This window comes from Fundulus heteroclitus, unplaced genomic scaffold (assembly GCF_011125445.2).
Source record: "Fundulus heteroclitus isolate FHET01 unplaced genomic scaffold, MU-UCD_Fhet_4.1 scaffold_475, whole genome shotgun sequence".
Classification (NCBI taxonomy): domain Eukaryota; kingdom Metazoa; phylum Chordata; class Actinopteri; order Cyprinodontiformes; family Fundulidae; genus Fundulus; species Fundulus heteroclitus.
In genome coordinates this window covers 20,378-92,466 of record NW_023396896.1, presented here as the reverse complement: position 1 = coordinate 92,466, position 72,089 = coordinate 20,378, and the positions used below count along the sequence as shown (strand labels likewise).

Sequence of the window (72,089 nt, the reverse complement as noted above, 5' to 3'; positions counted from 1 at the left end):
TACACACAGAAATAAATGAAGGACTTAATAATATAAAATGGCTTAAGAAAAGTGTCTAATAATATTAATTTGTGTGCCATTTAATGTGACAAAATAATAAAAATAAGATATTTCTTCAACAATTCATCAATTATTCATCAAAAAATATATATTTTAACTTACACTTTTATTTTTACTTTTCTTCTTGCTTTTATGCTGACTTATTTTTAACCCTTGTATTTCTGAAACAATCATTTATTTCTGCCTCTAACATTTCTAGCTGTTTTTTTACCCAAAGGATTACACCTGCCCTTTTATTTCCTTTTCCCCTTTTTCCACTTCGTGTATTTCTAGTTCTTGTATTTAAAGCAACATTTTTAAAGCATGTTTTTACTCCACCATAAATATTTCTTTCTATTTTATTTTAAACTTATATTTCTGAAACATATATTTATTTCTGCCTCTAACTTTTCTAGCTGTTTTTTTTACCCAAAGGATTTACGCCTGCCCTTTTATTTCCTTTTCCCCTTTTTCCACTTTGTGTATTTCTACTTCTTGTTTTTAAAGCAACATTTCTAAAGCATGTTTTTCCTCCACCATAAATATTTCTTTCTAATTTATTTTAAACTTATATTTCTGAAACAATCATTTATTTCTGCCTCTAACTTTTCTAACTGTTTTTTTTACCAACCCAATTTTTGCCTGCCCTTTTTATTTCCTTCTCCCTTTTTTCCACTTCTTGTATTTCTACTTGGTGTTTTTTTACTTCCTCTTTTTCCACTTTGTTTATTTCTACTTTGCGTTTTACTTCCTCTTTTTCCACTTTGTGTATTTCTACTTCGTGTTTTTTTACTTCTTCTTTTTCCACTTTGTGTATTTCCACTTCATGTATTTCTACTTGGTGTTTTTTTACCTCCTCTTTTTCCACTTCGTGTATTTGTGCTTCGTGTTTTAGTACTTCCTCTTTTTCCACTTGGTCTGACTGCAGCTGTTAATGTTAATACGATGGCAGGGAGGGAGGGGGGAGAGGGGGGCGGTGTCACCGGCAAAGCTTCACAACTATTGGCTAAGGCCTGCCTCCCCGGAAACGAGCCTGCATCAGCTGGCCGCTTTCCCAGAATGCACCGCGGCCGCAGCTTGCTCATGGACAGCGCTAACAGAGATCACAGTGGTAAGTTAAAAAATACCTTTTCTGCTGCTGTTGTTCTTTAAAAGTACGTTTGAGGCAACAACATTATACTTTTAAGCTTCCCTATATGGCCTGTTTACAGAGTTAGTGTGTAATTTAAAAAGAACAAGTCCGACATGAGTGGACCACAGTGATCCGCAGATTCATTCGGGCTGCCAGTCTGGCTCGGAGGCAGCTTCCAGACAGCTTGCTGTCTTCAGCCGCCGGATGCCATCCTCTTCTGGGTCAACCTCCTCCTCCTCCACGTCCAGCTGGTCCCCTGCCTCTATACTAATATTGTGGAGGATGCAGCAGGCGGCGATTACTTTTGGGGCAAATGTCGGGCGGACCTCCAGCGCCCTAAAGAAAATGGAACGCCACCACGTCTTTATAGCACCAAAGGCACACTCAATGATGTTTCTCACCTTGGCGTGGTGCCTGTAGTGGCGTGCCTCCACTTGACCTGTACCAAATATAAAATAACTTGTAATTTAGGTAATATGCTGATATGTCTTAATGTTCTATCCAATTACTATAATCTATGTATCAATTTTGTGTCATTGTTGGCTCTATTTAAGGACAAGAAGGTAAGAGATCTTAATGGCAACTGGCGGGCGATAGGGCGTCAGGGAGGTGATTGGGTCCAGGAGGCATGGGAACGCACCATTGCAGTGTAGAAAAAAAATCCCTCAGGTGGGTATAAAGCATTTTTATACAACGGAGAGCGCCACAGTACCAGTGAGTGATGGACAAAGCCTACATTGTCGATGTAAACATTCAAAATCTTTCCCCGTGTGTCACACACACCCTGCAGGATGATTGAAGGGAAGAGTTTTCTGTTTAAATAACATTTCTTTTGTGGCTCTGCAGGTGGAACAATTCGCACGTCACCCATCAATGGCACCGACTGCTCCTTTGAGCGCCTCGATCCCGGAAAGGCGGGCAAAACCAGCACCCACTCCCTCCAAATCTTGTCTTTTTGGGAAGAAATTTTTTTTTTAATGATCCCCATCAAGGAGTTCATGACTTTGTGCACCACCTGGCACACAAGGGCATCACAAAGATGTCGGCTGTTTCCCTATAGGATGCACCGCCGGCCAGCCAGAAGAGGGTCACCAGCACTCTCCTTATCCTCACATGTTTTGTTGGTGTTTCTTCCTGTAAATAAAAAATGCCAAATGTTACCATAATTGGTTTTTAATTTCTCACCTTTTCATATCATAAAACTATACCTGGTTAACATGTAAATTAATATAGTTCTCAAGAAAGAAAAAGTAAAATGTATAGTCCTGTAAAACTAGTCAAGTATAGCAAATGTAACAAATGGCTTCTCTTCTCTGGTGTTTTTATAATGTACAGATTCTCATTGTAACATTAGTTACACATTCTGCTATGTGTAACTAACATGACACTCGCAGACCGAACATATTTTGTAACCTATATAATAGCTGATAACTAACTGCTTCTGCTCAGCGTTTTGTCCTTAATGCTGCTGTCGTCCTTGGGAGACATAATTTATTCCAGCAAGTATTGAGTTAATAAAGCAACTCAAGTCAGTGAGATAAACACAAAACAAATGAACGTTTTGCCAAATTAAAACAACAAAAAACGGCATCAGAACCAGCAGCACTTGACACACGACAAGGCCGAGGGAAGTGTATACAGAGCCCTTTAGGGGACATGGGGAAAATATATATTTTTTTGCGTTACCTCAGAATACTTTTGCGTTCCCTAGAGGAATGGCTGATTTATTTGTTGTGGTCTCTTGTCATTCACACAACAGTAAACCGTGAGAGCCGACATGAGTTTTGAAACTGCAAAGCTTTGTCTTAAGCGGAAGATCAGACGTGAATCTATCTACACAGCACAGCGCATTCAGAAAGCTATGGTGCATTCAGGAGCATGGGACATTAGAAGTTTCAGAATAAAAAGCTAGCAGGTGTGCATAATAAAAAAATAACCGAAATACAACTATAGAGCATTCAGTATTGTAAGAAAGCCCACACTGTTTCTGGATAGACAAAATATTGTATGAGTGAAGTTCTGTTCCGTTTTATGCCTCTTTCCTTGTAAATATGAAATGTCCCATGCTCCTGAACGCACCATAGCTTTCTGACGCTCCCGAATGAATCTGCGGATCACTGTGGTCCACTCATGTCGGACTTGTTCTTTTTAAATTACACACTAACTCTGTAAACAGGCCATATAGGGAAGCTTAAAAGTATAATGTTGTTGCCTCAAACGTACTTTTAAAGAACAACAGCAGCAGAAAAGGTATTTTTTAACTTACCACTGTGATCTCTGTTAGCGCTGTCCATGAGCAAGCTGCGGCCGCGGTGCATTCTGGGAAAGCGGCCAGCTGATGCAGGCTCGTTTCCGGGGAGGCAGGCCTTAGCCAATAGTTGTGAAGCTTTGCCGGTGACACCGCCCCCCTCTCCCCCCTCCCTCCCTGCCATCGTATTAACATTAACAGCTGCAGTCAGACCAAGTGGAAAAAGAGGAAGTAATAAAACACGAAGCACAAATACACGAAGTGGAAAAAGAGGAGGTAAAAAAACACCAAGTAGAAATACATGAAGTGGAAATACACAAAGTGGAAAAAGAAGAAGTAAAAAAACACGAAGTAGAAATACACAAAGTGGAAAAAGAGGAAGTAAAACGCAAAGTAGAAATAAACAAAGTGGAAAAAGAGGAAGTAAAAAAACACCAAGTAGAAATACAAGAAGTGGAAAAAAGGGAGAAGGAAATAAAAAGGGCAGGCAAAAATTGGGTTGGTAAAAAAACAGTTAGAAAAGTTAGAGGCAGAAATAAATGATTGTTTCAGAAATATAAGTTTAAAATAAATTAGAAAGAAATATTTATGTTGGAGGAAAAACATGCTTTAGAAATGTTGCTTTAAAAACAAGAAGTAGAAATACACAAAGTGGAAAAAGGGGAAAAGGAAATAAAAGGGCAGGCGTAAATCCTTTGGGTAAAAAAACAGCTAGAAAAGTTAGAGGCAGAAATAAATATATGTTTCAGAAATATAAGTTTAAAATAAAATAGAAAGAAATATTTATGGTGGAGTAAAAACATGCTTTAAAAATGTTGCTTTAAATACAAGAACTAGAAATACACGAAGTGGAAAAAGGGGAAAAGGAAATAAAAGGGCAGGTGTAAATCCTTTGGGTAAAAAAACAGCTAGAAATGTTAGAGGCAGAAATAAATGATTGTTTCAGAAATACAAGGGTTAAAAATAAGTCAGCATAAAAGCAAGAAGAAAAGTAAAAATAAAAGTGTAAGTTAAAATATATATTTTTTGATGAATAATTGATGAATTGTTGAAGAAATATCTTATTTTTATTATTTTGTCACATTAAATGGCACACAAATTAATATTATTAGACACTTTTCTTAAGCCATTTTATATTATTAAGTCCTTCATTTATTTCTGTGTGTATTTTTAATTATGGCAGGATTGGTCCTCCATACATGTTGAGTTCTTGGCCCAGATGTGGTGAGGCTGAGTTTCTAAAGGAGGCCAATCTGTCCCATGAACTTTGGTCACGTTTGGTGACATTAAGTATTGGCACCCCTTTTTGAGGCACTTCCCAGTACAGGATTTGGACCAAACTGACAGAGTACAATCACCCGGTGATACTGAACACAACCATGCTAGCGGCTAACGGTTAGCATGTTGCTAACCAGAAGTAGCTTTAGAAAGGTCCTAGCAACTTCTGCTTAGCCGGGGTTGTTCTGCCTTTACAGACAAATAGAGGGCTACAGCTGTGAGGGAGTCTCCATGACAACCCTTTTAGCCAGAGGCGTCTAGGAGGTCCATTGACTTAACATGGCACCTTTCGAAGGCTACTGCGGGTGCTGTGAAGACCGTAGGAAGCTGAAATTCGCAGTGTTACTTCCCGTTAGTATTTTTGATGGTACAACGAGGCAGGCGCCTTGCTAAATTTCTTCAGAATTTTTTTAGTTGTTCTTAATCTTCAAATTCTTCAATTTTTTTAAATTTTCAAATTTTTCAAATTCCTTCAAATTTGTTCAAATTCTCCAAATTTCTTCAAAATTTTTAAATTCTTCAAATTTGTCAAATTCTTCAAATTTTTCAAATTCCTTCAAATTTTTTGAAAATTTTCAAATATTTCAATTTTTTTCAAATTCTCCATATTTCTTCAAATTTTTCAAATTCTTCAAATTTCTTCAAATTTTTCAAACTTCAAAATCCTTCAAATTCTTCTATTTCTTTCAATTCTTCAAACTTTTTAAATTCTTCAAATCCCTTCAAATTTTTACATTTTTTCAAATTCTTCAAATCTGATTTCAATGTTTTCTGCATATTCTGCTCAATCATTCTGCAGATTAGCATTCTCACTGCTGTTTCGCAGGAACAGCCTTTTCTAGTTATTATTATTATTATTATTATTCCGTCGGCGTGTAACTACTCCCACATACTTCAACCAATTTCAACAATTTTGGTGTCAAAGCATTTGGCTCGTTCCCGGCATGCCTGCTATGACTCATGGTTATGCTAACGTTTATACTTTTTAAAATATTTCACTTTTTGTGTGATTTTTTTGGCTGTTCCCATTGAAATCAATACAAATTCCTTCAAATTCCTTCAAATTCTTCACATTCTTCAAATTCTTCACATTCTTCATATATTTCCAATTCTTCTAATTGTTCCTAATCTTCAAATTTTTTAAAAAAATTCAAATTCCTTCAAATTTTTTAAAAATTTTCAAATTTTTTAATTTTTTTCAAAATTTTCAAATTCTTCAAATTTTTCAAATTCCTTCAAATTTGTTCTAATTCTCCAAATTTCTTCAAATTTTTCAAATTCTTCAAATTTTTTCAAAATTTTTAAATTTTTCAAATTTCTTCAAATTCTTTGATTGTTTCAAATTCCTTCAAATTTTTTTCAAATTACTTCAAATTTTTTCAAATTTTTCAAATTTCTTCAAATTCTTCAAATTTTTCTAATTCCTTCAAATTTTTTCAAATTCTCCAAATTTCTTCAAATTTTTTAAATTCTTCAAATTCCTTCAAATTCTTAATTTTTTTCAAATTCTTCAAATCTGATTTTTAATGTTTTCTGCATCTTCTGCTCAATCATTCTGCAGATTAGCATTCTCACTCGCTGTTACGCAGGAACAGCTTTTTCTAGTAATTTAATTCAGATTCTGCACTGCATCCAGCTAACTGATGATCTCATTGCTTAGTAGCTTTAGTTAGCCTCACGCCTGCAGAGAGGATCCGTAATTGAAAATAGTATCAACCAGACAACAGCACCTTCAGTGATGCTCTCCGGATATCCATCTTGAATGAATACTTGAACCTAAAAGAAGAAATAGACAATCCCTAAATACATGAGCAAGTTGCTGTTAAAGATCGCCCAATACTCAAACCATCCCCACAGCCATCCGGACGTAGGGTCCCAGCTGACATTCAGATAATACCTACGAACAAAACCTTAAATAACTTTAACATGTATAATTTCGCAACACCTGAAGAATTGATTGGCAAAACATTGAAATGACAAGAGTGACAGAAGTGGCCTGGTCAGCATAAATGAGAAGTCTGAACCCAATACAGACCAGTCCAAGCGGATGCCAAATTGCACCAGAGTTGCAGCGGTTTAATAACGATTGGTATCAATTGCTGAATTTAAAATGCACTTCATACTCCAACCAGTAGGTGGCAGCAATGCCACCACAAGCCCGGTGGCTACCGGCAACGCCAGAAGAAGTAGCAAATGAAAACAAACAGTAAAATGAAATACGTTCGCCTGAATAGAGGACGAACATGGGTGAATACATATTACCTGAGCTGGCTCCGAACGCATTAGCGAGTGAATGAGAGAGTAGATCCGGCTGAAAAGTTGCGGCCGGGACGAGCGGCAAGGTGGCGCCGCAAAGCCGATGAAAACCAGAGGAGGTCCCGGATGAGTCGGCGGATCCGCGAACCAAGAGCCAGCCCCACGGGATCAGTTTGAGAAAGATCCCGGCGCGCTATGAAGCGAAGCTGACCGGAACTTAGGCAGAGTTGGGACGCGTCTGCGTCGCTTGCGAGTTCTTTGCGCCAGGAATCGGAGCTGACGAAAACAGAGGTCGGAAAGGAAGATGTGAAGCTAGAGGGTATTCCTATGGCAGGAGGATTTCAGGATAAGTTATTGTCGAGTCCAAACCGGACACGGCGCAGCCACCGCTTGCTCGCTGAGGAGAAGGCCGAGACGAGGATGTGGAGTTCTTTTTAAGATGAACCCAGGATGCTGATTGGCTTCGAGGAGGAGCAGTTCAAAGCTGATTAGCTTGTGTCGGAGGCGGATGAGTCTCTGATTGATGGAGGTAGGCAATAGAGTTTCTTCAGTCTGAATTTTCGCTTAAGCTGCATTTTAAAGCTTCTGTGTTTTAGTTGTTCAGTTTGACTGGTACTGGTTCTGTTACTGCCCTACAGCTTCTTCCTCATAATGTAAGATTATAATGATAATAATAATAATAATAATAATAAGAAGAAGAAGAAGAAGAAGAAGAAGAAGAAGAATATATTTTATTTAGAAGCTCCTCTCAAAACACTCAACGTCACTGCTGTCAAATGAAGATAAAAACAACAATAAAACAAATAAAACTTAATTAATCAAAGTTCAAATCACAGAGAATACAGTCTTGAAGAGGTGTGTTGTGAGTCTGGATTTAAACAGGTGTAGAGAGTCAATATTCTGATGTCTGATGGGAGAGAAGTCCAGAGTTTGGGACGCTCTGCTCCCAAAGGTACTGAGGAGAAAAAGGGAACAGAGAGATGGAAGGAGGAGGAAGATCTGAGGGAGAGGAGGCTGAGATGACAGAAGGAGATCAGATAAAGAGGAGTGAGGCTGTGGACGACCTTAAATGGAAACAGAAGAATATTGAATTGATGAGCAGCATGGTTGAACAGCCTTGGTTTGTCTGCTGTTCAGTTCCTAACCTCTAAGTAATAGGTTAGCTTTCATTGTTCTCTGAAACAGTCCTGAACTATGTTTGTCTCCCAGTGTCTACGACTGTCACTGACATCTTCAACCCTTGGAGTAAGCCAGAGAACATCACTATGTAATGCTGTTTATCTGAATTAACACTATATTTCAATCAATAAATCCTCTTTACTAGGCTAGTGAAACCTGAAGATAGAAAGAAGGTGAGCTAAGGAACTATTTACATGCCAAAAGAAAAAAAAGACAAAGCAAAAGTGGTTGATCATCATCAGAATAATTCAGTGAATCCTGGTTCGCTGCAGATCTGATGTACAGAACATGGGATGAGGTTAAAGTAGCTTTACTAATTCAAAACAACATTTGGTAATTGTTTCAACCCATTCACAATGAAAATCCCAAGTTACACAAAACGTTATTAGAGGAAATCATTTGCTCTGTAAAATCATTATTTTTAGGAGCGCTTGTTTTATCAATGCAATTCTACCTCCGGGTCGCACGCTAAACTCAGTCACTCCTAAAGTTAAATAAAATGCCTTTAAATCACACTAATATAATAAAATAACAGGATTTCAGCAGATTTCCCCTCAGCATGGGGAAGTGGGTGTTGTGTCGGCTTTCCAGCTCCGTCTGGAATCTGCTTTCCTGTAAAGGCTGAGAAGAAATAAACAAAGCTGTTTCTGGCATGGCGGGATTCCTTTCCTCCTGCGCCTGATGCTGTAGTTAAGAAAACAGACTTAACTCTGATTACCCGGTCATGTCCCCCAGGTGAAGAGAGATTTCTCCAAGGTGCTGGATGGTGCGTCTTTGGGCCCATCGTGGTTCAGGCCCGTCTCTCTCCTCCTTTGTCTCAGGCAGGAAGAAGGTGAAGGCTGGGTGGCAGCCCCCTTAAGAAGGAGCAGACTTATCTTTGAATCGGCTGGCAGTTTCTCCCCATGTCAGGGAGGAACTGAGTTTCAGAGAGGCTCATGTCTCACTCAGCTCATGGCCTCTTCCAGGCCCCATGCATGGCTCCTGCAGGGCAGCCCCTCCTTTAGAGTCCCAGGACGGATCAGAATGAGAACTGGACCTCTGGAAGTGTGAAATTCTTTTGCTAACAAAGCCCTCAGAGTTGTCCTCCAGCTACATGGCCAGAATTCAATCTGACATCAAATTTCTCATCATGGCTTTAATATCATGGCACAACAAGATGGAGCTACAGACGTTCTGTTCATCGACTGGTTTTCTGGGACTTCAGTCAGATGCAAAGTTGGTCCCTCTGAAGGAACGAGGTTCATCTACAGCTGTGTTTAAGGAGGAAATAAAAAGACAATCTGTCATGATTTGGGTTTTGTTTTGGTTTATGTTTATCATTTGATCAGCTAGTCTTGTCTTCCACCTCAGGTTTTGTTCCTGTTCTGTCTGGTTTTAGATTCTTCAGCTTCTGTACTGTTTTAATTTACCCGGTCTTTGTGTTTAGTTCTGATCTCCCTTCGGTGCTCTGTGTAGTCTTAGTTTATCTTCCATTTTAGGTTCGTTCTTCGTGGTTATTTATGTTCTAGGGTTGGTCTAGTGTCTGTTCCTTTCCATGTGTTTTCTGTCAGCTTGGTTCCTCCTGCAGCCTCTTTCCCCCCTCTGATTACATCCACCTGTTTATGGTTAATTGGCTCACTCTCTCTCCTTTGTTCTCCTGCCTTTTTAAGCCTCCCTCCTCTGCCACTTCCCTGCCAGTTCATCGTCAGTTCTTGTCATGTCTACAGTGTCTTTCCATGTCAAGCCTCTGGTGAGTTTATGTTCCACGTTTTTCCTTTTGCCTGTTATATCTACCTCTGGATCATTTAAGTTTGCCTTCTCCCGGTATGAGTTTTTGGACTGCCATTTTTGTATCATTTTTGGATTATGATTTTGACCACTGTTTTGCCGATAACTAATAATTAAATCCTGCTTTATTTGAAACCTCTTTGTCTGGTTGAATTCTGGGTCTTCCTGTCTCTGAGCTTCATGACAGAATGAACTGGCCATACCAGACCCTTTCCCAGACAATCCAGTAGAGTTTTTTTTTTGTCTCTCTTATCTTTTTCTTTCCCCCCCCCCCCCCCCCCCCCCCCCCCCCACCATGAACCCGACACCGAGTTTGCTATCTGGACTCAAAATTATGATGGACACTTGGGCTTTGTTTGGGACAGAGGAGGATGTCAGGCGCTTACCTGAAGTTGTTTTGGGAGCCTCGTTTAAGGCATCACGGCTGGCATTCTGCCCTCCCGGTGTCGGTCCCAGACGCAACCACCTCAGCAGCAATACAGCCCCGCAGCAGCCCCCCCGTCAGAGACGCAGGCGAGCAGCTGGTCCGGTTATCGCCTCCGTTCCTGGTCCTGCCTCTGTGAGCTTGGTCTCAAGCTCTTCTGGCCGGCGATCAGTCGAGTCAGCTCAGCAACGACCGGCCCCTATCCCAGAGGGGTCCCTGGAGGGTCCGCCTCTGCCCAAGTCTCCAGAGGGGTCCCTGGAGGGTCCGCCTTTGCCCAAGTCTCCAGAGGGGTCCCTGGAGGGTCCGCCTCTGTCCAAGTCTCCAGAGGGGTCCCTGGAGGGTCCGCCTCTGCCCAAGTCTCCAGAGGGGGGCCAGGGGGGTCCGCCGCCAGCGGGCGACGAGGAGACCCAGGAGGAACTGCTTCCGCCCAAGCCCCAAGAAGGGGTCCTGGAGGACCCGCCTTCGATTTCAGCTCCAGTGCCGGCTCCCCGCAGCTTTAAAGCACAGCCTCCAGTGCCGGCTCCCCGCAGCTTTAAAGCACAGCCTCCAGTGCCGGCTCCCTGCAGCTTTAAAGCACAGCCTCCAGTGCCGGCTCCCCGCAGCTCAAAGACTCAGTCTCCTGTGCCGGCTCCCCGCAGCTCAAAGACTCAGTCTCCAGTGCCGGCTCCTCGTAGCTTTAAGGCACTGTCTCCAGTGCCAGCTCCACGTAGCTTTAAGGCACTGTCTCCAGTGCCAGCTCCACGTAGCTTTAAGGCACTGTCTCCAGTGCCAGCTCCACGTAGCTTTAAGGCACTGTCTCCAGTGCCAGCTCCACGTAGCTTAAAGGCACTGTCTCCAGTGCCAGCTCCACGTAGCTTTAAGGCACTGTCTCCAGTGCCAGCTCCCCGTAGCTTTAAGGCACTGTCTCCAGTGCCAGCTCCCCGTAGCTTTAAGGCACTGTCTCCAGTGCCAGCTCCCCGTAGCTTTAAGGCACTGTGTCCAGTGCCAACTCCCCGTAGCTTTAAGGCACTGTCTCCAGTGCCAGCTCCTCGCAGCTTTAAAGCACTCGTGCCCGTAGCCTGTAGTCAGGCCCTGCCCGTAGCCTGTAGTCAGGCCCTGCCCGAAGCCTGTAGTCAGGCCCAGCCCGAAGCCTGTAGTCAGGCCCAGCCCGAAGCCTGTAGTCAGGCCCAGCCCGAAGCCTGTAGTCAGGCCCAGTCCGGAGCCTGTAGTCAGGCCCTGCCCGAAGCCTGTAGTCAGGCCCTGCCCGAAGCCTGTTGTCAGGCGCCGCCAACCGTAGCCGTTAGCCAGGCGCCGCCAACCGTAGCCGTTAGCCAGGCGCCGCCACCCTTAGCCGTTAGCCAGGCGCCGCCACCCGTAGCTAGTAGCCAGGCTCTCTCCTTAATCGCCTGTAGCCAGGCTCTCTCCTTAGTCGCCTGTAGCCAGGCTCTCTCCTTAGTCGCCTGTAGCCAGGCGCCCCCTTCAGCCTGTAGCCAGGCGCCCCCTTCAGCCTGTAGTTCGGCGCCTCCTGTAGCCTTTAGTCCGGCGCCAGTTTTTGTTCTCTATCTCTCCAGGCGTTGGCCTCCGAGGGTCTCGTTCCACCGCCCGGGACGCCCGCCGGAGAACCTGACACGCCGGGGCCGTCGCCCGGGACGCCCGCCGGAGAACCTGACACGCCGGGGCCGTCGCCCGGGACGCCCGCCGGAGAACCTGACACGCCGGGGCCGTCGCCCGGGACGCCCGCCGGAGAACCTGACACGCCGGGGCCGTCGCCCGGCACGCCCGCCGGAGAACCTGACACGCCGGGGCCGTCGCCCGGCACGCCCGCCGGAGAACCTGACACGCCGGGGCCGTCGCCCGGCACGCCCGCCGGAGAACCTGACACGCCGGGGCCGTCGCCCGGCACGCCCGCCGGAGAACCTGACACGCCGGGGCCGTCGCCCGGGATGCCCGCCGGAGAACCTGACACGCCGGGGCCGTCGCCCGGGATGCCCGCCGGAGAACCTGACACGCCGGGGCCGTCGCCCGGGACGCCCGCCGGACCTTCTGACTCATCGGGGTTATCCTTCAGGATGCCCACCAGACTCTTGTTTGTTTTTTGTTTTTCGACTTTCACCCGGCTTGGGTTGTTTTTGTTTTGACTCTGGCCCTCCGTCCTGTAACCCCCTCCACCCACCCGGTCTAGTCTGTTTTTTTATTTTTTTTTATTTTAGGGCGTCTGGAATCCGCCCCTGAGGGAGGGGCTTTGTCATGATTTGGGTTTTGTTTTGGTTTATGTTTATCATTTGATCAGCTAGTCTTGTCTTCCACCTCAGGTTTTGTTTATGTTCTGTCTGGTTTTAGATTCTTCAGCTTCTGTACTGTTTTAATTTACCCGGTCTTTGTATTTAGTTCTGATCTCCCTTCGGTGCTCTGTGTAGTCTTAGTTTATCTTCTATCTTAGGTTCGTTCTTCGTGGTTATTTATGTTCTAGGGTTGGTCTAGTGTCTGTTCCTTTCCATGTGTTTTCTGTCAGCTTGGTTCCTCCTGCAGCCTCTTTCCCCCCTCTGATTACATCCACCTGTTTATGGTTAATTGGCTCACTCTCTCTCCTTTGTTCTCCTGCCTTTTTAAGCCTCCCTCCTCTGCCACTTCCCTGCCAGTTCATCATCAGTTCTTGTCATGTCTATAGTGTCTTTCCATGTCAAGCCTCTGGTGAGTTTAAGTTCCACGTTTTTCCTTTTGCCTGTTATATCTACCTCTGGATCATTTAAGTTTGCCTTCTCCCGGTATGAGTTTTTGGACTGCCATTTTTGTATCATTTTTGGATTATGATTTTGACCACTGTTTTGCCGATAACTAATAATTAAATCCTGCTTTATTTGAAACCTCTTTGTCTGGTTGAATTCTGGGTCTTCCTGTCTCTGAGCTTCATGACACAATCATGTTAAAGTCAGACTGTTTCACTCTGAGTTCAGTTCATATAATAAAGTCTCAGCTGATTGTTTTCATGCAACTAAAAGCTAAACTGTTCCTTTGCCTTTAAGCCATCTTTGGACGTCAGTAGATTTCTTTGTCTGGACGCCTTCTCAACATTTCAATGAGACGTCTTTCTGTGCAGTGAAAAGGTTGACTTTTAATTTTTCACAATCAAAACATTTAAATCCCAACACATCTCTTCATTCTGATATGTCTACTTTGGAATTAGATACATTTTCTACATTCTAATATAGGTTTTATGGCTGATTTATGACATCATTTTATTATTATTTTCTATCAGGAACCAGGGATAGGAACACTAATATATTACTGTATACCAGCCTTCCCTGCACCTCATATTGTTAAAAAACAACAGCTGACATGTGGGATAATGATTCGAATCATGATCTGAGTCATTATACCATTGAAGGACGACTAAAGGCCAGAATAATAACTGACCTTTGTTTGTCCTTTGTTTTTTAACAAAGGACAATCTTGCAAAGGTGATGGAAACATCTGATATTGTACTTTCAAAAAGCAAACCCAGCAATGAATGATCAGAACCAGCTGGTACCGGACCTTCTGAAGCCATGTCTGTGTAAAGGTCAGGAAGAACTGAAGCTGGTAAACAAGCTCATTCATGGCTGCAGGGTTCTGGAGGTCTGCAGACGGATCCACTGACTTTCTGCTGGCCTGTGGTTCTGGTTCTTGGTACCAGGAGAACTTCTCTGGTTTCATTCCAGACTGGTATCCAGCAGTCCACAGATGATGGGCTAAACAGGGACGTCCTTGTCCCAGATGTCCTCTCTGCTGCAGCTCAGGCAGGACTGGTTTAAAAACAAATCAAAATCCTTTAAAACTGTTCCAGCAGTTCTTCAGTTTGGTCCCAGACGGCATCTTTAGTAAAAACAGTCAGAACTTCTTTCTGTTTCAGCTTGATGTAGCTCCCTTAGCCAGGAGACGGTCCCTGCATCCCTCTGGGCATTTTATCTGCTCCTGGTCATCATGATCAGAGGCCCACAGTGAGGACAGCAGCAGAAGCTGCTGGACCTGGACAGGGTTCCCTCAGTCAACTAAAACCCAAAGCAGGAGTCCAAAGACCTTCTGTAGGAGCATTCCTCAGCTGATGCTGCCACCTTGTGGTAGAAACATCACCCTACAGTCAGATGGCAACAGGATTTCATGTCAACCTGCAGGACATAGATGCAGGAATGACTGACAACTGGTGGCTATCATTAATGGGAACATCCTCCTTCATCAAGAAAAATGTGATTAATGTTTACAGCACTGATTTTATGGATCATGTTAGCTGTCATGCTGACATGTTTTAGCTTTATAAAGACAGACAGCTGTGCTGCTTTATGTTTCAGTCGCAGCTACTGGCCATCTAACTTGGGGTCTGATAGGAGTCTGTGTGTGTTGATGAATATAAAATATTTAAGTGAATGATTTCCATCTGTAATTCTGATGTTTTGGATGTTCTCTGTCCGGTATTTTTAGTTTCTATTCTAACTTCATCAGGATAAAATAAATTATTTGTTAGAAATAAATCCTAAAACATGATGAGTAAATTTAGATCTTTTTTTTTCAGAGATAAAATGGAGGCGCCTCTAGGAGAGAAGCAGCAGGATTTAGGTAAGTTATCTGAAGCAGAAATATTAGAATTTATTTCTTTCAAACTGAAACAGGGTTTCATTAAGTTGACTAACGATCGTTTTCATTTGGTTGTGTTTAAATATGTATGTATATGTGATGGGAGGAACAGGTTTGCAGTACAATACATCAGGAATCATTCATCTATGGACTGATTCCTGGATTCATTGAATAATCAGATCCTGTCTCTGTCCCCATAGTATCTGATATAACAGGATGGGGTTCCCCTCCTGAGACGGTCCAATAAAAAATCTAAATATCACCTTTCAGCCAAGCTGTTCTCCATTTACCACCCTGGGGCAGTAAATGGAGAACAGCTGTGTGAGGAAGACCCAGAGCCTGCCTCCACTGCTCAGATGTCATGATGTTACATGCTATTCTCTAGTATTTAAAACTGGTAGTACCAAAGGGGGTGTCCAGTACCATCCACCACCCCTCCAAAGGTAGTTGGTGCCAGCGCCCTCCCAAGCAACCTACCCACAACCCTCATTGTCTGGATCAATTTTATTGATGAAGAATCCCATAAAGTCATTACTGCTGAGAGCTAAAGGAATGGATGGATCAACTGTATTAAAGAGAAGTCTGGGATTACTTTTATTCTCCTCTATTAATGACGAAAATATGCTGTTGTAACTCTGCGAAGGATCTTTTTATTCAACAGTAGACTGTTTTTACAGATTAGGTAGGATTCTTCTTGATGTGTAGAGTGCCACAGACAAGAATCCATGGATTCAATGAAAGAATCCAACTGGTCACATGTAGACAGAATCAGATGGTCCTCACTATTAAGCATTAATAGAACAAGAACAGGTTTTTACGACCTAAGGAGGCACAATAAACAGTCTGTGAGGATCCCTGTGTGCTACAACATGTCTAATTGGTCTTAATCACATTTCTCTCAGTTTGAATTAATCATGTTTCTGTCTGTTGTTTGCCTGCAGAGGAAACACTTCTCAGTGTTCGCTCAGAGTTTGTGGAGAGGGTTTCTGAGGAAGTCCTGAAACTGCTCCTTGACTCCCTTGAAGCTGATGGTGTCTTAAATAATTCAGAAACAGAGGCAATACTTGAAAAGAACCAAACCAGAGCAGACAAGGCCCGCTCCACCATAGATGCTGTGAGGAAAAAAGGAAACGACTCCTGCAAAATGATGATCCAACATCTTCAGCTAAAAGATGCTACACTGTCCAGTCAGCTGGGTTTGTCCTTTGCCTTCTCTGCTCAGCCAGGTGAGGCTACACAGTTCTGTGATGCTGCTGTTACTGCAAAGTTAACTGTCTTCAAGGGCCTTTACAGAAACATTAGTTAAAACTCACAAGACATGCCCAATGAAACACAGACATAGTAAATTAGCTGTGCTCACAAGACTGACTTTTTAAAAAAACACATTTAAGATCACATCTGAAATGTCTCCAGTCTGAGGCTTGAGGTCAACAAGTTTTATGTTGACTGGTCTCTGCGTTTTAGGCCTATGGAACAGATGGTTGCCTACATGTGCCAAGGCAGATTTACCCTACATAAAGGATACCTCAAAACAATACCCTGATTACATGAATAACTTTATTAAATCCAGATTCAAGCCAACATGAAAGTAGGAAGACCACAGTAATGTTATAGGGACTTTTTGTATGACCTTTCACCACTGGTCCATACATTTGTAAGTGTGGTGTGAATGGCAGAAAGCCTGCCATCCTCAGCACTCAACAACCCAAGAACAACAAATGACAGGAAAACCTGGGCCTGGAAGGCTGCAGCACCCCCATTCTGCCAGACACAAAGCATCCCCCTGAGACAGCTATATGCCCCACACAGAAGTAAGTCACCAGTGAGGCACAGTAGTGGCAGCTCTAAGGACAAAGAGGCACAAAGTGAGATGCAGGGGACCAAACCCCTCTAACCCAGCCGAGCAGACCAAGACCAGGAACTGATCCACTGATAACCCAGGGCATGACTTAACCTCTGGCAATAGGACTGCCAACACCAAGCTCACTAATGCAATCATTAATACAGTAATTTTAAATAACAGACAGTTCAAACCTGGTACATTTAACTCCTGCAGAAGCTGACTGGTAGATTCAAACAGGTTTTCTGATCAAGGCAGTCATTGAGGTCTAGTGTCCTGTAACTTTTATATACATCTGCTTCAACACACCTGAGTCAAATAATCAAGTCATTAGCAGGACTATGACTGCATACAGAGGAGCTAATTCAGCCATTTGATTCAGTTGTGTTGGATACATCTTAAATTTGGAGTTGAAGACCCCTGATCTAGGGTCTTTGAAGCTCGTTCATAAATCATTCTCAGTGGTTTGATTGTTGAGGCTCCTGCCTGTGACTAAGAGGGTAGTTACACAATGATTCAGTTATAACTCTAAATGTAGAATAAACAAAGCAATAGTGAACTAGTAGTTAGAGCAGGGCTCTCTTTTCCTGGAAAGGGTGCTTCCTTGGTTTGAATCCCACAGACGGCCACTCTGGGTCCCTGAGACAGACCCTTAGTCCCAGAATGCTCCTGGATGGTCCCCAGTGGCTCATTGGTCAATGACAGATGGGTTAAACACAGAGGTCATATTTCACCAGGATGTTTGTTGTAATTAGAAATAAAGATTATTAATGTTATCATTATTAAAGCTTTCTATAAAAATCTTGAATTCTCAGTGTTTCCGTTTTGAGCTCTGGGAAAGAAGCTGTTTAAGTCTCTTAGTTGTTTATTTAATGTCCCTAATCCCTTTTCTGACAGAAGTGGGAGAAACAGTTCATTGCCCAGGTGGGTGGGAGCTGTGGAAATATGTCTGGCCCTTTCCTGGACTCATAGCATAGATCTGTAGCTGGCATCCCATAATCCCCTGTGCTGATCTCAACACCTGTGCTAAATCCTTCTTCTCCTGTGCAGTGCTGCTCCCACACCACACGGTCACACTGAGACACAAAATGCTTTTTATTGTGGCTCTATAAAAGTTTCTTAGCAGCTAAGTAGAAAGTCCAGTTCATTTTAGTTTCCCTAGAAAAGGAGAAGTTGTTGGGTCTTCTTCACCAGGTGGGAGGTGTTCACAGACCAGGAGGTCAGAGGAGATATGAATGACCTGCTCCACCACCTCCCCCTGTATGTAGAGAGGAGCATGTTCAGTTCTCCTGGACCTCCTGTAGTCCACCATGACCTACTTGGTCTTATAATTTTTATAGTAGGTCTCACCATTGTTGGATATGAGACCCACCACAGTAGTGCCATCCACATTTTTCTGACCACAGTGATGAATAATGAGCTGATGTCCACAAAGAGCATCCCACCATAGGTGATGGTAGACTGTAGATGAGTCAGAGCTGAGTGAAGGACCAACAAGACAGCATCCTCTGTAGAACAGTTCTACCTGTAGGTGAACTGTAGGCTGTCCAGGCCAGCAGGAATGGTATCCTTGGTGTACTTCAGGATACTCTCAAAGCACTTCATGATGACAGGCAGGGCAAGGCAGGTTTATTTATAAAGCATGTTTCAGTAACAAGATAATTCAGTGCTGAATGTACAATGCATAGGTGCTTTCTGGATCAGATCTACACAGAGTTCTTTCAGCTGTTGCAGCTGTTTTTTTAAGAGACAGAGCAATGACAAAGGACAGCAGTCATTGTAACCAATTACGATCAGTGATGGATACAGACTGGACCAACCTACCTACTGCCAAAAATAATAACCCCAATGGAGCAGAAGCAGCAAGCTCCAGTGAGAGAATAGCTTGATTGAGCTCACACGAGAAGCCGGTTCCTTTAAATTAAGGTTAAAAACCTAAACAATAAACATTGATTTAAAGGAACTCTGGGCTTCAGTACTTCTGTAGTCCTCAGAGAGTTTGTTCTAGATACGTAGAGCATAGGAACTAAATGCTGCTTCTAAATGTTTGGTTCTGGGGATGCAGAGCAGACCTGAGCCTCTGATGTAAAGTTATATACTGACCTACTGGTTCCATCCTAATACCCTTAATAACAGCTCCTAGCTCCTGTTCAGTAACCCATCACTGGGTCAACATGAAGAACTCTATTATGGGGAGGAAAGGAGCTTTGGACTGCTGTGTGAGAGAAAGCATACTGACTACTTTTCCTACCTCCTTCATTGCTGACTGCACTATTCAGACAGCCCTTATCATGGTGACCATCGGCACTCCGCTTTGGCTAAAGAGTCCTTACCCTATAGAGGTAAAGGAATTCAGGCCCTGTCCTACATGTAGGATATAAACCAGTCAAGTTTAACAGAAAGATCCAGTTTTCCAGGCGATCTAATAGAATGGAGAATTAAACAGTGTCAAATTCTGCACTCAAGTCCAATAATACCAGCACTGTTGACCTAAGTATTATTGGGCCTGAGTCCAATAATGTTACATAATTAAATATTTTATTTCTCCCTTGTTATGGTCTGTAGTAGTAATGACCTCCATGTTTAGACAACCTGTTGCAATACCTGATACAGAAGACCCAAAGAATTCAGTTAAGCTGCTTCAAAAAACTTACAGAAATAAACGTTCTGTGTGAGTCATGAAAACAGCCAGGAACACTCGCAGGAACCCCTGAAATGGAAAGAGGTTAGTTAGACAAGTTAATATCTGTAAAGGACTCTGTGAGTCCTAGTGAACACTAAAATAAAGCCACCAACCTTCTCAGAGTCCAGGAGGGTGCACTGGATCCACCAAGTAGGTCCTGGGGCTCCGTCTTGGTCCTGGTAGAGGTAAAGTTACAGGAAGTGGGTTGTAGGTTCACTTAATGATGATGGAGAACAGGCCTGAAACAGAAATGATCTGAAAGCAAGTGGTGCACAGAGTGCAAAACCAGACAGAGGTATCCACAGGGGGAGACAGAGGACTTGGTCAAAAACAGGTCAGCAGGTTGGTGTCCAGAATTCAGAGGCCAAATGAGAGTCTGACCAGGTGAAGGCAGGCAAGACACGCATAGAACGCTGCATTGTCTACTCTCACTATGGCTTTTCAAGAAACTGGTGGGGAATGACTGTGGGAGACCGGTATATGAAGGCAGGAGTGCAGGTAACAGGAATGAAGGTAATTAGGGCAGTAACAGGTGCTGCTGCTCCCACTAATTAGCAGAGCAGAGTGGAGCAGGTCAGAGAGTGGCAAACAGTCAGCTGGTCCACAACACAACAGATAGACAACTATCTGCTGCATAGAAGATTTATGACACATTCCTATAAAACCAATATATTTACTGTCAGTATTGGATTTTAATAGGCTCATGAAATCTAGTGTGCAAACCCCCACTGAAAAGATCAGAAATAGTTCTGATAATTTGTGTCTCACTGAAGTGTCTCCTCTTGTGTCTTTATTCAGCTGTTTTTGGTCGGTGTCAACGAGACTTTAAAGAGTTTCTGAAGAAGAAGTTCCAATGTCTGAATGAAGGCATTCCTAAAGCTGGAAAAAAAACCTTTCTGGATCAGATCTACACAGAGCTCTACATCACAGAGGGAGGAAGTACAGAGGTCAATGATCAACATGAGATCAGACAGATTGAAACAGCATCCAAGAAAACCAGTGGTTCAGAAACAACAATCAGACGAGAAAACATCTTTGAACTCCCACCTGGAAGAAAAGATCCAATCAGAACAGTGATGACAATGGGCGTGGCTGGCATTGGGAAAACAGTCTTAACACAGAAGTTCATTCTGGACTGGGCTGAAGACAAAACCAACCAGGACATCCACTTCATATTTCCATTCACCTTCAGAAAGCTCAATGCACTGAAAGGAGAAAAGTTCAGCTTGGTGGACCTTGTTCATCACTTCTTCACTGAGACCAAAGAAATCTGCAGCTTTGAACAGTTCAAAGTTGTCTTCATCCTTGATGGTCTGGATGAGAGTCGACTTCCTCTGGACTTCCACAACAATATGACTGTGAGAGATGTCACAAAGTCCACCTCAGTAGATGTTCTGCTGACAAACCTCATCAGTGGTAATCTGCTTCCCTCTGCTCTCCTGTGGATAACCACGAGACCTGCAGCAGCCGGTAAGATCCGAAAGCAGTTCATTGACCTGGAGACAGAGATCAGAGGGTTCACTGACCCACAGAAGGAGGAGTACTTCAGGAAGAGATTTGGTGATGAGGAGGAGAAGGCCAGCAGGATCATCTCCCACATCAAGACATCACGAAGCCTCTTCATCATGTGCCACATCCCAGTCTTCTGCTGGATCACTGCTAATGTTCTGGAGGACGAGTTAAAGATCAGAGGCCAAGGAGAGCTGCCAAAGACCCTGACTGAGATGTACATCCGCTTCCTGGAGACTCAGATCAAACAGAAAAAGATCAAGTATGAAGGAGGACCTGAGCTAAAAAAACTCTGGACTCCAGAGAACATAAAGAAGGTTCAGCCTCTTGGAAAACTGGCTTTTGAGCAGCTTCTGAAAGGAAACCTGATCTTCTATGAATCAGACCTGAAAGAGTGTGGCATTGATGTCCAAGATGCTCCTCTCTATTTAGGGTTCTTCACTGAGATCTTTACAGAGGAGAAAGGGATGGACGGTGACTCGGTCTATTCCTTCGTTCATCTGAGCATTCAGGAGTTTCTGGCTGCAGTCTACATGTTCCACTGCTTCACCAGCAGGAACACACAGGTGGTGGAGAACTTCCTGGGAGATAAATACAGTGGAACATCTCTGGATGAGTTCATGAAGGCAGTCATGGTTAAATCCCTCAGAAGTGAAAATGGCCACCTGGACCTGTTTGCTCGCTTCCTTCATGGCCTCTCTGTGGAGTCCAACCAGAGACTCTTAGGAGGCCTGCTGGGTCAGACAGAGAACAGTCCAGGAACCATCCAGAGAGTCATCACCAACCTGAAGGAGATGAACACTGGTAGAATCTCTCCTGACAGAAGCATCAACATCTTCCACTGTCTGATGGAGATGAAGGACCTCTCAGTTTATCAGGAGATCCAACAGTTCCTGAAATCAGAGAACAGATCAGAGGAGCTCTCAGAGTTCCAGTGCTCAGCTCTGGCCTACATGCTGCAGATGTCAGAGGAGGTTCTGGATGAGTTGGACCTGGAGAAGTACAACACATCAGAATCAGGACGACTGAGACTGGTTCCAGCTGTGAGGAACTGCAGAAAGGCTCGGTGAGTCCAGATGTCTTCATTGACTGATGCTGACTCAGCATTATTGCCGTCCGGTTTATTCTTCATTATTCAGTCGGTTCTGAACGTTTTTGGACCTTTAACTACTTCCTTCATACTTTGGACTATTTCAACCATCAGATTTCTAAATCTTCAGCTCATTCAGGTCAGCTCTGCTGCAGCTTTTGGTATTTAGAGATTTTGATCTTTTAGAAAGATTCAATCATCCAGAGACACATTTTAAACTTTAAACAGCTCTTCACTCATTGGGCTGTTACCCATAATTCACCTCTTTAGAAAATCACTCTTTAGGTCAGGGCTATTGAACTGATGGTCTGTGGGCCACTTCTGGTCCGCTGGTGATGGTAATCTGGGCCGTAAATGACTTCTTTGTAAAAACTAAATAAATCAGAGAAGATCAGAAACATTGTGTGAAAAACAGCCCAGATGAGCGGCATGGTTGAACAGCCTTGGTTTGTCTGCTGTTCAGTTCCTAACCTCTAAGTAATAGGTTAGCTTTCATTGTTCTCTGAAACAGTCCACAACTATGTTTGTCTGCCAGTGTCTACGACTGTCACTGACATCTTCAACCCTTGGAGTAAGCCCCCCCCCCCACTGTGTAAAGCCACATAGGTGAGCCCACTAGAAGAGACATGTGGCTTTATTTGCACTTCAACTAGGGGTGGGCGATATGAAGAAAATCTAATATGCCGATATCTTTGGGCTATATCACAATACACGATATATATCTCGATATGTTCAAATAACCTTGAATAACAAATGTTTTTAGCCACATAGTGCCTAAAGTTGCATTGTTATATCTCATATTAACATGTCAATTTTTTTTGTTTGAAAAATTGATTGCAAAATAAAAATTAATTTAAAATGTTTTATTTTACCCATTTTTTCCACCACAGCTTCACATAGAAGCTTTTCACAAATATTGTCACCTTAAAGCTCTTTCATGATCGCCATAGTTCTCGCTGTCTTGTCAACGTTAAGTAAGCGCACGGGTTCGTTGTCGTGTGCACGCGCGCCAGAGCGCTTTCTGGTTTGGAGGAGGAGCGAGTGATGTGTTCACAGCGTGTGGGAAAAACTAAACTCACAGTGAATTAAATACAGCGGCTCAATCTTGCCATGAAAATTTAAACGCAATAGTCTCTGAGTGTCTCTCAGGAGTCCTTTGGCTTGTTCCACTATGTTATGGAGCTGGAACAGAGATAGAAGAGAAAGATCTCAGCTAACTAGATCCGCTATCATCACACCTCTCAACTTTTAGGGAAAGTTAAGAGTGAGATTATGTTCATGTTTTGGGCTGGGGGAGCGGTGGAGAATGGATCCAGTCAACTGCGTCTCATTTTAACTGACTAGACATGGAAGTGGAGATGTTTTCCTTTGGTTAAAAAGTGAAAGAGGAGTGTCAACACTTTACTGTCCAGTTAGTGGGTTAAACAGAAAAACACCAAACTGTTCTCCTGGGATTGTTCCAACATACCAAGACTGCCTGATATGAGCAGAATCACGTCTGTTTAATCTCTATACACAACATTTACGCTCAATATTGCACCTTCTCAACAAGTAAACGGCTCTGTGGTTCATGCCAGATTTCTGAGGAAAATCCAGTTTGCTCTGATTTTGGCTCATCTCCAGAAATTCTGTCTGCTGCAACCAAAACTCCACCTTCCTGAGTCCATTCAGCTGCTGCTTTATTCTTGTAACATAGATTTTGTTACTAGATAGACCCGCATGAATGGATCACATGAAACAGACCCCACATGTACAAATAATCACTGAATAAAGTTATAAAGTAGTTGTAAGTTTCTGCCGGCATTATTACACTCCTTTTTTAATCAGAATCAGAAATACTTTAATAACTACAGGTTACTAGATGGGTTACTACATGCTGGTGTTAAATCTCACTGCAGAAAATGTAAATAATTTAATGGCAATAAAATTAGAACCCTGAAAGATGTGCACATCTCTCAGTTCATCCATAGCAGGACTGCTCCTCTGAAATAAAATATGCTATACAGCTACAGTTACATTTATGTCATAATTCCCGCGAGCAAAATAAACATACTCGCATGTTTGTTAAACTACTCCCGCGCATATGGAGCCAGATGGGTCTCGATATTCACAAATGCACAAATAAATCCACACACACACAGGACAAGATCCACGCAAGCACAGGCCCGATTCATGCAAGCACAAAAAAATCCACACATGCACAAAAAAATCCACACGTGCACAAAAATATCCACACGTGCACAAAAAAATCAACACGTGCACAGAAATATCCACACATGCACAACAATATCTACACGTGCACAAAAATATCCACACGTGCACACAAAAAATCCACACGTGCACAAAAAATCCACACGTGCACAAAAATATCCACACGTGCACAAAACAATCCACACACACACAGAACAAGACCCACACATCCACAGCTCTAGGCTTTAAACTTCACAGCATTTGTGTGTGGATTTTTGAGACTGTCCTGCTGTCTTGAGATTCACACAAGCATTTTTTTAAACAGAGAGTGGTTTGCAACCAATCAGAAGCCTCCCTTGTATAAGCCAATCACTGGAAAGTACTCCACGTGGGGTGACTTACTCATAAGCCAATCAAATTCAACCTGTTCAGGAAGCGCGTAGTATGAGCACAATGTGCTCTCAGGCTTCAGCGGGCAGCAGCCGTTTGTCTCCCTCTCTTTCTGCAGGTGTTTGCAGAGCGGAGGCGCCCAGCTGCAGGTGTCCGCCTCCACCCCCCCTCCCCCGGCCTCAGAGCCGACGTCGAAAGCCGCCTCTCTGCTACCTTCAAGTCGCTCCGGATCCGCCCGCAGCGCTCCTTGGTCTCTGAGCTCCCAACATCTAACTCCGCGGGCCTCTTCCGTCTGATCTCCAGCCGGCCAGCAGTGATTCCCTCCGAGCTCTCATCGGCCTCGCCGTTACCTGCTTCTCCTGTGCTCTGACGATTCGCCTCTGGCGCCCATGTCCCGCCAACCCTCTGGCGGACAGGGCGGTAAAGTTGGATATTAAAGCTCCGCGGAATCAGCGGCATCTCGCTCACGGTTGATCCGGCTGATGGACCCCGATTTCAGCCAGCATCTCTCAGCTGCTCCCTCCTCTCACACGCTGTGGGAACTAAGCACTCTTGAGAAATAAAAATCAATAAATTTCATCTCTTGGGATCAGCTAAGATAAAACGAATATAAAATCATGCCAATAAATAACACCTGTAAGGCACTGTTTTAATTCAATTTTAATCTATGTTAATTTTTTAAAGATATTTGTAAGACAAAAGTTGAGATTTTTCTTCAATAGCTCCCTGGTCATGTGACTCACTGACTCAAAACCTGTGTTAAATTGTTCTATATTAGCCTGATGGGCCACACATTTTTATTCTATTTTAAGCCTTTTTATATTTTAAGATTTATTCATAACTAAATATTTCTTCAATAGCTTCCAGGTCACTGACTCCAAATCTGTGTGAAATTGTTCTACATTAGCTAGATGAGGCACAACCTTGATGTTGAAACAAAGGATACCTTATTAATTTCATTAAACCCCCTAAATGTTTCATATTATTAGAAGACATACCTTTCAAAAACGATTAGTGTTCTTTAAATCTAATGATTTTTTAGAAAGAACAGAGCAACAGACAAGTAAAATTAAAAGAATAAAAACAGTTTAGCATTTTAAAAGTATCTATTTAAAAAAAGGAACATAACAGATTTTTTTTAAATAAATGATTTATTATGAGAATATTTCATTTGACCATGTTTATTTAAATAGCTGACACAATATGACATGTATAAATGTAAAAATAACATTAAAGTGAATGTTTTTTTTTCCACACAACAAACAAATCTTAATAGTTAAATATTCATAGATCACTCACACAAGATCTATGAATATTTGAAAAAATTGTTTTAGTGTAAACATCAACCATTTCTCAATAGTCCTGAAATTTAACAAAACAGTCCAAACAAACAAACACAGAATAACAACCATCAAATTCAATGGAAACTTAAAGTGTTCTTATACCAGAGTAGCTCACTGAGCTATATATTACACTGGAGTGCTGATTTTGCCGAAAAACCGAAGTCACTGGCCGCCATCTTGCTACTCCCTACTCTCACAGAGTCCCACAGGATTTGCTTGCAATAACAAGCAGTTTTCTGGCTGAGTGAAAACGTTTCACAGGTAATTCTACAGTCAGTGGATGTACTAACAGTATCAACTACTAGGAAATTAGGTGCTGAAATATTTTACATGTTATTCATATTAAATATATATATATATATGTATATATAAGTATGTGTATATGTATATATGTATATATGTATACATATATGTAAATATATGTTTTAGTATATTGTTATTTATATATTTATAAATGTTAAACATATATATTTAAATGAATAAAATGCAAAATATTTCAGCACATGACTTTCTCAGTACTTGATATTTTTAGAACATAACATAAAACTATATGGCATTTGACATTTTAAAAGTTTTAAGCCCCCCCCTTAACATGAGAAAATCCTCGTTATTCGATCCTGTAGCGCACATATTCCCTAGTTACTGGGGGGAAATAGGGAGTACCAATATGGCGGCTGGTGGCTTCAAAGCGACTCGTTCAAACAGACGGTGATTAGCACTCCAGTGTATTATATAGCTCAGTGGAGTAGCTTCATTTCCAACCAAGAACTTTAAGTTGAAGCTTTGGAGTTCTTTGTCACCACCTCCACGGTTACCAGCAAGGTTGAACCAGCGGATAGCAAAACTGTTTAGTTCAGTATCTGCTGCACTTGCTGACGGGGGATTCTTCCTTATAGCTCCTAGAAAGACAAAATATACATTTAAGTATACTAAGTATTCAAAAGTTAAGACTCTTTATCAAGAGGGCTACTAAAATATGGAACACTATAAATAAGCACAAAAACAAGGTAAAAATACTAATTTGTCATAACTACATGCAGACAATCTCATAAGTCACAGCCACCTGTATTCAAAGTGGTAATTGTTGGAGGTTGGAATCACAGATACATGTACATGTAAAATAGTGGGTAATTCCCATGTATTGGTCCGTATTTTGCTGCTTGAACCATAATTTGAGCTGATTATTTACTGAACAATATGGGTGATTTAAAACATCTGAACTTTCAATGGTTTATAAGTTAGACAGACTCTTCTCATCGGAAAAATTAAGATGCTTATGTGATATGGAAGTTGTTTGTCATCTGAAGTCTTTATTCCGTTTAGTTTATATGTATAAAGAAACCTTTAAAAACATCTTACATCATTTTCAACTGTCAAAGGCACTTTTACAGAGCTAAAACAAATATTTTCTTAACATGTTTTGACCAACTTTGGCTTACCTTTATGAAGAATGAACTTGGTAAATGATTTAATTTCAAAATCACCAGCTGCAGTACTCCTTTCTCCGTCGTCTTTCTCTGGTGAATTCCAGCGAAAAAATTGCGCCTCACTCCGTACCCCCGGGTCCAAACTATCGCGTTACATTTAAGTCATAATTCCCGCGAGCAAAATAAACATACTCGCATGTTTGTTAAACTACTCCCGCGCATGGTTTATCTACCGCCGCGCGAGAAACTGCTGCTTCGAGAGGAGAAAATCACTCTCCGCGCGCTCCAGCTCCTCACACACGCGCTCGGGCATTCTCCGCGCGCGACAGCTCTTCCCACGTGCGCGCTCGATTTTCTATCCAGCGGCTACGCTAGAGCGCGGCTGCGCTCTCGGAAGCGTCTCTGCCCGCGGACTGATTTTCTCCTCGCGCGAAGAAAAATCTGTTTTGACAGGTTGGGCGGGGCCAAAGCCCTCTTCTGTAAGCCTCCTCCTGATTGGGCCTTGCAGACACGATCAAACGGGAAGTACTGTCAGGAATTCTTTGACTGACAGCTCTTTTTTTTTATTTATTTTTATTGATAATAAAGGGGTTTACAAACCAGCAAAATTAACAATACAAATGAGTAATAAAACAGACAAGACAGTAATGCCAGGGTGTTACATATCAAGCACAAACAAATCGAAAAGCCAATAAATAAATGAAAAATTAACTCAGAAAGATATTAAAGTAACAGCACAAATCCATTGTCTTAATGGCTTTTCTATTTTTTGAATATTCGAGAGATCTAATATATTGTTTGAATTCCTCTCTAAAGGCTGCAAAGCGAGGTTTCTGATTTGAACATTTAGATTTATGTATATATTTGGCAACGAATAAAATTAGATTGATAATATAAAAATTTTTAGTTTTATTAGTGGGATAAGAGAAGAATCCAAACAACACATTTATATAGTTAAGAGAAAAGCCATCAAGAATTGTTTGGGAAATAAATGTACAAATATCTTGCCAGAAAATATATGAGAAATTACATGACCAGAATAAATGACAGAGATCTTCTTCATGGAGTTGGCAGAATGAACAGTTTGTGTCGATGTCTTTTTTGTATCGTTGCAGGAAGAATTTACAGGGATAAAAACGATGGATAATCTTAAAAGATACTTCTTTGATCTTATTAATAATCAAATATTTAGATGGAAGACACCAGATTTTTCCCCAGTCCAGGTTGGAGGCAAAGTTATTCCAATACGAAATAGCATTTGGAGCAGAGACAATGTCCTTCTGGAATAAGGCACGTATATCACGGTTGTTCTTTCGTTTTATAGTAGAAAAACAGATTTGACCAACATTAGTGTTAGCAGGGTCCAGATCCGGTGGAGTCAGAACAGAAGTTCTAGAAGATTTAAAAAGCATTATGACACCAGACGGGATGGCATCAAAAACAAGTGCATATTCTTTAGGAGGTATGGGGAGACCAAACTTTTCTAGAAGTTCAGAATATGACATTAAGACTCCATCAGGACTGAAAAGCTGGTTTGAACAATCATTTTAGTTCAGCAATTTTCCAAGAACAAAGATTTATGTTTGTACAGAATGTCTCCATTGTTCCAAATATGATAGCGATGGGGCGAAAAATTGTGTTTGTAAATTAGAGACCAGGAAAGAAGCATTTGTTTGTGGAAATTAGATAACTTTATAGGGAGTTTTTCAATGTTGTAGTTGCAAAGAAGAAGAATAAATTTAAGGCCACCAAGTTTTGAGAATAAATAGTTTGGTATAAAATTCCAGATTGAGGATGAATTTTTAAGAAACTGTTTAATCCAATTTATTTTGAATGTATTGTTTAAGGTCGAAAAATCAAGAAAATTGAGGCCACCAAGTTCCAATGAGTTCATTAAAACTGATTTCCTGATATAATGAATTCTATTTTTCCATACAAATCTGTAAAGCATTTTATCAATGATGTCACATGTTTGTTTATTTACAGAAAGAGACAAAGCTGGATAAGTTAAACGAGAGATACCTTCTGCTTTTGCTAATAAAATTCTTCCTTGAATTGATAAATCTCTTTGGAGCCAAGAATTGAGTTTCTTTTGTACATTTTCTATAATAGGGTTAAAACTTACTTTTTAATCCTCGTTTAGTTACATCCACAGTTATAGCAGTCCTGTATATTTTTTTTTCTTTCGAAATACCTCACCCAGAACATGGAATATCACCATACCTCTCAACTTTTGACGACTGTTCAGAGTGAGATTGTTGACGGGGGGGGGGGTGCTGTTGTTCAATTCTACACTGCCCAACGGGGGGGGGGGGGGGGGTGCTGTTGTTCCATTCTACACTGTCCAACGGGGGGGGGGGGGTGCTGTCGGTCGATTGAAGACGGTCCCTATTTTACACGGTCTTTGCTTTCAATTCACAATTTTTAATAACACATCACGACTTACCATTTCATTCGCACACAATACGGACCGTCCAAGTGTTTCACTTGGAAACTGCTTTGCGCGGCGGCGGTCCTTGCAGCTGTGTTACCGCTACTACTGGACGTGCGGAAACCATTGTACCGCAAATTGGTTCCCCCATGACGCGAAGCGTCCGTACGCGTGCGTTTCAAGAGTGAGATTTTCGTAGTAAGATTGAGATTTTCAAAGTAATGCGTGTGAGCGTGTGCAATTGATGAAATGCGTGTGTCACACGGTCAATGCGTGAGAGTTGAGAGCTATGAATATCACCTATCAGCTAGCTAGCTTACAGCTAACTCACCTCAACCTCGTAAACCTTCTTTTTCATTGATGACTGGACTCTACCCTTAATTATGCCACCTGAATGATGCGCTACACTAACCATTCTGTTGGAGTTGAAGGAGTTTAAACCCTTTTTGACCGCCAAGGGTACCTCACTAAAGGAGGACGTGATCGTAAATAAGTTTACAGGTTCCGCCATTGTTATTGATCTGGACGGGCTGAGCGCTTGGACCCGGAAGAGGCTAAACGTCACGCGTGACGTCAGACTTAACATCCCATTAGATGATGAGCTGTCAGTCAAAGAATTCCTGACAGTACTTCCCGTGTGATCGTGTCTGCCCAATCAGGAGGAGGCTTACAGAAGAGGGCTTTGGCCCCGCCCTACCTGTCAAAACAGATTTTTCTTCGCGCGAGGAGAAAATCCGTCCGCGGGCAGAGACGCTTCCGAGAGCGCAGCCGCGCTCGAGTGTAGCCGCTGGATAGAAAATCGAGCGCGCGCGTGGGAAGAGCTGTTGCGCGCGGAGAATGCCCGAGCGCGCGTGTGAGGAGCTGGAGCGCGCGGAGACCAGCTGGCGCGCGCGGAGAGCGATTTTCTCCTCTCGAAGCAGCAGTTTCTCGCGCGGCGGTAGATAAACCATGCGCGGGAGTAGTTTAACAAACATGCGAGTATGTTTATTTTGCTCGCGGGAATTATGACATAAATGTAATGCGATAGCTTCGGCCCCGTCCTACCTGTCAAAACAGATTTTTCTTCGCGCGAGGAGAAAATCCGTCCGTGGGCAGAGACGCTTCCGAGAGCGCAGCCGCGCTCGAGCGTAGCCGCTGGATAGAAAATCGAGCGCGCGCGTGGGAAGAGCTGTTGCGCGCGGAGAATGCCCGAGCGCGCGTGTGAGGAGCTGGAGCGCGCGGAGACCAGCTGGCGCGCGCGGAGAGCGATTTTCTCCTCTCGAAGCAGCAGTTTCTCGCGCGGCGGTAGATAAACCATGCGCGGGAGTAGTTTAACAAACATGCGAGTATGTTTATTTTGCTCGCGGGAATTATGACATAAATGTAATGCGATAGCTTCGGCCCCGTCCTACCTGTCAAAACAGATTTTTCTTCGCGCGAGGAGAAAATCCGTCCGTGGGCAGAGACGCTTCCGAGAGCGCAGCCGCGCTCGAGCGTAGCCGCTGGATAGAAAATCGAGCGCGCGCGTGGGAAGAGCTGTTGCGCGCGGAGAATGCCCGAGCCCGCGTGTGAGGAGCTGGAGCGCGCGGAGACCAGCTGGCGCGCGCGGAGAGCGATTTTCTCCTCTCGAAGCAGCAGTTTCTCACGCAGCGGTATGTGGCGGGAGCAGTGTGATAATTGGGAACTTAAGTTTAAAAGACACTATTTTAATAATTGATTACAACAACTCCGCTAAAAAGTTACCTTTAAAGCACACAGACCCGCTACAGATGAGGCTTGAGACACTCTCACAATGTAACAATTTTATTTATTCTGCAATTGTTTGTTAATCGAAAATACTAGTCTAAAACCACTCACACATTAAAAGTCAGTGTTAGCGCAACTCAGGGACGGGGGTGCAATTTGGGGTAGTGTCCTAAAAGAAAAGAAACACAGCAAACGAAACAAGGCAAAACAAAAGAAAATCGTGCACCAAACCAAAAAGGAGTACCACCACCCGGAAAGTCCACCACCAACACCACGAGCTGGCCGTTCCTATCACAAAAAAATAGAAGAGAGACATGCAAATTACAAACAATACAATTATGCAGTTCAGCCCACAATCAAGCAGCAATAGTCCAAATTAAGAGTCGTCCAGGGAGAAACCGATCCGCCGTAGCAGACGCCACTCAGAGCGGCAGTAGAAAATTAGTCCGAGCTGATCACCAATCGGCCCAAATCAGCCACACTGGACGAGTGGTAGGAGCCAACTTTACGCCGACCAGGACGGCGGGCCTACAGCCAGCAACCAGGACGACAGGTAGGCAGCCGACAGATTATCCAGTTGACAGGCGGACCGTCGGTCGAGGACAACCAGAACAGCGGGCAAACAGCCGGCCAAGGACAAACGGCAGCGGCTATCAAAAATAAATGTTAGAAATGGAATCTAAAAGCATCCAAACTTCAGCACTTCACCTACCGCTGAGTTCTCTATGTAGTGCCTCTAAAAGGAAGGAGGAAACGTAGAACTTGTACAGGCGGCGGCGATCAGAGCGTCGTTAGCGCATCATTTGCGCGCATGCATTAATTTGCAGCTGTTATACAGAAAATGTAAATAAATCACAAGTAATAAGCTTGCTTGAGAGAGGTGAAGCCTGCCTTACCTAGCGTGCAGCACCAACCAACACCGAGGTCTGAACCGGAAGGAAAACAACGTCATGTCAACCAGGTAGGGGAGGGTCCTTTATATACAGGCAGCCAGCGCCACAACCAATTAGATTTAGGCACTTGTGTGGTGCGTTCAAAGGCCACAGGCATACTGCCACATTCCACCCCCCCAAACTGCATCGACGCCCCGACGATGATCCCACTTAACACCAAGGTCGAAATACAGCAGACATGGTACTAGATGAAGGTGTTTCTCTCACTGCTGGTCTTGGAAGATGATGGAGATTATGATGCTGGCCAGCAGTTGATCGTGCCGATCTACGCACAGACACCTCGCTGGGCCCAGACTCTGCTGCCGGTACAACTGCTAATGAGATAGGTTGATTCACAGTCACACCAGAGGGAACCACAGCAGCAGAAGAAGGAGCCACAGCAGGAGGTGGGACAGGCGGTACCTGCTCCTGAGGCCATGGCCTCAAGAACAAATCACCCTCCAAAGACAACTCGTCCTCTGAAATGGAGTGATGTTCAGAAGGCGCACCTTCAACAGAAACTGAATTAGGTGCATCAGCACCAATCAGGACCTTCAGCAAAGAGCGATGTACCCTCCTTACCCTGGTCTGGTCATGAACTGGTGCCACTGAATACACTACACCCCCCTCTCTTGGGACTTGAATAACCACATGTGTCACTGAACTCCAAAAATCCTGAGTTTTCTGACGACCTTTACTCCCCAAATTTCGGATCAACACAAACTGGCCCTCTTTAAGAGGAGCTTCCCTGATGTTTTTATCATGATTAGCTTTTCTGCGTCCTGCAGACGTTCTCAATTTTTCTCTAGCACCCTCAAATGCTATATGCAAGCGAGTCTGATGTTCTTTGACCCACTCATGAGACGTGGTTCTTGACCGAATATTAGAAAAAATGGTGACTCACCAGTTGATTGATGCGGGGTGGTGTTATATGCATAAAGCAACTGGGGCAAACAGACACTCCAGTCTCGTTTCCGGGACGTGGGCAAAGTTCTCAACAAGTTGTGAAGCGTTCTATTAAAACGTTCGCATTGACCGTTACCAGCTGGATGGTAAGGTGTGGTACGAGATTTAATGATGCCATACAAACTACAAAGCTGCTGGATCAGAGTGCTTTCAAAATTGCGGCCCTGGTCTGAATGGATGCGTGCTGGTACTCCAAATTTTGCAAACCATTCAGTGACCAGGACCTGTACTACAGTGGAGGCGCGCTGATCCCTGGTTGGAACTGCCAATGTATATTTGGAAAATACATCAGTCATCACCAATACATTTTCTAGCCCAGATGGAGTTGGCTCTAACAAAGTAAAATCAATGGCCAAAATTTCATTTGGTTTTGATGCCAGCAAATGGCCCATGAAGCCACGAGCAGGTGGTTGGCTATCCTTAGCAACCTGGCACCGCTCGCAGGTTTTACACCAATCTGCTACCTCTTGTGACATACCTGGCCAATAGCAGCGAGATCGTAACAACGCCAAGGTCCTTTCCACCCCCTGATGCCCATGCTCCTGATGGACTTGAGTCATGATGTCCTTGGTCAGGGACTTCGGCAGGAGAAGTTGGTACACTTCCCCACTACCATCTGGGCGAAACACTCGCCGATACATTAGACCATCCAACTCAGCCAGGCGATCCCACTGTTTGAGCAATGCAAGAGCAGATTGTGAAAGCCTTTGCCGCTCAGTACGATTTGGCCGCTCTTTTCTCTGCCAAAAGACAAGAACTTCCTGAAGTACCGGATCAGCCTGCTGGAGGACCTGGAGATCACCAGGAGCAAGAGAGGGAAAGACAGTTACAGAGGACTGCGTGGTTTGCGTTTGCTCACTCTGCACAGCTAACTGTAATGGCTGAGGCACAAGAGTACCTGGAACCAAAGAAGTCACTTCCGATGGAGCCGGCCAAGGCCGACGAGACAAAGCATCAGCATTTTGATTGGACTTAGCAGGTCGATACTTTAACTCAAAGTTAAAAGAAGCAAGCTGGGCTGCCCAGCGCTGCTCCACTGCTCCAAGCTTAGCCGAATCCAAGTGGCTCAGAGGATTATTGTCTGTATAAACAATACACCTGTGGCCCAAAAGGTAATCTCTAAATTTTTCTGTCATTGCCCATTTAAGGCCCAACAGCTCCAGTTTCATTGAGCTGTAATTTGACATGTTTCGCTCGCTAGGTCTTAACCCGCGGCTAGCAAAAGCAATGGGTCTTATCTTGCCCTCTTGTTCTTGTGACAAGACCGCTCCCAAACCACTATGGCTTGCATCCACCTCTAGAATGAAAGGGAGGGAAAAATCTGCATAAGCAAGGACTGGAGCAGATGTGAGCTTCGTTTTAATAGCCTCAAAGCTCTGTTGACACTCCTCAGTCCAGGCTCCGACAATACTCTGGGCAGCCTTCTTTTTAAACTCTTCACTAGTAAGCTCCGCTGCTCTACGGTGCAAGGGGGCAGCCATCTTAGCAAACCCCTCTACAAACCTACGGTAGTAGCTAGCAAATCCCAAAAAGGAACGCAACTCAGTGGCTGTGGTGGGCACAGGCCAATTTGCTACAACCTCAATTTTAGCGGGGTCAGTGGCTACTCCCTGGTCGGAAATTACATGACCCAAATAGTGCACCCTCTGTTGGAAAAAGCGGCACTTACTAAGCTTAGCTTTAAGGCCCTCTTTCTGAAGCCGTCCTAACACCACGTCCAACCTCTCAAGATGTTGCTGCACAGAGGATGAAAACACAACAATGTCATCTAAATACAGCAAGAGGGATTGGCATTGCTGATCACCAAAAATGCGCTGCATCAAGCGTTGGAATGTGCTCGGAGCATTGCATAGGCCGAAAGGCATGCGATTCCACTCAAAAAGCCCAAACGGTGTACAAAAAGCGGTTTTATGGCGATCGCTTGCTGTGACCGGAACCTGATTATACCCACTGGCCAAGTCCATAGTGGAAAACCACCGGGCCCCTGTCAGAGCATCAAGGGACTCCTCGATACGAGGGAGTGGAAAAGCGTCCTTCCGTGTCTTGATGTTAAGTTGACGATAATCAACGCAGAGCCTAATACTACTATCCTTTTTGCGAACAATCACAATTGGTGACGCATAGGGGCTGGAGCTTTCCCTGATGACATTTGCTGCCAAAAGCTGATTTATGTGCTCCTTCACAAGTTCATACTCCGATGGAGGAATTCGACGGTATCGCTGCCGAACAGGAGCGTCATCAAGAAGTGGAATGTCATGGCTGATCAGGTTGGTGCAACCCAAATCCTGATCATTAGTGGCAAACACAGAAGTGTATTTACCCAACAAGGCTCGCACCCGACCCTGTTCCTCCTCTGACAAAGATGATAAATCAATAGTCTTGATCCCATCTGAGGCAGGAGCAGCAACTGTTTGGGAAGACACATTTGCAAACAATGGGACTTCAGTTACGCCCGCTGGAAGACTCACCACACCAACACTATTTAAAGTTCCCACAGTGCTACGAGGATAAAGCAATACATCCGTGTTGCCCACATTTACCACTGGGACATAAGCAGTCCCCCGAACAACCTGAACTAAAGCAGGAGATGCTAACAAACCAGCTGGTAAGCCAGACTCTGATGGTTCAAACAAGACAGTGGTGCCTGAGTATTGCTCACAGCAGGTGGTAGGCACAATCTTCATCACACCTCCTGGAATGCGGCAGGCCCTCCTGCCTCGCACCCTAACCTTACTAGGCTGCTTAGGAGTGTGCTGCGTTACAGCTGCATGACATTTCTGTAAGGCATTAACCAAGGGCTTGGGAAATGACACAACAGGGGTTGTATTAAACAGAGCATTGCCATGCTGTCCAAATAGTTCTTGGTAACACTTATTTATGACGTTCATCCCCAACACACCAGGAACTGAAGCCGAACTGCTATCTGGGGGATTTCTCACCACCAACACTCCACAGTGGGGCATCAACTTGCCACACAGTTCAATCGATACTTCCAAATAACCGATATAAGGAATAGGGAGACCATTGGCCGCTTTTAGCTGTAGCCAGTGGCAAGCTCTTAAACGCTCTTCGCCCCAGGGCTCAAAGAATTCAATAAAGAAGCTCTCTGTAATGGTGGACACCATTGAACCAGTGTCAACCAAGCAAGGCACTTTCACTCCAGCCATGTTCACTTCAATATGTGGACAAGAAGCAATTAATTTAGGTACATCTGCTGAACATAAACCACTAGTTGAGCCAATGGATACCCCACCCGAGCCTTGGCTCTGCAACTCGGTGGGTGCTAGTTTCCCAGAGGCTGACTTCCCTGACGTGATTCTGACAAAGATGACTGACGGAAGGAACCATGCGGCCCCCCACACTCCCTAGCAATATGTCCGGGCTGTTGGCACCGTCGACATATAATAGGACCTCGACGTGGAGAGCGGCTGCGCACTTGTGCAGTTTGGAGGAGGGTAATGCTGCGAGTAAGCTGATTAAGCTGCTCCTGTTGCTGTTTTAAGAGCTCTTTTAACTCATTAACCTCTGTTTGAGTGGGGCTAGCAATAGCTGGTGACCCACCACGCACAGCAAACTGAAAGCTGGGTGCTGAAGGCAGAGAATTACTCCGGCCCCGCATACTAGCTGGCAAACCCTCCAATTCCCACCTCATTGCCTCACCTCTGACCTCAAGCAGTGTTGCTGCCGGTTTCAGACGAACGTACTGTTTTAGCGCACGACGAAGTGCACCATCAAGGACATATTCTATAAACTGATCACGCAAGAGAACTTCAGCGTTTGGCATGTCCCTAGGGGCCTGTGCTTTTACTTTCTCCATGAGGCTCATCAAAGCAAGGGAGAACTCTTGCAATGTTTCCCCATCCAATTGCTTTCTGGAGAAAAAGGCCTCCTGTAATGCAACATGCGACTCATTACATCCATAAAGCTCCTTGAGGATAGAAATGATTTTAGCCGGATCCCCTCGTTCCTGACTAGAGCGATATTTGACCTCATCCCTAGCCTCTCCTTCTAAATGGTCATACAAAAAGAAGGCCTGATCTACTGCTGACAAATTTCGTGCCCGCATACACGCCTGCACCTCCTCAACCCACTCGCTCACACTAATCCCCACCCGTCCCCTAAACATAGGACACTTACGATCGCGTGGAACAAACACTAACCTGTCCGTTATTTGGGCGGTGGGGGGTGCAGAAGCTGAAGACGGCCCGGCACTGGAGCTAGATGTGGAAGGTGAACGCTCTGCACGCAGCTTCTCATTGTCAGCCTTTAATTGAGCAACCGGGGTCTTCAATTCCAGTAGCTCTTCCTCCATTACTACAAATGACCAGCTCAAAATAAATGAACCGCTGCCGTTTGTCCTTAACACACCAAAAAAAATATCAATACTTGAACATAAATGTCACAAAATGCAATAATAGTGAAAGAGTCTCAGCCTCAAAACTGTAAAAAAAACATCATGTCAACAACGCCAAAATGTGGCGGGAGCAGTGTGATAATTGGGAACTTAAGTTTAAAAGACACTATTTTAATAATTGATTACAACAACTCCGCTAAAAAGTTACCTTTAAAGCACACAGACCCGCTACAGATGAGGCTTGAGACACTCTCACAATGTAACAATTTTATTTATTCTGCAATTGTTTGTTAATCGAAAATACTAGTCTAAAACCACTCACACATTAAAAGTCAGTGTTAGCGCAACTCAGGGACGGGGGTGCAATTTGGGGTAGTGTCCTAAAAGAAAAGAAACACAGCAAACGAAACAAGGCAAAACAAAAGAAAATCGTGCACCAAACCAAAAAGGAGTACCACCACCCGGAAAGTCCACCACCAACACCACGAGCTGGCCGTTCCTATCACAAAAAAATAGAAGAGAGACATGCAAATTACAAACAATACAATTATGCAGTTCAGCCCACAATCAAGCAGCAATAGTCCAAATTAAGAGTCGTCCAGGGAGAAACCGATCCGCCGTAGCAGACGCCACTCAGAGCGGCAGTAGAAAATTAGTCCGAGCTGATCACCAATCGGCCCAAATCAGCCACACTGGACGAGTGGTAGGAGCCAACTTTACGCCGACCAGGACGGCGGGCCTACAGCCAGCAACCAGGACGACAGGTAGGCAGCCGACAGATTATCCAGTTGACAGGCGGACCGTCGGTCGAGGACAACCAGAACAGCGGGCAAACAGCTGGCCAAGGACAAACGGCAGCGGCTATCAAAAATAAATGTTAGAAATGGAATCTAAAAGCATCCAAACTTCAGCACTTCACCTACCGCTGAGTTCTCTATGTAGTGCCTCTAAAAGGAAGGAGGAAACGTAGAACTTGTACAGGCGGCGGCGATCAGAGCGTCGTTAGCGCATCATTTGCGCGCATGCATTAATTTGCAGCTGTTATACAGAAAATGTAAATAAATCACAAGTAATAAGCTTGCTTGAGAGAGGTGAAGCCTGCCTTACCTAGCGTGCAGCACCAACCAACACCGAGGTCTGAACCGGAAGGAAAACAACGTCATGTCAACCAGGTAGGGGAGGGTCCTTTATATACAGGCAGCCAGCGCCACAACCAATTAGATTTAGGCACTTGTGTGGTGCGTTCAAAGGCCACAGGCATACTGCCACAGGTAGATAAACCATGCGCGGGAGTAGTTTAACAAACATGCGAGTATGTTTATTTTGCTCGCGGGAATTATGACATAAATGTAACGCGATAAAAAAATGCATCAATAAAGAGAGTAAAGGGCTCCTTTAGAGGGAAGAGGAGGAATGAGGGTCTGAGCTGAAGCCCCTTCAGTTACAAGTCCCTTAAAATTACCCTTAAAAGTGGACACCTAAATTACATGTAAGGTAATTATGTGCACCTGAATTCAAGCACAAGGTGACGCATCAACCCCCCCAGACTAAGTGGAGTTAACGGAGCTCAGAAAGCGTTCATTTAGATCCTGTCTACAGACACCAGGCTACAGACTTCAGCTGAGATGCTTTAGCTGCTGTCTAAGAGCTACTTGATGATTTTGTGGAGTTGGATTTCATCATCCACCATGATTGATCATTTAATCATGTTCACCATCAGAGTGACTGACTGAACGTTGTAACTCAGGAAATAATAACTGATTACTGAGTTCCTAATTAAAAGGAAACAGTGATTTTATCAGGCTGCAGCAAACAGAAAGAGACAGAAAGAGCCACTCTCAGCAGCAGCAACAGCAGCAGGAGTAGCAGCGGCAGCAGCGGCGGCAGCAGCAGCGTTAGCAGCAGCATTATCGGCGGCAGCAGCAACAGCAGCAGCAGCAGGAGTAGCGGCGGCAGCAGCAGCTTTAGCAGCAGCAGCAGCATTATCGGCGGCGGCGGCGGCAGCAGCAGCAGGAGCAGCAGCAGCAGCAGCCTGTTGCTCTCCCAGCTCTGCTCTGATCTCAGCAGAACCTTTCACATTGCTATAGCAGACTGCAGCTTCGGGCCCTGAACCAATAACACATAACACACAGAAGGCAAACACTGATGCTCACCCACACACAGAACATCAGACATGGCCTTGTGAAAGAGGGCAAAGTGGAGCCTGGTAGCAGGTGGAGCTTACCTGAAGCTGAGCCGGCCTTCTCCTTTGCCTCCATCTGCAGGTGTGAATGGCTTTAATGCTCAGAGTGGCTCAGAGCTGATAGGTCTGGCTTTAAAACACAAGAGGCCTTTGCTCCACAATGTTCTCATCCAGCACTACTGACTAGATAAAGGAGCTATTGACTGACTTTATGGGATCTAAGATGTCAAAGCGTTAGGACCACTTTCCTGTTAGTGGAACTTTAAAAAGAATTCAGAGTTCAAGGGTCACATATAAAATACATAATAATGAATAAATAATGAATGGAGCATAAATCTGAAAACATTGTCCACTAATCTACCATTTTAGTGTGTGGTGGCACAAGTGAGTAAAGAGTCAAGACATCTATCAATTTAATATAATTATGTAGATATGATGATTATTATTATACTCAATGTTAATCATAAAACAATAAATAAACCAAATGTTTTTAACTTGATAATTATTGCACATTAACAAGCTGCAACCAGCTATAAATGGTTGTAGATCACCACCAACCCGTCTACGTTTCTAACAAATTTTCACCTCTGAGCAACAGTCTCGCTGTAGACAGTCCTTACTAAGAAACGTGGCACTAAAGAAACCAGGGACTATAGTTAAATGCCTGCCAGGGGCCAGAACGGGCGACATAGAATCCTACCTAAAACTACTGGCTAAGGATAAGCGTAAATACCGCAAAATTGTTACTCACGCTGGCGGTAATGACACCCGGTCACGCCGATCAGAGGTCACCAAAGTTGGTGTTGCTTCGGTGTGTGAGTTTGCTAAAACAATATCGGACTCTGTAATTTTCTCTGGTCCCCTGCCTGATCTGACCAGTGATGACATGTTTAGCCGCATGTCATCATTCAACCGCTGGTTGTCTAGGTGGTGTCCAGAAAACGACGTGGGCTACATTGATAACTGGAGAACTTTCTGGGGAAAACCTGGTCTGTTCAGGAGAGACGTATTCATCCCACTTTGGATGGTGCAGCTCTTCTTTCTAGGAATCTGGCTGGATTTATTAGTTCTCCTAAATGCTGACAACCCAGGGTCCAGACCAGGAAGCAGAGCCGTAGTTTAACACACCTCTCTGCAGCTTCTGTACTGTTACCCACCCATTATCCTATTGAGACGGTGTCTTCCCACGGCCAAAACTTAACAGATCTAAAACTGATCTAAAGGGAACAAATCATAAAAATCTAATAAAAATCCATACAGATCACTTTGAACCAAAAAATAAAAGAATTAAATGTGGTCTATTAAATATAAGGTCTCTCCCTCCAAAGACTTTGTTAGTTAATGAATTGATTTCTGATAATCAGATTGATTTGTTTTGTCTCACAGAAACCTGGCTACAAGAGGACTACGTTAGTATAAATGAGTCAACTCCCTCCAGTTATTCTAATTTCCACATTCCCAGATCTGTGGGAAGAGGAGGAGGAGTGGCGGCTATCTTTCAGTCTGGTTTATTAATTAGTCCCAGGCCGATTGATAATTACAGTTCTTTTGAACATTTAACCCTCAGTTTCCCTCATCCAAACTGCAAAGCAATAAAACCTCTTCTGTTTATTGTTTTGTATCGTCCACCAGGCCCTTACACTCAGTTTTTGGATCAGTTGTCAGATTTCTTATCTGATTTGGTGTTAAATACTGACAAGGTTATTATAGTGGGTGATTTTAACATCCATGTTGACACTGAATGTGATAACCTTAGTGTAGCCTTTAAAACTATCCTAGATTCAATTGGTTTTGCTCAAAATGTGCATAAGCCAACGCACTCTCGGCTCTATACTTTGGACCTTGTGCTAACATATGGCATTCATTGTGAAAAATTAACAGTATTCACGACCCTGTCCTATCTGATCATTTTTTAATAACATTTGAGTTTAATCTAACTGAGTTCTCCACCCCCAAAAGAGGGTTCCATTATAGTAGATCTTTATCGGATAATGCTGTATCAAAACTTAAAGAGTCTGTCCCCCTTTTAATATGTTCAGTATTGCAGAAATGCCCTGTAGATGGCAGCAATGCTGTTTCTTCCCATTCCCAAATCGATACCTTTGCTAACAGTGTGACTTCCTCATTGCGTTCTGCATTAGACAATGTAGCTCCCTTGAAAAAGGAGGTGATAATTCACAGGAAGCTGGCTCCCTGGTTTAATTCAGAGCTGCGTTCCTTGAAGCACAATGTTAGGCGCTCTACACACCAAGAGGAATCCTACTTAATCTGGAGGGACAGTCTATCGTTGTATAACAAGACCGTTCACAGAGTTAGAGCAGCATATTTTTCATCATTAATTGAAGAGAATAAAAATAATCCTAGATTTCTCTTTAGTACAGTTGCCAAATTTACTCAGAGCTGCAGCTCTTAGTAGTAATGATTTTATGGGATTCTTCATAAATAGAATTGATGCCATTAAAAATAAAATAATTGGCATCCTCCCAAACATGATTACCTCATCCCCAGTAAGTAAGGCAGCATTGGAGGAATCTTTAGAACCTGCACAGTGTTTGAACTGTTTAGAAGCAGTAGAGCTTTCTGAGCTATCTAAAATCTTAGCTTCATCTAAACCTTCTACCTGTATGTTAGACCCAATCCCAACCAAGTTGTTTAAGGAGGTATTCCCTTTGATCAGTGGTCCTATTTTAGACATGATTAATCTATCCTTAGTAAATGGATATGTACCACAGGTTTTTAAAGTAGCTGTTATTAAACCTTTACTTAGGAAACCTTCTCTTGATCAAGATAAGCTAGTAAACTACAGACCTATATCTAATCTTCTTTTCTTATCTAAAATTCTTGAGAAAGTAGTTGCTAATCAACTTTGTGAACATTTACAAAGCAATGACCTACTTGAGGAGTTTCAGTCAGGCTTCAGAGCTCATCATAGCACTGAAACAGCTCTGGTGAAGGTCACTAATGATATTCTCATGGCCTCAGATAATGGACTTGTGTCTGTACTTGTCCTGTTAGATCTCAGTGCTGCATTTGATACAGTTGATCACAATATTCTCCTACAAAGACTTGAACATACTGTAGGGATTAAGGAGAAAGCATTAGGCTGGTTTAAATCTTATCTGTCGGACAGATTCCAGTTTGTTCATGTTAATAATAAATCTTCCTCAAACTCTAGGGTCACCTGTGGAGTACCACAGGGCTCAGTCCTTGGACCAATTCTCTTTACTATATATATGCTTCCGATCGGCAAAATTATCAGACAGCATGGGATTAATTTCCACTGTTATGCTGATGACACTCAGCTATATTTATCCATAAATCCTGATGAATCCAATCAATTACTTTGACTGCAGTCATGTCTTGATGACATCAAAAGCTGGATGACTTTAAATTTCCTGCACTTAAATTCTGACAAGACAGAAGTTGTAATCTTTGGGCCAGAGTCCTCAAAAAATAAACTTCTTAACCAATCACTTAATCTGGGTGGCATCAACTTGGCCTCTGGTAATAAAGTAAAAAATCTTGGTGTTATTTTTGACCAAGACATGTCATTTAAATCCCATATTAAACAGGTTTCCAGAGTTTCCTTTTTTCACCTCCGGAATATCGCCAAAATTAGAAACATTCTGTCCAGGAGTGATGCTGAAAAACTAGTCCATGCATTTGTTACTTCAAGGCTGGACTATTGTAATTCTTTACTATCAGGAAGTCCACAATATACAGTTCAAAGTCTTCAGCTGATCCAAAATGCTGCAGCAAGAGTTCTGATGAAAATCAACAAGAGGGATCATATTTCTGCTATTTTAGCTTCCATTCATTGGCTTCCTGTTAAATCAAGAATAGAATTTGAAATTCTTCTTCTAACGTATAAAGCCCTTAATAATCAAGCTCCATCATATATCAGAGCTCTGATTACCCCGTATGTTCCTAACAGAGCACTTCGCTCTCAGACTGCAGGTCTGCTGGTGGTTCCTAGAGTCTCTAAAAGTAGAATGGGAGGCAGATCCTTTAGCTATCAGGCTCCTCTCCTGTGGAACCAACTCCCAGTTTTGGTCCGTGAGGCAGACACCCCGTCTACTTTTAAGACTAATCTTAAAACTTTCCTTTTTGACAAAGCTTATAACTAGAGTGGCTCATGTCACTCTGAGCTACCTTTATAGTTTTACTGCTATAGGCTTAGGCTACTGGAGCACATCAGGATCTAATTTTCTCACTCTATAGAGTTCTACTGTTCTTCAATTATGCATTACATGTTGTCATTTCTGCTTTAACTTTCTGTTCTCTCTCTTTTTTTTCTTCATAGTAGGTACACCTAGTCTGGCATTCTGTTAACTGTGACATCATCCATTGAAGACGGCTCACCCTCTATTACCATCTAATGTAGAACAGATTACTGGATCAATGTGTGTTTTTGTGCTTGTTTGTCTCTCTTGTTGTATCTCTGCTCTGTCTTCTGTAACCTCCAGTCGGTCGAGGCAGATGACCGTTCATACTGAGCCTGGTTCTGCTGGAGGTTTTCCATCCTGTTAATGGGGAGTTTTTCTTACAACTGTCGCTTCATGCTTGCTCAGTATGAGGGATTGCTGCAAAGCCATGGACAATGCAGACGACTCTCCCTGTGGCTCTACGGTTCCCCAGGAGTGAATGCTGCTTGTCGGGACTTTGATGTAATCAACTGGTTTCCTTATATAGGACATTTTGACCAATTTGTATAATATGACCCAATCTGTATAATATGATTGAACTTAACTTTGTAAAGTGCCTCGAGATGACATGTTTCATGAATTGGCGCTATATAAATAAAATTGAATTGAATTGAATTGTAACTAAATCTTCTCTTGCAGCAATATATCAAGCTAAAACAGAGTTTGTAGTAAATTAAATAGGGCTCCCTCCACTGCAGACAGCAGCAGGTAGAATGTACTTCAGCTATTATACCACTGAAGAAGTAAAGTGCTAAACTAAGTCAGCCACTGTTAAACTCCTGCAGCAGAGAGCATGCTGTGAAGAAAAGCTGCTTTATTGATGCAGTTGTAGTAACGCACTGTGTTCAAGTGGAAGTAACGTAACGCCGTTATCTGTTACATTAAGTCATGACTCTCTTTACTAAATGAAAACTGGAGCCTCCTGTTTTCTTTTTGATACATTACCAGTAATTTTACCCAGTTTGGTCACTTCCAGTAAAAGGAAGAGGCGTCACTTGTATGTATAGTTAGAGATGATTTGGAAGTGAGATGAAGCCAAAACAACCATAGTGTATTATCACTAGACTCACATATGTCTAGAGATAATCTGGTGATAATTTACATAGAGGAGACAGCCAAATGCTACCATGGACATCCAGATATATTTAGTCAGTTCTGTTGTTTTACTCTAGATGATCTTTCTTCATCTTTGTGGTTAAATGAAGCTTTTAACCAAAGCAGAGACACAGCAGCTCTGCAGTAGAACCAAGACCTGAAGAGACTGAAGAGATTCTCTGTGTGGGTCAAACAGGACATTGATGTGAAGAGCAGATGTTCATCTGATGATGACATCACTGTTTAGTCATCATCTTTTAGTCTGTTTATCAGTCTTTATTAGTCTGATTTAACTACAACTGATCTGATTCTTTCTCTCATGACAGACTAGTGGGCTGTAGTCTCTCACTGACTGAATGTGAAGTTGTGGCCTCAGCTCTGAAGTCCAACCCCTCCCTGACTGACCTGGAAATAGATCAGATCAGTGATGAATGGAGAATCTACGGAGACTCTGAGATGAAGCGTCTCTGTGAGATCCTGGAGACTCCATTCTGTAAAGTAAAGAAGCTGAGGTAGGTTTTATCTTCACTGCTACTTTAAAATTTATTTTAATTAATAATTTTCTTCTGACATTTTTTCTTTACAGACAACCTGCTGGTCAAATGTTTTGCTTTGTTAATTATTTATTTTCTTCTTTGATATTTTCAGTATTGAACATTTAACACTTAAAATGCTTTGGACTGAAGAACAAAAATTAGGAAAATAAGTCAAATGATGTGAGTTATTGATGGAGATGTTTTTAATTTGATTTGGGAAAGATTTAGATAACAAGATCAGATCATTTAGCTTTATTTTTCATTTCTTTGTCACATCTTTACATGAAACATTAATCTTTGTTCCTCCAGAGTAGTTCCAGGATCACATTCATACACATAAACAGTAAAATAACAATAATAAAACAGCATTATCTAAAAAATGAATGTCTGAGAAGAGCAAAGAGAGAAAATGTAAACTAAATCAAAGCGACGGCACCAGCAGGTTGCATGTTCTCCCTGTGCATGCGTGGGTTCTCTCTGGGTACTCGGGCTTCCTCCCACAGTCCAAAAACATGACTGTTAGCTTAACTGGCCTCTCTAAATCCTCCTTAGGTGTGAGTGTGTGTGTGTGTGTGTGAATGGTTGGTTGTCCTGTCTGTCTCTGTGTTGTCCTGTGATAGACTGCTTACCTGTCCAGGTGAAGCCCGCCTCTCAGCCACTGACAGCTGCAGATAGACACCAGCAGCCCTCAGGACCCCAGCAGGGATAAGCCTGGTGGAAAATGGTTGGATGGACGGCACCAGCAGGTTCCAGCAGCTCAGCTTTGTCCTGAAGCTGCTGTTCTGTTGGTGCGGCTCAGAGAGGAACCGTCCTCTTCAGTCTGACAGCTCAATCAGACAGAACCAGAACCAGGAGCCAGCAGTGTGGCTATTAAAACTACAGCACAATATTGAAAAGTAAAAAGCTCTACTGCAGCAGACGCTCTCTGGACTCAGCGGTACCGTTCAGCAACAAGCCAACAAGTTTGAGCACCAAGAAGGAAAGCAAAGAAAAACTGAAGAATCATCATTTCTATTAGTCTGCAGACCATTTCTGCCTGGCAGACCATGATCCAGAGGAACATCTGGCTCCAGCTGTTCTCCTCCATCCTCCTCCTCCCAGGATGTGAAAAAGGAGGTGCTGGGAGCCCCATCAGCCCAGATGCTCTGTTGGCTCCTCACTTTAAATCGGCGCTGGAGAAGATCCAGAAGAACGTCAAGGAGTCAGAGACGCTTCAGGACCTGGTGAGGCCTCGCTCTGGGCCGACGTCCCTCGCTGGTCTGCCGGCTGCTTGGAGCACCGTGGCCAGGAGTTCAGGCGCTCCACACCTCCTAGAGACTCCTCTGCTCCTCCATCAGGACCCTCCTCCATCAGCCTCCTCCATCAGCTCCTCCTCCATCAGCCTCCTCCTCTTCCTCCTCCTCCTCCTCCTTCCCTCTCCATCTATCCTCCTTCTCTCCTCCTTCTGTACTCCTCTCCTCCTTACCTTCTCCTTCTCTTCTCCTCTGCTCCTTTCCTCCCTCTCTCCTCCTCCTCTTCTCCTCTTCTCCTCCTTCTCTCTCCCTCTCTCCCCATCTCTCCTCCTCCTCATCCATCAGCCGCCTCCTTCTCCTCCCTCTCTCCTCCTTCTCTCCGCCTTCTCTCCTCCTTCTCTCCTCCTCCTCCTTCTTTCCTCCTCACAGACTGATCAGCAGAGGCTCCACACTGCACCTCCTCTCCTCCTCCTCTTCTCCTTCTCTCCTCCCTCTCTCCTCCCTCTCTACTCCTCCCCTCCTTCTCTCCTCCTCCTCTCCTCCTCACAGACTGATCAGCAGAGGCTCCACGCTGCACCTCCTCTCTCCTCCTCTTCTCCTCCTCCTCTCCTCCTTCTCTCTCCCTTTCTCCTCCTCCTCCTCCTCTCCTCCTTCTCTCCTCCTCCTCTCCTCCTTCTCGCTCCCTCTCTCCTCCTCCTCTTCTCCTTCCTCTCTCCTTCTCTCCTCCTTCTGTGCTCCTCTCCTCCTCCTCTCCACCTCACAGACTGATCAGCAGAGGCTCCACGCTGCACCTCCTCTCCTCCTCCTCTTCTCCTTCTCTCCTCCCTCTCTCCTCCTCTCCTCCTTCTCTCCTCCTCTCCTTCCTCTCTCCTCCCTCTCTCCTCCCTCTCTCCTCCTCCTCTCCTCCACCTCCTCCTCTCCTCCTTCCCTCCTCCTCCTCTCCTTCCTCTCTCCTCCCTCTCTCCTCCTTCTCTCCTTCTCACAGACTGATCAGCAGAGGCTCCACGCTGCACCTCCTCTCTCCTCCTCCACGGTTCAGAGGAGTCATGGAGACGGTTCTAGCGTCTCCAGAGCAGAGCGCTGCTCTCCTGTCAGAACTGCAGGAACTCCTGGATAAAGACGTCATTTCCAGGGTTCTCCACGGGGTTCTATTGCCTTTATTTACTGGTTCTGATCACAGAGAGACGGTTCCACATGCTGACAGTCAGACAGCTGCTGGAGAACGTTCTCCAGAACCACTGGTTCTCCTCCATAGATCTGAAGGACTACTTCCATGTTCCATCATCCCCAAACACAGGAAGTATCTGCGCATCTCCTTCCAGGGGATTCCCTGTCACTACAACCTGCCGTTGGGTTCCTCTCTGGTTCCACGCACGTTCTCCAGATGCCGCTGCGCTCTGCAGGGATGAGAATCCTCTTTTATGTGGACCACCTGCTCTTGCTTGGCTCGGTCCAGAGAGGAAGCGACGGTGCAGACCAGAGCTCTGGCTCCACAGCTGACAGAACTGGGTTCTCCATAAAGTGCTAAAAGGTTGTGTTCTGCGTCCCAGCTGCTAGGAGCTAAACTGGGCCACCATGAGAGCCCAGAGCAGACGCTGTCAGCGCTGCTCCGCCGGGTCACACCTCCACACAGTGACAGCTCTGTCCGTCATGCGGCTGCTGGGGATGACATCAGCGGCCCACCTGCTGCTTCCGCTGGCTCTGCTTCATAGGAGGCGCCTGCCTGAAGAGATGCTTCACCCGCCTGCGCAGAGACCCTGTGGCCAGAAGAGGCAGAGGATGACTGCAGTCCCTCCGTCAGTGGGAGCCCACCTGGCCCACTGGGGAAACCCCCCCACTGTGTCAGAGGGAGTTGCCCTCAGCAGACCTACGTCACACGTCCCGGTGTTCACAGACGCTGTCAGGCTGGGAGGAAGGTGTCTGTCCCAGGTAGTGGCAGAGAAGTGGCCACACCACATGTCTCTCCACATAAAGGTGCTGAAGCTGACTCAGCCTTTTGCTCCTCTGCTGCGGGACCAGCAGCTTCTGATCCACACCCACAACAGGCTCACAGCAGCGGCATAAAGCGCCAAGGCTGCTGCTTTAGCTTGAAGATGAATCCAGAACAATGTGAGCTGAAACTCTGTTAAATGATCCATGTTTAGAACATTGTGGCTCTGAGAACCACTGTTCTAGCAGAACCCTGAGCCAGACTAGAAGACAGCAGCATTTTAAACAGACGCCAGAGCCATCAGACTTAAATATCCAGCAGCAGCAAGTGATCATGGATGGATTTATGTTCAAGGAGAGTTTATTGTTGGCTGCTAATCTCCAAGCTCTAGTGCCCCCCCCCCAACCCTAAGCCCAGAACACCTTCATCAGCAGCCGCCACTGCTGAGAACCACACCTTGATCTGGACCTTCACACGTCATGATAACATGTTCTGGTTCTGCTGGCTTTAACTCTTTAAATCAGTTCTACTGGATCACATATCAGACATCAGTTCATCATGTTTCTGGCACTTTTACATTCAGGGACATTCATTTTCTACATTTGATCATTTATTTGTTCATGTTTCAGTTTTAACCTGCATCCTGGTGGCTTCAGCTCACATCTTTGATTTTTTATTCAGATTGTGGGACTGCAGTTTGTCAAAGATCAGCTGTGATCATCTGGTAACGGCGCTGAAGTCCAACCCGTCCCATCTGACAGAACTGGACCTGGGCTACAACGACCTGAAGGAGTCAGATGTTCAGCAGCTGCAGGATCTTGTAAAGAGTCCAGACTACAAACTAAAAAATCTGTAAGTAGATGGTTGGAGTGAGTCTAGCTGCTGTCAGCAGAACTGTTCTGAACCCAGTTGGTACCAAAGCAAAGATCCAGTGTTTCCAGTAAAGCTGCAGCTTCTCAGTGGGAGGAGAATGGTGACAGGCTTCCTGATTGGACACAAAGACAACAATGAGCCAATCAGAGGAGCCAGCAGCTTGTTGTCTTCCTGTTGTTGTTGTGTTGATGTCTTCCAGCTGACAGCCTTCCACCATGTCTAGAGACAGTGGTCCTCATTCATCAAACTGTGGAGCATCAGATCTGATCTCACACTCTTTGTTCTCTCATTTCAACAGCAAACAGCTGATCAGTTTCATCTTAGTCACAGCTCTGAGATCAGTCTGACTGCAGCCTGCAGATCACTGATTTCACAGCCCATCATTACATTTAGTCACCATGTGGTCTTTCTACAGAGCACAAGCTCTGCTGAAGTCCACTCAGCACATCTGGACATGTGTCCTTCTCTCACTAGTTTCATCCAGATGTGTTCAGGGACAGCCTCCAAGTTTCTTAGTCAGCTGATGTTTCAGGAACAGATGTTCATGTTCAGCTTCCAGAGGCTGAAACACTCACTGATCTCCTCTGTTGCTCCTTCTTCTATCTGCAGGAGGTGGAGGGGGAGGACCTGATGATCTTAGTGGAGAAGAGAAGCTGAGCTGTCCTGATGATCCAGAGGTTGAAGCTGCAGCAGTTTGAGTTTAAAGAGACTCTGAGTGGATCCTGATGATGAACTCTGACCTTAGAGATGTTGATCCTGTTTATCTGATCATGTCTGTCATTTAGTGTCTGATATTGTTTGTCTCTGTGGACCAATGAGGATCAAATGAAAACTAAGCTGCATTTAGTGGCTCCATGGAGTTTTGATCTGAATCTGATGAAACTGCAAAGTTGATCTTTTTTCTCTCTGTTTCATTTTCAGCCTGTAAGCCAGAAATCTGAAATAAAGCTCAGCTCTAAAGTTTTCAGGCTGCATGTTTGCTTCATTGTGATGAAGTTTCTGTAGGTTTTTCAGCATATTTTAGATGTTTTCTGCAAATGTTTGGGCAGCTCTGCTCCTTTTATCTGTTGCTGCAAACAGCTCAGTGAGTAAATGATGGTTTCTTCAATCAGAGGATGAAGCTTTTCTTCAGGATTTTACATCAAATCTTTTTATTTCCTTCTTTCTGAAGGTCAAATCTAAAAGTGAGTAAAGATAAAGTTTGGTCTGCTCCAACCTCTCCTTTGGTGAGCATGGAAACACTTTCTGCAGCAGCTCAGAGACTTTCAGATCTTCTCTGGAGGATTTTCTCTGTTCTTCCTGCAGAACGGTTCTGGTTCTGTTGGATCTGAGGCTCATCATGCAGCTCTGCTCTGCTGAGGTCAGAACATAGATTTTAATCCTGTTTAGGGACTGTGGGGGTAAAACCTTCACCTGCAGCTCCTCATCAAGTCCACTGTGGACGTTGGAGAAGGAAAAGAGATTTTCTCTTTTCATCAGAAATTCCAACATGAATCATTTCCTTTTTTCTCGTTTCCTGGACATTTCAGACGGACCAGAACCAGAAGCTGCTCTACAGAACCTGGATCCTCAGATCGTCTCCCTGTTACATAAATAACTTTAGAACCTGAGAAAGACAACATCTGGCATCCCAGCAGACAGGCAGAAAGATAGAAAATCATTTTAGATGTGTTGAATTTTAAAGTTAAAGTTGGGTTAAAATGAGGAATTATTAGAATGATTCATGCATCAAACAGGGATTACTAGATTTAGTCAGAACTGAGTTTAAAAGCAGAAGTTTAACAAGTTATCTGGATCCTTTGGTTTAGTTTCTAGCTTTAAAACATCCAATAGAACCAAAGATCAGCAGGTGGTGTCTCACTTGATTCCCACTAAAAATCCCTGAGTGGAAATGAAAAGCTGGACTGTCAGTGTGGTTCAGTCAGAGCAGCTTTAGAGACCATTCCTCTGATGGAAGCGTGGGAACCTTAGAGGAACATTTCTCTGTTCATTTGTTCTGAAGCATTGGTTCTCTGGATGTTTCCTCTGGTTTCCAGCCTTCATTCTGTCTCCATCAGGATAGGAGACCAGCAGGTGGCGCTGCTGAGCAGCTTCAGGATCCCAAAACTGAACATCTTTGAATGCAGAAATCTGTTTGTTCTCTATCAGAAACATCATTTAGAGGCAATGAGGACTAATGACAGCAATGACAGCAGAAATAGGACAATATTTTCTCCCTTCAGTTGGTTTGGAGCCATCAGGATGTGACAGCAGATCTTCTTCTCCATCTTCATCATCCTCACAAACATGCTGCTACCATCAAGGCCTCTGTCCCACTTCTTCAAGTCTGCAACTATGTGGCCTATGAACTGATGTGGGAAGTGACTATGAAGCTGTGAACTATTACCAAGTCCACATCTGCTCAGAATCTTCCCTTCTTTCCTTCTGAGGCAAAGCAGCAGCTGCGCTGATCTTTGTTCAGCTCCAGACTGTCAGGCAGCAGTTTGTGGATGAAGAGCTGATGAAGACGCTGGTTGGACTTTGGAGACCAGAGGAGCTCTTTAGTCCACGGAGGCTGTTGGTCTGACATGAGGACCGTCACTGATCCACCAACCGCTAGAATAAGGAGAAAAATGCCTTTTCACTGCCTTTGTTCATTGGATTTGGCAGCTGCAATATTTTCTGATTAAACTCAGAAAATTAAAAATAAAATAAAGAGTTTTTCTTCTGCTTTGTTGAAATGTTGTTGAACAGTTTGTGTTAAACTTCTGTTGACAAAACAGTCGTTTTCTTTTATTTTTATAATACCAAATAATGTCTTTAATAAAGGAAAAGCTCAACCAGCAGAAGTTCTCCATTAAAACAGTTTGGGTTAAACTTCTGTTGACAAAACAGTCGTTTTCTTTTATTTTTATAATACCAAATAATGTCTTTAATAAAGGAAAAGGTCAAACAGCAGAAGTTCTCCATTAAAACAGTTTGTGTTAAACTTCTGTTGACAAAACAGTCGTTTTCTTTTATTTTTATAACACCAAATAATGTCTTTAATAAAGGAAAAGCTCAACCAGCAGAAGTTCTCCATTAAAACAGTTTGTGTTAAACTGCTTTTGACAAAACAGTCGTTTTCTTTTATTATTATAATACCAAATAATGTCTTTAATAAAGGAAAAGCTCAACCAGCAGAAGTTCTCCATTAAAACAGTTTGTGTTAAACTTCTGTTGACTAAACAGTCGTTTTCTTTTATTTTTATAATACCAAATAATGTCTTTAATAAAGGAAAAGGTCAAACAGCAGAAGTTCTCCATTAAACAAAAATACGCCACACAGTGCTGAGATATCATTAGTGTGTTCAGCTTGAACCGGCAGGTTAGGGTAGAAGGTCGACCGCCCCAAGATGGTGGCCGTAATGGGGTACCGCCAACGAGCTATTTTTAGAAACGTAACGTCACGATAACGTCACATCATGTGGTACGCAGTGGAGCAAACTCCGGAAACCCGCCGCTGTTTTGCTTTAAAAGAGACGTGCGTTAGCCTAGGTTTTACTCGTTAAAACGACTGCTTTTTCCAAATCTAAGACCATGGTTTTTAAACATTGTTGCTATGGAACGTGCAACAGCGACTCGAGGTATGCTGATCGGCCGGATATGAAGGATGTTTTCTTCAAGAGTGCCAGGGAGAAATGTGTGCGCTTGGTACACCGGTCCGGTCGGCCTACATATGTAGCAAGCATTTTGTCGGAGGAAAGGGCACAACCGAAGAACATCCTGACCCAATTCCAGCGACATCAAGTCAAGGTAAGAGTATTTTGGTGGCCAACATGTTAATAAAGAAGCGCCTGCTACCATGATCGCATATAGGCTGTCATGGTAGCAGGCGCTAACATGATAGCCTGCTACCAGGATAGCCTACTCAAAAACATTTCAAATGAGACAAACATTAAACGTATACCGATTCCTGGACGGTGATTAGAAACAAAAAAAACGGCCGACGCCGTCATGATCGCCGCGCAGGAAAAAAAAACCAAAGCTTACCGTTCATCAACTCGGCCCGTTTTCCAGTCTTTTTAAGCACTCGACACTCAAGCCATCGTTTGAGCTGAAGGTTGGTGTGTTCTTCGACAGTGCGACCAGTAAACCGTGCGCCTGGGACACCGTCTTGGGAAAGTTTAATGGCTGCAAAGTCGGTCATATTGCTGGTTCTGTTGCGCTTGTAATAACTGGGTACTCCGTGCTTCTGTATCTGTGTGCCCTACCTAAGCTTCAAAAGGTGGTTGGAGGAAGAAAAAAAACCTGCTGCTACCGCGCGCGAGAGCTGCAATGGACGGCAGAGGCTTTGTTTCCCTCGCTTGCTTCTGAAGCCCTGAATTAGGCGGATGCACGGGGAAAAACATTGCAAAAAAGTTGTGGTGGTCTGCACATTAGGCTGAAGACTAAAACACACAGACCAGCTCTGCCCAGACGATGGACAAAATAATAAGGCACATCACATGTGATATCCCTCCGCCCCTCTGGTCGGTAACCAAATATCCCCGCAAATTCTAAATTATAAAAAATAATAACCTACCCAAAATCCTCGCTCTCATGTCATGTTCAAAACATTCTTCTTTGAAATAGTCGCTGCATATGACGTGTTTTTTCTCTGGCCAGAAGTTAGATGGCAAATCCTCTCTCCTCTAGTTGGCAATCCAGCGATGAGCCCGTGGTGGCTCATGAATCGGAAGGGTGAAATAAGCAATGTTTTTTCCACTTTTACCAGTTGTGTTGGAACATCCAATGGCCATGCACGTGAGCATTGTTGCTTCAACAATAGCTCTCGTGAATGTCAGCGGTGAAGTCCTCTGGAAAATCCGAAAAAAATGCTGATGATCGCAGCTGTGTAGAACGGCTCCTATTTACTTTGCATGGAAAGCGGAGAGAAATACTGTCGCCGCTTCCGCTCTTCCACGTCGCAGGATGTGATGTCAAACGCCCCTTACTGCCCATATTTGGGCAGTCATGTCAGCCCCCATACACAGTGATTCAGACTACAATTTATGTTTTTATTTTCTTATTGATTAAAGATAAGTTCATTAAATAACCACAAACGTATTAGTTTTAGTTATAGCTAATGATACCCTGATTTTTCCTTCTTGACCGGACTTCTCCTTTAATAAAAGTTTTGAAGTTATCCCCCCCCCCCCGTGTTTTTTTTCCAATCGCACATTGTGTGTATATATATATATATATATATATATATATATATATATATATATATATATATATACATATATATATATATGGCCTGCTTTTTCGGCTACACCTCCAGAACCTCCTCCTTCCGCCGGGCCCTCCCTGTCACCACCATCTCACTCCTATCTGCCTCCTCAGTCGACCCTGAGGAGTTCTGGGAACAAGGGAGACGCAGACATGATCTGAAAGGAAGCAAGCAGAAAAACAATGTTACTGGTAGAAATATCATCTGAAATATAAAACAATCATTCTATGGATTTCTGTCACTTTTAAAATCATTCAATTATTAATATATTAAATTTTTTTGTAAAGTATTCAAAACAAAAATAACACTTGTTGAATTTGTAGCAACAAGATTATACCTCTATTTGTTTTTTAAACTGAGCTGTTTTAGGTGGGGAATAAATAATATTAATTATTTTAGGCTATTAAATTATTTTTTTAATAAATGTATTAGAAACAAAAATAACCCTTGTTAGTATAATGTTGTTGCTACAATACCAAGTGTAATTTGTATTAATTTCTTGGCGGGAGGTAGACAAAAACCAAATGAGCCCACATTTATAATAATTCATAAAATTATGATGATAATTGTAATAGAAATAGCATTTAACTGACAGTATTCAGCGCGGATTATTACAGAAGCAGCTCAGCGTGATCAGGTTTGATCAAGATAAAAACTTAGTCACTTTCATGTAAAACAAGCTGTAATATTATTACTGGATGAAAATAGCTTGATGGTGGCTAACTGGCTAGCTAGTGACACAACGGCTAAAAGTGAGACGTCACACAAAGAGTTTGTATCAGTCTGCTGTCTTTGCTGCATACTCGCTATTTGTAATAAACTAAGAGAGAATATTTCTATAGATTCTAAAGTCAGCGCTCGCCAAAGTAGTCCAGACAGTTATCAACGACGTGATGACGGCTGAATGTATTCCTCCGCGGGCTGATGAAGGGATCCGGCTGCTGGAAGCTGATTGGTCAAAACAAAGTCAGCCCACCAGCTCGGGACGTGATTAGCTGAGCGGCGCTTGAGGCGCGCAGCGATTGAGGCCAGAAGCGGGAGTGTTGGTGAGGCTGAAAGAGAGCAGCAGCTGCTGCAGGTGATGAAGTCTGGAAAGAAGTCCAGCAGCTGGAGGCACAGCGGAGAAACTGGAGGGAAGCAGGAGCTCAAAGAGCGGCAGGACGCAGCAGAGGAGACACCAATGATGGGGGATGTTTTCCAGCCCAGAGTTCTGCTGCACCCATCAGGTTTGGAGATTTCCTTCTTCATGCTAACTGTGTGGATGGAGCTAAAGTTTAGGAGCCGTTTTCAGCAGCTGATGGATTCCTCCTCTTCATCACAACTCGTTGCTATCTATCTATCTATCTATCTATCTATCTATCTATCTATCTATCTATCTATCTATCTATCTATCTATCTATCTATCTATCTATCTATCTATCTATCTATCTATCTATCTATCTATCTATCTATCTATCTATCTATCTATCTATCCATCTATCTATCTTACACATTTTTACAGCTTTTTAGGTGCATTGTTCCACATAAAATCGCTCAGTCAGCACAACGGTGATCATATATAAGGAGCACCGGATTATAAGGCGCACCATAAATTGTTGAGAAGATTTAAGGATTTTAAGTGCGCCTTCTAGTCCGGAAAATACGGTACACGTGCTTAGTGTATACACAACAACCAATAAACAATGAGAACAGGTAATAACACATCAAATAATGTGTGCAGTTTTATTTTTTATAGAGATTAAAGCCTGCTAAATAAAATCAAAGAGTGTTTAGGGTCTGCCAGGACTGGCACCAAGTTGTGAAAGTCAGTCCTATTTAACTAAAATCTGATCCATGGTGCTACATGAGTTAGTCACTCAAAGCTTCAACGATGATACATTCATGCCTGTAGTAAATTCTCTGCAATATTCTTAAAGCTTAATATACAGAAGTGTGCATGAAGCTGTGCAGTAAAACCTTGCTGATAGTTAAAGATGCAGAAAGCTCCATTCACAGTAGTGATAGTGGAATGTGGACAGACTCAGTCTTGCCAGCATGGGGCGATAGACCTCACAGCTTTAGTCAAGAAGCTGTTTCTCAGTTCATTAGTTGTGATTTGATGTTTGTGGAGCGTCTAGCTGACAGGTGATAAGGAATGGGTTTACCGGCCTGCTGTTACATGTCTATTGAAAACCCATCCAACCCAGTTCCGGATTTGGTTGCAAGTGAGAAGACATTGATCAAGAGGTAGAACTGTTTAAATGCATATTTAATTCATCAGAAGTTAAATATGGAGACAGAGTTTACATTACCATACAAGATGATTTTTCACCGCACGGTGGAGAAGTCTGTCTAAATTAAGTTTTGCCGAGACATTCCTTTTATCAACTTTAACTCCTCCTGCATGGCTCAGAGGGAGGATGACTGACCCCCTCTCTTTCTGACCACCCCCCCTCAGGGGCCATAAAACTCTATGTTTATCTTACGCTGGAGCAGGGGGAGACAGACACCATTCTGCTTTCCTCAATAACCCCAACTAAGATATATTTTTAATTCTTAACAACTCCCTCTGTTTTGATCTCTTATAGATCAAACCAATAACTAGGCTAAACTAAGTCTATGTCTTGAAACCCTTAAACAAAATGTAAATGGTAAGATGTAATATTGTAACCCACTGACCCCTCTGTTGGCGACTCATGAAATCAAATTAAGTTCAAATGTTCCCCTTAAATGTAAAGTAACCCAAGTATAAGCTAATAAGCTACTAAACCCATCTGAATCTCTAACCTACTAGAATTAAGAAAAGTAAGCACCTTTATCCGAGAGGTGCAAGGCTAAGATAAATGTGCAACTACCAGAAACTATTATATGATCTAAATATGACTTTAAGAGTCCTAACCTAGATTAACAAGACGTCTTTTTAGAAATAAAGATAACCCATGAAAGCACTACACTCAGATCAAACCACAGAATAAAAAAGATTATCATGCAATGCAGAACCAAGATTCTAACGATACTAATATTGAACACCTTATAAATATGGAACTTATAAGACATATGCAGTGGTTACAAAACTCTCATTTTCTTTTTCTTTTTTACACAATGCATTCAATTGTGGTCATGATGTCTTGCGTCTCGGAGATGTCTTCTTCTCGCCTTTAAAGAAGATAGTTTAAAGAGTCAGTGTTCCAACCGCGGTCTCCACAGAACTGTATGTTAATCTTTATTAAAAATAAAAAACGAAAACAAAATAAAATTCCAGCTGCCCCTCCGTGGGTGGCTATCGGTGCCTCGAGCTGCCCCGTTGCCGGATGGCACGGGTGGGTGGCAGTTGAAAACCCTTCCAGTCAGCCAGTCTGACCCGAAAGCTGGTCCGGTGTTGTTCCCTTAAATCCTCTGTTTGGCTGGTACACACGGCTCTGGAATCAGATGGGCCCCTGACCTCTGGCCCACCACATCTGTCTGTGATGATCTTAGCCCGCATAAACTCCCTTCACATTCCTGGACTCCTCCAAGTTTTCTGTCTCCAATACAACCTGAACTTACATGAGAATCGTTAGATATCAAATGTCGTGTGCTACCTGTAATCCCGGAGGTTGACTTCGGTCCCGAAAAGCTCCTTTCAGTCATATGGAAACATATCCTGTAATGAAATTAACTGAACACTCCCACAAGAAACACACTTCACATCTTTTTCACCCCAATTTCAATGTAGTCTGTGCAAAGAATTATAGTCAATTGTGTTTAGAATTCTCCCCATTAATCCTTACCACCTTCCATTGTTCCATCTCCATCCTATTTTAGAAATGTAATAGTTAATGAGACATTTTATCGCAATTTCACTTTCCCCGTCCTTATGCTGTCCTGTAAGAAAATGCAACGACCACACAAATACGTTAATCTCTGGTGAAGATTCCCCTGTCTGTAAAATCAAAAATGAGTTAATGCAGTTGTGAAATCAAAGTATAGGAATGAGATGCATGTGGGGCCCATTCGTGTTGGACCAACCTTTTGTCTAAGTTTCCTTGAGACAGTAAGTCTGCTGCCTAACCTTTGACCATTAAATTTAATTTCTTCTCTTAGCTCGGTTCCTGGGGTTAACTGGAACAATCGTAAAACCTTATGACATGCACTTATCTGCTCACCAGACTGTCATATTGCCTCGGTGCATCCTTATCGTGACACATGCCCACTGAAGTGTGAATTCAACCTTTGTCCTACATACATCCTCATCTGTTTAGGTCACTGGGTTAAAGTTAACATCTATATTACTTTAAGCTACACTTATTATATATAAGGGATTATATTTCCATAACACTGTTATCCTATAAGAATGTCAGAATGTTCTCTGGATTAAAAATTAAAGATTACCATTCATCACACCACTCCACACAAAACCTTTCAGCACGTCACCACACTCCACTTCTGTACCATTCACTCCATACTCAGATGTCTATGCTGCAAAAAAGTTCCTATTTTTAATCTGAGAGGAAAAGCAAACTCTCATTTTTTTTTACCTATCGTTTTATCCAGTTGTTACAAATCCTGATCCAGTTTACTTCAACAGATATACGTGGCTTTGAATCCTTAACTAACCTACCTGACACACCAATGATTTTAGAGTAAACTAAATATGCATTAAGTTACCCTCTGTTTATCTCTGTTTTATCCAGTTTTTGTAGTTTATATAGTTTTTCTGTTTAATTTAACATTCACTTTATTGTCCTGCTTAAACTGTTTAAGCCTTTTTTTTTTCCTCATAGAATCTATCTTTAGCAGATACGTGGTGTCTGACACTTCGCCCATTAAATCTAATATATAGTTCCGGTCTGTTTTGGGAGTCAACTGAACAAACATTCCAAAGTGCCATGGGTAAGGTCTTTTGTGGGGGTTTCTTTTTGTTTAAACCACCATTATCTGATTTACAATGCAGTTACATACCTCTGTGGGGTCCTGCACAAGAACCCTTCCTCCAAATTACTTTTGCCAAGAGTTGATATAAAGTTTAAGATCTATATAACTTTACGATACAGTGTTATCATATAAATGTTTATGTCATATCCCTCTGCTTGGAACAAAATTAATTTAGTTACAAAACATTAACAAAGAATAGTTTTATCCATCACAGGGAATCAATTAACTGCAAATAATTATCTGAATTGAAGTATGAAAAACACTACCCTACATCCTGGATTCAGATCAAAACTTAATGCAATTTCATAATCCCACAGATCTACAAGAAGTCCATCAAAAGTTGTGTAAGATCAGTGTACCCATTGAAATAATGATTGTAAACTAATATGCTCACAGCAAGTTGATGGTATGAGAATGCTGAATGTTCCAAGGTACTTACACACTGATAAAATATTGGGTTTTACCTGAATAAAACACCTGGTAACAGCAAATTCTGGGATATATTTTAGCAGGCAACAGTTATATTGTACAATAGAAAAATCCCAATATTTGTGAGCTATCAAGAAATAGCCTAACAGATCCGTTTAACCTATGTTGTTTAAAAACAGAATGTCCCAAGCAGGACACATCTGTGCTTACCGAGAGGCCCATGTAATAAACCTGTCCCCTCAGGACGTTGCAACCCCCCTTGTGGAAATTTATGACATGCAGTTATTAGCCAGATAGACAACTCACAGAAACCTAAGTATAAGTGGAGCACGTGAAAGTATTCCCACCCCTGTGGATTGTCTGCCCATAGAAGATATGGTAAAATACACCAGCTGTTGTTAATTATGAGCAATACGGTCTTGGACATAACAGAATTAAAACTCATGTTTAAAAGGAACATAGTAAAAAATTTTAAGAGACAGTAGTATATTTTTCAAAACCGCAAACCTGTAGTGTTCGTATCTGCCCAATCGGCTGCCTTAAGAAGTTATTACCTGCACCAATCCATTTGCCTAGAAGCTCAAGAGTTGGAGACACAGAAAAAATATTAGAAATCACATTCCATAAAATTTGGTCAGAAGATTATTGCTAGAAATAACAGTCTGAATTACCTTAACAAAAAGTCTGTTATCAGTCTGTGGTCCTTGAGATGGACTGGACTGACATGTACAGCAGATCAGGCAGAAAAGAGATTGGAGTTTAGACGTCGCACTCACAGCTTCCATGTATGGAACTCCACATTTCGTCCCCCACGTGTTGCAGTGATTCGCTGTCGATGCACCTCAGAGACAAAGTTCTGGTCCACGACTCAGAAACTGGATGAGACATTCAACTCCAGTGTATGCAGACAGTCATTTTTCCTTGACAGCTTAGGATCTGTGCTGTTCATAGGCGTTGGCCATCGTTCCAGGGTGAGGAAACATTGTTCATGGGAGCGTTATCCCCTAGATGGGGCACTGACCTTCTTGAAGGTGAGGTGGTACTGGGACTTCTTGCCAGGATTTAGTGATGTGAAACAGTCCCTGGTCCAGTGTCCAGCGTAAGCAACTGTCCCAGATGTGATGGGTGCCCCACGACACACATATCGGCTGTAAATGCTCAGTTTTATTCTTCCAACCCCAAATCGGCACCGATCTGCGTCTCATGTCAGACGTGTCCATACTCCAGAACGAACAGACCTGCAACAAAATTAAGATAGAAAAAGAAAAACAGGGGGGAGGGAGCTCCCCCACCTTAAATTAAATAGAGACAGTTCTCGATGGAATCAGCTGCTTACTCTCACTCCTTCCTATGTTGTTTTCCAATAACTGTAATTTTACCAACTTTTAGTAATTAACAAACTCAAGCGTTGTGTATCACCCTTTCTTTGAGTCACAGGCAAATGGTGTATCAAATATTGTCTCAGCGAGCGTATCAAGATTTAAAATCATCAGCTGAGATATTGAAGAGGGCACGTTGTTTTTGTTGTTGTAACACTATTACTCTAAATAATTCCCCTAAATTGGACTGATTTATTTAGGATCCACACCTGTGTGTTAGATCCATCCTACTGATTTTTTTCAGAAGATATCGAGAGTCCCAGGCAAACTCAGGAACCTTCTGCTAAAGTGTATAAAGAAAATGCTGTGTAACTCCATCTATCAAGGAAAAAAAATATAAAAAACACCAAAGGTACATTTTAAAACAGCTCTAAAATCAGTTATGCGTCTGTGTTTAGTAAATTGTTAAGTCAAATACTGCCGGCCACAAACAATCACCAGCAACTGATGTTGAAAAGTTCATTCACCAGAATTTGCACATTACCAAATGAACAAAGAAAAAAGATTCCTCGGGCTCTAAATTACTGTGTAACAAGGGCATCTGCATTTTGTGGGACCATGAAAATGTGATTACATATAATGAATAATTTGGGGACCGTCCTGTGATGATCCCGTAATATTTTCTGTATCTACTAGTTTCTGTCGTTCTGCAATATCAGTATCTATAATAGAACAATGCAAACCATTAACCTTAGTCATAAATTCCTTAATTTTAGCTGCTTCTTTTGAGGATAACTTCAAAACTGACTCATGACTAAATGCAGTGTTAACAAAATCTGTCAAATTAACCGCAATATCCGTTTGCACACACTATTAAGGTACAGTTTAACCTTAACTTCTAACTCTGTGTAGTTCTGCTTACTTGTGTTTTTTTTCCAGGTCTGTAAGCGAGCAAAAGTTTATAGGGTGGCTATTTTCTGCTCCCTATTAATCAGCCAGATTTAAGTCTGATGAATTATATTTATTTATTTATCTATTATAACTAGGGCTATGAAAACCATTTAATCACTATTTAATCGCAAATTATATTTCATGTCTGAAAGTATATATATTCATTAGGCATTTTAAAACGCTATTTTGCAATAGATAATGCTAGTTAAAATTACACTCTAACAGAAGGCATTTTCCCTTTTTTGTGTTTTCCCAATTTATAATGCCTCAAACAGATGTTCAATGTTCAGCCAAATTTTCAACAACTTTTCCAAACTTCTAACCACTTTCTAACTTTTAGGCTACAGTTCAAAATAAAAAGTATTCTCCAAAACTCACCAAACTGCAGGACGTGGTCTCTCTCCAATGCAACACACCCAATCAGCTTGCAGCCAATACCTCAAATGCTTTACTGCATTGAAAGTTCTCCTGCACTTCAACAAACATCATTAATGCATCAACCCTTTTTCCTAATGATTTCCAAATTCCCCTTAGTTTTTCACCCATATTTTTACTTATCACTTTTTTACTTAACAAAATTAAATCTGCTCCCCCAGTCACTGCTCTAATCTTTAGGCCCATGCACGTGGAGAAATTCACACCATCCTGAAGACACGCACACATCGCAGCAGAAATACACACACACAGACAGACTCACATCGGAGCCGCGGACTCCGCTTTCAGTTTGCTCACACAATGGATCCAGTTTTCACCGAGACAAAACATTGGACAGGACGTAACAAATATAACATTTAAGACAGACAGCCTTGCGCGCGCAGAGGGTCTCCTTTTAATACCCTTCCACTCGACGATACGTTTCCTTATGTTAAAATCTCCTCGTCTGATCGTCGTGTTCTCGAAAAACCCAGTTTTTCGAAAACTAGAAAACAAACTTCTATTGTCTTCCTGGGGGCCCCTTTTTTATCTCTTATCTTCTATAACAGCTCACTCTTAAGGTCTTGCTGCTCTTAGCCTCAACTTAAAGATATTACGTATTCTTGGCAGTCCTATCGCTACGTTTCTTTGGAGAGTCTCCTTTCTCCGAGGTAACGTTCCACCTCAGTCTTAAAATTCACCAGACTCGTCAGTCATGGAGAGGGAGCGACCAACTTCCGAGACTATTTTTTATCTTTGTAATTTTATCTTTTTTATTGTCTTTTATTTTATTTTTCAACAGCCTCACAACTTAACGGCTTCTTGGCTATTATCTCTTTTATCGTTTCTATCTTATTTTACGGTCTTCTGACGTGGACATACAGATAACTCTCATTCAATCATTTCTCGGTTTCAACATAAATTCCATTTAAACCTAGTTGTACTGTTCAGCCTCTGATATTTTGAGAAGAAAGCGTCTCACTTACAGCAACACTTAATTTAGCCTAGATCTATTCTTTAGCCAATAGGAGAATCAAAATCTCCTTACTTTTTTCGGGTCGACCCTGTTTTGCTGTAAGTGATTACCTCTTCGTGCCCAAATTCAAAAATGTCTCATTTACCACCAAATCCGATGGTCACGGCACCATGATAAGGAATGGGTTTACCGGCCTGCTGTTACATGTCTATTGAAAACCCATCCAACCCAGTTCCGGATTTGGTTGCAAGTGAGAAGACATTGATCAAGAGGTAGAACTGTTTAAATGCATATTTAAATAATCAGAAGTTAAATATGGAGACAGAGTTTACATTACCATACAAGATGATTTTTCACCGCGCGGTGGAGAAGTCTGTCTAAATTAAGTTTTGCCGAGACATTCCTTTTATCAACTTTAACTCCTCCTGCATGGCTCAGAGGGAGGATGACTGACCCCCTCTCTTTCTGACCACCCCCCCTCAGGGGCCATAAAACTCTATGTTTATCTTACACTGGAGCAGGGAGAGACAGACACCATTCTGCTTTCCTCAATAACCCCAACTAAGATATATTTTTAATTCTTAACACAGGAGAGGCTCAAACAGAGCATTGCCTGGGTGGGAGGGATCTGTGGCAATGCGTCTGGCCCTTCTCTGGATTAGTGCAGCAGAAAGTGACTCCACTTCTTACACACGGCATCCCACAACTCCCTGTGCTGTCCTCAGCAGCCGAGCTGAGTCCTTCTGCGTCACTCTGCAGCTCCCATACTGCACATGGAAGCGCAACGAAGAATGCAATAATAAATGATGTAGCTGAATGAGAACATAACGGGCTTTGAATCAGTGCAACGGCTCAGCTTCACTCAGCACGCTACAACAGGGCCTTATGTTAGCTTTAGCTTAGCACATCAAGTCTTTTACAATATTAACTCAACTAAAAGCACTAAAATTGGTGCCAGGCAAACATCTAGTAAATAGTCATTCCACCGTACTTGTCTAAGTTAGTAAAAAAATGATGTTTTATTATGTTGCTAACACTTTTCTACTGTTAGTAACTCAGCTCTCTGCAGCTTTCACAGACTGCCACTGACTACAGGGCCAGCAACACATAACCAAGCACACAGAGAGGGGGCGCTGTTTCCCCATTGCACTGATACATAGAGAGCAAGTGGGATTGTCCAAGTTAAAGCTAAACGCTGTTGCACACAGTTATGCTGAGACATAGAATACTTTGTATGGAGCTGAAGTATTGCCTTCATTGTTTGTATCTGGCTACTTCTGCCACGAATACAGTAATGGGGGGTGCAGTGGTCAGGGTGATGAACAGTGGTGGTGTGGAGCCAAACGTTCAGCTTTTGGCATCACTTTTAGTCTCATCTGGTGACATTCTGGAGGAATCTCCTACATGCTTGTAACAAAGTCCAACAGGACTTCCTCTGGCTTTCTTCTACTTGTCCACCACTTGTCCATAAAATCCCTAGTTTTGGAGACGCTCCAGAAAAAAAGCTGTCCTGTTGTCAGATTGTCCACCTGAGCTGCTGATCTCTGCAGCTCCTCCAGAGTTTCCATTGACTGCTTCTCTCATCAAAGCTCTCCTTGTCCATCCCTTTATGTGGCAGAACTCTGCAAACTGTGGCTTCAGAGCAACAAGAGGCTCTGTGGACCTTCCTCAGCTGCTCTGAGAACTTAACTGGCTAAAGAAGATGAAGAAGCTGCTAACATAGATAGAAAAATACATGCAGAGTTTAGCAGGTAGTAAATGCTTTTAGCAGAATAATCCCATTGAATCTCCATAGCAGAATGACACTAAAGACCATGGTGGGAACATTGTAAAGATCTAGTTGTTGATAAAGCATGTAATGTGTTTCAGTGTTGGCTGCAGATGTTAAAGAAGAGGCTCCTGAAGAACAGAGTCCTGAGGGGGAGCAGCAGGAGTCAGAGCCCCTCCACATAAAGGAGGAACAGGAGGAACCCGGGGCCCGTCAGGAAGGAGAGCAGCTCCTTGTGAAGGAGGAGACTGATAGCAGCTTTCCATTAACTGCTGCTCCTATCAACAGTAACCATTGCTTTACTTTGTTTCTGGGTCCTGTGTTGCAGCTAAAGGCCAAAACTCTCTGGATTCATCAGCTTCCTATCAGACTAAATGTTGCCCCTCCCTCCACAGGAACATTTGTTCTTCCATTGTTTATCCATTTGTCAAGCAGGCTGTCAGAATAAGAAGCTTTTTTAAAGACAGTGATTACCAACTGTGGTTAAATGTGTTGGCTGCTCCAAATGAGCTTTCTGAAAGGCTTTCTGCATTTGAATGCATTGCCTGAATCCCTGCTACATAAAGCAAAGTGTAGCAAAGAGACAGCTATCAGAGGCTGACAAAGGCAATGAGTGGCTGAAGCTGAGTGGCAATCAGATTGACTTTGGGCGTCCAGTGGAAGCAGTTTTACTCCAAGGAAAAGCTGGTTGTCTGCTCAGCAGCATGCAGTCATGCGGCTAGCTGAAACGTAGCTGTTAGAGGGCAGCTGCGGGTCCTAGGCTGTAGAAAAGTCAGCTGTGCAGGGCTGCAGCAGGGCAAATGGGGGCTGCAGCATGGAGAAGTGGGGCCTCCTCTCAGCTGGGCTGGCCTAGCTGCTCCTGTGGGGCCTGTGAGTGGGCTGCAGTGGGCCATTTCACATCAGCTCCTCCTCTCAGCTTGGCCTGGCTGCTAAAGGCAGACCTCTGCACTCCGTCTGGAGTCAGCTTTCCTGCAGCAGCTGAGGAGAAAAATCACATGTTTCAGCATAGATGCATTCTTTTACTGCAGCGTCTGCTTCTGCAGAACAAAGACTGCACACTTATCTTAGATCCAGCTGGGGGGGGGGGGGGGGGGGGGGGGGGGGGGCAGTTCCTTGGTGCCTGGAAAAGGAACAAACTTCTTTGATTCCAACTCAGTCTGATTTTTCCTCCATGGCTTGATGGCACCACAGGTGACTGATAAAAACTGATCTGCAGACCTGAGCATATGAGAGGGAGCGTGCAGATGAAGCAGCTCTGACACATAGTAGAAAGCAAGGCCATCAAGACATTTAAAATAGATAAAAGAATTCTAAAATCCATTTTAATGTCAACCAGTAGCCAATGAATGGCTGCTAAAAGTGGAAAAACATGCTTTTATTTTCTGGTAGCAGCTAAAAGAAGAGCAGCTGCAGTCAAGCCACTGGAGTTTTACTAAGCCCAGAGTAAAGTGCAGTGCAGCTATATAAGTAAGTTGTAATTAAAGTATAGATTAAAATCCCTAGTCAGGTTTGTCAGTCTGAAAAAGCTGGAGTGGAGCACAGATTTTAGCTCAGCATCAAAGTTCAGATTATTCTCAAGTCTTATACTCAGGTCAGTAGCAGCGTGTGTCAGATACTGACTTTAAGGTCCCACAGAAACTTTGACATCCATGCTTTCTGCAATGCCTTTGACAAGTTTGTTTTTAGAGCAACTATTTTCCTTTTTAGAGTCATAAAAGTCTGACTGTTTTCTGCCTTTAAAAAAAGAAAGCTAAATACTGGTTTCTTAGAACCCAACCCAAACGGACAGAAAAAGACAGAAGAGGAAGAGGCCAAGATTTGAGCCTTGAGGCACTCTTCATGAGTGCTACTCTTTAATAAAATAAAGTAAAAAAGCAGTTCTTCATTCTAAAAACCGCAGCCTAATAATACCGCTAAGAACTCAAATCTACTTTATTACTTTATTTAGTATTAGTTGTACATTTGGGGTCTGTTTCATTTGATCCATTCATGCTGGTCTATCTAGTAACAAAGATTTTCCAAGAATAAAGCAGAGAGCCAGAATTGACTCTGGAAGGTGGAGTTTTTGGTGGCAACAGACGGAGTGACCATCAGAACAATTTCAGAAATCTGGAAACAACCACAGAGCTATTTACTTATTTAGATAAATAAAGACAATAATGAGAATAAAGCGTCGACACTCCTCTTATACTTCTTAACAAAAGTAAAACATCTCTACTTCCATGTCTAGATTTCTGCTCCGTTAAAAATAAGTCGCTGTTGACTGAATCTGCTCTTCCAGGATCCAGTTACCATGACAACTTTTTCTTGTATCAACAGGGTCTTTCTATAACATGTAGTTTCAAAAAAGTTAAAAAACAAATCTTCACCAGCATAACATGTAGTTATTTTTTTACAGTACGCTAAATTTTATAAGATACCCATCCTTATGTTTTAACAGTTTTTTGTGCCACCTTTGTTAAATACTGGCTGAATACGCAAACATAGTTGTTTTCATATTATTGAACTTGAACATATTTATAAAATTTAACAGAACAGGTTTCTATTAGTTTACTGAATAGGAGTAAACAAGTTAAATAGAATAAAATTTACAAAATAAATCATCTGCACAAAAGTCGTCTCCATTAACTGTGGTTTTGGCACCATGTCTTTTTTTGTTGTGTTACCGTATTTGTTGTACTATAAGGTGCACTTAAAATCCTTACATTTTCTCAAAAGTTGATGTTGACCTTATAATCTGGTGTGCCTTTTACATTTGATTAAATTTGTGCTTACTGGCCAATTTTATGTGTTACAATGCACTAAAAAACTGACTTTGGTTAGCAACAAAGCCGCTCCGCTCAATGGATATTCAGAGGTTAAAATGGTAGGCTGAGATCAAAATACTTTCTAAAATGCATAATGTGTTTCAATGTTTCCTGCAGATGTTAAGAAGCTGATTGTTAAAGAAGAAGCTTCTTTAGACCACAGACCTCCTGATGACCTGCATGACCCAAAGCCCCCCCACATCAAGGAGGAACAGGAGGGAGTCTACATCAGTCTGCCAGGAGAGCAGCTCAATGGGAAGGAGGTGATTAATGCCATCAGGTTTCCATTCTCTGCTCCTCCCATAAAGAGTCTGGATGATGAACAGTCTCTGCTGCTCTCACAGCTTTATCCAGACCAGATTAAAGGTAGAGAGCTTCCAGAAGAGAATGATGGAGAAGAATCCACCAGGATACAAGATCATGGAGATGCTTCCACTTCTTCAGAGGCTGAAGACACTGACAAGGATGAAGAGGACAGTGATGTAGAACACCCTCTGTCTGAGCTGAAACACTTGTCAGACTCTGGATATAAGAAATGTTCTACAGAGAAGAAAAATGTGGACTCAGGAAGGAAAGTCCAGAGAGGAGGGAAGGTTAGCTGTGAAGACTGTGGCAAAACATTTATGGGAAAATATGATTTAAACACACACATGAGAATCCACACAGGAGAGAAGCCTTTCTGTTGTGATCTATGTGGACAAAGATTTAACCAAAACTCTAATTTAAAAGCACACATGGGAATCCACACAGGACAGAAGCTTTTATCTTGTGATCAATGTGGACAAAGATTTAGCTCTAAAGCAAATTTAAACTCACACATGAGAATTCACACAGGACAGAAGCCTTTCTGTTGTGATCTATGTGGACAAAGATTTAGCCACAAAACAACTTTGAATAATCACATGAGAATTCATAAAGGAGAGAAGCCTTTCTGTTGTGATCTGTGTGGAAAAAGATTTAGGCAAAAAACAACTTTAAACACACACATGAGAATCCACACGGGACAGAAGCCTTACTGTTGTGATCAATGTGGACAAAGATTTGGTGAAAAACGAACTTTAAACAAACACATGATAATTCACACAGGACAGAAGCCTTTCTGTTGTGATCTATGTGGACAAAAATTTAGCATAAGAACAAATCTAAACAGACACATGAGAATTCACACTGGACAGAAGCCTTTCTGTTGTGATCTATGTGGACAAAGATTTAGCCACAAAACAACTTTAAATAAACACATGGGAATTCATACAGGAGAGAAGCCTTTCTGTTGTGATCTGTGTGGAAAAAGATTTAGGCAAAAAACACACTTAAACACACACATGAGAATCCACACGGGACATAAGCGTTGTTGTGATATATGTGGACAAAAATTTAGCGAAACTGGAAATTTGAACAAACACATGAGGATCCACACAGGACAGAAGCCTTATTGTTGTGATGTATGTGGACAAAAATTTAGCGAAACTGGAAATTTGAACAAACACATGAGGATCCACACAGGACAGAAGCCTTATTGTTGTGATGTATGTGGACAAAGATTTAGACATAAAGCAACCTTTAACACACACATGAGAATCCATACATGAGGAAAATGGCTCTGCTGGAAATACTAAGTCAAACTGCACAGCTCTAGTTTTCTGTGAGATGTTTGTTGTCATTAAAGGAAACAGTTTTTACTTTCTAGTTTTTTCAGCATATCTCTAGTATGTAATTTTTAGATTTCTCAAATCTTTACAAGTTTTTGTCACTGTGCTGCATTTGTTCAGAATGACCTGTAGCATAGGTGTGTTCTCAGTCTATGCTTGTTGCTTTAATCACTAGGCCCACCCTCCTAGGTAGAGAGATTTATGTAAGTTCTGGTTTTTTTCTCCTTAGAAAGGATGTTTTTTTTCTGAATGTGATTGCTTAATTAGTTAACCTGTGGGTCCCCTAAACAAAATCTAAATAAAACCTTTGCTGTTTTAGCTGAATCAGGATTGCCATAATTATTTCTGTTCTGTAAATGGCTGAATAATTAATGACCTTTTGTCAGACATTGTTTTACTACTTTCTTGAAGGTCAGAAGTTTCCTTACATTTTTAGGATTGTTTGGTACCTTTGCCTTTAAAATGTATGACTTGGGTCAAACATTTTAACAGCAGCAGAGCGGAGGGGTAACCTCATTTCCTCCATCATCGCACAACAACTATTGAAATAATGATCTTTACATATCAGGCATGCCGACTCATCTTTTGCTTTCTAATCTTCTCCCAAAAATAATTTTTCTGGATTTTGACTCAGTTGGAAATTTTGGCTGTTGAAGTCTTTTTTGTTGTTTTACATATATTATGTTTTTTTATAGATTGCTTCTTTATTTGTTTCTGAGTTTTTGAACCTGCAACTTAGTAGCTTTAAATAGTTTAACAGTGAATAAATGCCACTCCTCTTCCACTGTGAAAAGTCCAGCTGCCTAAATGCAATAATGGCCCCTTTTCCATTGATAGCCCCAGGATTTAAAACTCCAGGAGTTGGTTTAGCCGGGTAAATGAAAGCCTGGGGCTTCTAAGAAGGCGCCTTTTCATTGCAGTGTGTCGTTTATTTAAAGAGTTTAATATTCAGAAAAGAGATTGAAAAGTATTAATGATGTCCATATCTGCCAGAAAGTGATTCAGTTTTTCAGCTACATTTTCAAGGATCTGTGATTGAAATGGGAAGTTGGAGATGGTTCTATAGCCGTCAGGAAGAGAAGAATCTAGATGTGGCTTCTTTAGTTGGGGTAGAAAACAGCTTATTAAATAAGTGAGATTCAGAGCCAGAAGAAAGAAGACTTCATCAGTTTTCTAAGACTAGGGCCAATAGAGTAAATTTTTGTCACGTAGAAGATGTAGGGAGGACATCAGACGACTAGAAGAGCCATTCTTAACAACGGGGCCCCGGCCCACAGTTGGGCCGCCAGTGGCACCTAGAGGTCCGCAAGAAGAAGAAGAACTGGCATGCCTGAAAATGGGAGACGTATTTAAAACAAAAACATTATGACGAAAACGATTACCTTTCCCGTCCAAAAAAGAGGAAACATTTGCACAAGTAGGATCCTGAATTTATTAGTCTGGCTTTGTTAATGGAGGTAACGACAAAGAGCCCAGAGCACGATGTGTGGAGTGTGGACTGATGCTATCCAACGAAGCACTTAAGCCTTCAAAGTTAAGGCGTCACCTAGAAACCAAACATCCAACGTAGGGCTGGACGATATCACAATTTGACTTCTTTCACTTAATCCCAGGCCAGGATGCAATCTGTATGTGCAGGTTTATACAAACTTGAAAAATAAATGTTCTTGTGAGCATCAAAGTATGTTGGTTTCTTTTTTTGATCACCGTGTTATTTGTTCTTGGATTGGATACGGATATCAGAACACTTATTATCATTGTGCAAGATATTTAATATAAATCAATTGGAAGTGCCACCATTTTGGTA

General features: G+C 42.8%; 1 protein-coding gene and 2 long non-coding RNA genes across 3 annotated transcripts; 1 reads left to right on the top strand and 2 right to left on the bottom strand.

The window, feature by feature from the left end:
• Nucleotides 1-14,803: 14,803 nt before the first annotated feature.
• Nucleotides 14,804-45,788, top strand: LOC110367853 (NLR family CARD domain-containing protein 3). Its single transcript, XM_036132141.1, has 4 exons — nt 14,804-14,892; nt 15,852-16,136; nt 20,232-22,008; nt 45,599-45,788. The coding sequence occupies exons 1-4, from the start codon at nt 14,817-14,819 to the stop codon at nt 45,786-45,788; spliced, it is 2,328 nt and encodes a 775-aa protein (XP_035988034.1). The 5' UTR covers nt 14,804-14,816.
• Nucleotides 31,580-33,326, bottom strand: LOC118560742. Its single transcript, XR_004929562.1, has 2 exons — nt 32,435-33,326; nt 31,580-32,365 (listed from the first exon to the last, which is right to left on the bottom strand). It is a non-coding gene; the product is annotated as an uncharacterized LOC118560742 (long non-coding RNA).
• LOC118560743 lies at nt 38,630-39,053 on the bottom strand. Its single transcript, XR_004929563.1, has 3 exons — nt 38,898-39,053; nt 38,714-38,828; nt 38,630-38,651 (listed from the first exon to the last, which is right to left on the bottom strand). It is a non-coding gene; the product is annotated as an uncharacterized LOC118560743 (long non-coding RNA).
• Nucleotides 45,789-72,089: the final 26,301 nt, after the last annotated feature.

Excerpts from the sequence above, each read along its gene's own strand:
- LOC110367853 (XM_036132141.1), top strand. The coding sequence starts at position 14,817 with ATGATGAGTAAATTTAGATCTTTTTTTTTCAGAGATAAAATGGAGGCG. Across the intron at positions 14,893-15,851 it reads AGAGAAGCAGCAGGATTTAG|AGGAAACACTTCTCAGTGTT; the intron begins GTAAGTTATCTG and ends GTTTGCCTGCAG. Across the intron at positions 16,137-20,231 it reads TGCCTTCTCTGCTCAGCCAG|CTGTTTTTGGTCGGTGTCAA; the intron begins GTGAGGCTACAC and ends GTCTTTATTCAG.